The sequence below is a fragment of the Triticum dicoccoides genome, chromosome 6B (assembly GCF_002162155.2).
Source record: "Triticum dicoccoides isolate Atlit2015 ecotype Zavitan chromosome 6B, WEW_v2.0, whole genome shotgun sequence".
Lineage (NCBI taxonomy): Eukaryota > Viridiplantae > Streptophyta > Magnoliopsida > Poales > Poaceae > Triticum > Triticum dicoccoides.
In genome coordinates, this window is record NC_041391.1 from 30,814,399 (window position 1) to 30,886,487 (window position 72,089).

The 72,089-nt window shown below is 49.4% G+C and overlaps 2 protein-coding genes across 2 annotated transcripts; both read left to right on the forward strand.

Moving 5' to 3' along the window:
* Positions 1-43,734: 43,734 nt before the first annotated feature.
* Positions 43,735-45,038, forward strand: LOC119321866 (2-hydroxyisoflavanone dehydratase-like). The gene has a single exon (XM_037595380.1). The coding sequence runs from the start codon at positions 43,737-43,739 to the stop codon at positions 44,895-44,897; it is 1,161 nt and encodes a 386-aa protein (XP_037451277.1). The 5' UTR covers positions 43,735-43,736; the 3' UTR covers positions 44,898-45,038.
* Positions 45,039-54,057: 9,019 nt separating this feature from the next.
* On the forward strand, positions 54,058-59,943 carry LOC119325615 (2'-deoxymugineic-acid 2'-dioxygenase-like). Its single transcript, XM_037599344.1, has 2 exons — positions 54,058-54,240; positions 58,879-59,943. Exons 1-2 carry the CDS (start codon positions 54,058-54,060, stop codon positions 59,695-59,697), a joined length of 1,002 nt encoding a protein of 333 aa, XP_037455241.1. The 3' UTR covers positions 59,698-59,943.
* The last annotated feature ends 12,146 nt before the right edge of the window (positions 59,944-72,089 follow it).

The window sequence follows — 72,089 nt, forward strand, 5'->3', positions numbered from 1 at the left end:
TTGGTTGTTTCTTAGGTTATTGATTTGTTTTGTACTCCTGGATTTAGCTAGGGATACTAACAATAGAAAAAATAATGTTGATGTCTACATGAAATATTTCTTCGCTGTTGTTGTGTATTCATATCTCCAAGCCATGGTTAATTGGTCAAATTGAAAGCCTAATATCAACTTGCAGATCAATTTGGAAAACTTCCCAAGGCCATTCTTTGCATTGTATACCCATTTTCGTTTAACCCATGATATATGCTAAAATGTTTTTTTAATTAATGATACATGCTAAACTGTTATTTTAACGCATGATATAAGCTAAAATGTTGCCCCATCACTGAATGCGAAAGGGAAAAATATGAAACACACGAAACATTATTTTCTGGCTTTCCGGCAATTAGGGTGAAGGGTGGCTTTCCGGCAATTAGGGTGAAGGGTTCCGCTCCTTTTTAGGGGGAATGTATCTGGTGCACCGGTGCTTGTGGTGCTACCGGTGCACTGCAAAATGTTTCAAAAGAAAAAACTGAAAAAGTCACATTGACACAAACACTAATGTAAGTTGTCACAAAATTTCATATCAACATTTGAAACATTGCAAGAGATAAAAAATGAAAATTCTGACATCAATGTGATATTGGGTCAAATCTAAAGCCCAACTTATTTTATGTACTGTTCAATGTCGAATTTGCTATTTTTGTACCTCGAGCAATGTTTTGGATTTTGATTTGAAATTTTGCGACAACATACAGCGATGTCGTCTGAATGCACTATTTTTTCAAAAAAAATTGAACATTTTAAAATGCGCAACGGGCATTCAGTAGCACCATAAGCACTTGTGCACTAGATACACCAGCTTTTAGGTGTTTTTCTTCAATCTTGTTTAGCGTTTATGTTTTGCTTAGAAGGATGAGCCCGCGCCGGCGCCCTGAAGATGGAATAAGATTCTTCCCCACTTGGGGCTAGCGTCTCCGTAGGGCATGTGGAGGTATGACTCTGGCGGATCTCGTGGGATACGGTCGGTGTTTCTTTTCGGTGGATCTGTTCTAATCCAGTCTTTGTTCGTCTGCATTCTCGTGTCTATAGGTTGGACCCTTTTGATTTACACTTTTCTTTCATCCGCGACGGGTGTTATTCTGATGCGCTGGCTCCTTAGGGCCTTAGCACGACGGCTTTTTGACTATTTAGTACAACAAGGTTTACTCCGCTCCAATGAGGGAGGGCGATGACAACAGCGTGCCTTCACTCGCTCCAGTGCTCGTAATTGTCATTAGGTGGTCTACCGATATGGGTGATTTTTTTTTACTTTTGGTGTTCTTTTGTATTGCCATGATGTAAAGAAAACCCGATGACCCCGCCAAAAAAAACTCGACGAGGGAAAAAAGACCAATAGCCTGTTAGGCTGACCTGTGGGCCATAGAACTGATTCTTTCTCACCTGCAAAAAAGTATAATAATAATAATTCTTTCTAATCACCGTCTCCTCCCGCTCAAGCGCCAATCCCCCACCAAAAACTTCCTTCCCCTCCCACCTCACCTCGGCTTCACCTCTCCCATCCCCACCGCCACCGCGCGCGCGATCTCTCCCTCCGGCGAGGGCTCCGGCACCGGCGATCCGCTCCGTCAGCCTCTCCTCCCATCGCCATCGCGCCCCCTGAGGTAAGGCTCGCTCGCCCGCGCGCTCCGATTCCTCCGCCCCCCCGCGCGCGCACGCAAGAACCCTCGCCGCCGCGGAGCCTAACCCTAGCTCGTCCCTCCTCCTCCGCCAGCTCCAGGTTCCCGCGAAGGAGCCCCCGACATCAAGCCGCAGCGCCGCCACCGCCGGGTCGCCCGCCGGCCTCGTCTCGCTCGTCGTCCCCTCCACCACCGATGCATCAGGAGGCACCTCTTACATGCCTTCCCCTCCCCTTGAGGCTTAATTTGGATTTGCCACCTGATTCATTGGGTAGGATTCGCCGATCCGATTCACCTTACACTTGGGGAGAAAGGCTTAGGGCATCTCCAGCCGCGCCCCCAACAGGCCCTCCCCAGGCGATTTTGCCGCGCCGGCGCCAAAAAAAGGCCCCAGTCGCGCCCCCAGAAGCCCGTTTTTCGCCGGCTCGGGCCAAAACTGGTGCCGGCGGACCAAGGCCGAGCCCGGCGCCCTGGGGGGCGCCTGGGGAGCCAGCACAAGCGAAAAAGGCGTAGGGGCCCGCCCTGGAAGCGACCCGAGGGCCTTTTCCCGCCGTTTCTTGACGCTTTTCCCTCGCATCTCTCCCGCTCGCTCGCCTCCCTCCCGCCATTCTCTCCCTTTCTCCCGCCAAACCCCCTCCCGCTCGCCGCGAAGAAGCACGCCATGCCGCCGAGGAAGTATGCCATGCCGCGCGCGGCGGCAACCGCGACTGGCGCCGTGGCCCAGCCGAAGCAGAGGAAGTCGAGGGCACCACCATCGAAGCCACCGGGCCTGTCGAACGCCGAGTGGAGGGTGGAAGTTCAGCGGCGCGAAGCAGTCACCGCCGACAGGCGGAACAGGGCCATAGCCAAGAAGGCCCGCGACAACGCGGCGCGTGCGGCGGCGTCTTGCTCATCGGTCGACCAGGCGGGGATGAATCCACCCGTCGTCAACCACGCCCAGTACGTGCCCTGGGGACAGCAAGGCGCCGGATCTCCATGGGGTTCATCGTCGCCCGGCTACGCCGACGGCGACGCGCACGGTGGGTTCAACCCAAACGTGACCTTCCCTCATGGTCACCCCGCTACGCGCATGCCCTCGCCCGCCTTCGTCGGCGTGCAGTACCCTCCATACAACTACTCGCCGCCCGCCTCCTACGCGTCCACACCGACGCCCCATCTCTACCGCGGACTGCTGCCCTTCTCGCACCTCGGCGATGCCGATGACACGGGAGCCGAGATGGACGACATCATCGCGACAGGATCGACCGCGGCCGCCGAGTCTCCCGGGTTCTCCACCCAGGACGAGGTAGTGGACCTCAACGGCGACATGGAGGCCGAGCTCGGCTACGTCTACGGCGACGACGCGCAGGAACCCGAGGAGGAGGAGGAGGAGGAGGAGGAGGAGCCGGCTCCTGTTTCGACGAAGGGGCGCCGGAAGAAGAAGAAGCGGGTGGCTAGGTCAGGCGAACCGCGCATCAAGTGGATGTCCAAGGAGGAGGAATGCCTTGCCGAAGCATGGAAAGTCGTCTGCCTCGACCCGACCACCGGCGCGAACCAGAGCTTGGACACGTACTGGGACCGCATCAAGGCCGAGTTCGACGAGCGGAAGCTCGTCGACCCCTACTTCAAAGGCGTCTACATGCAGCGCGGCTCAAAGGCGATGGCGAACCATTGGGGGCGTATCCAGTTGGCGTGCAACAAATTGCATGGAATCGTCGAGGAGGTCGCGGCTCGCCCAGAGAGCGGCGCCAGCGTTGAGGATCAGGTACGCACGCCGTTCGCCCGCATATCTTCGTCCCCTACACCTGCCGCCCGCCAACTGTTTGTCCCTCCGCGCAGCTGCTGCGTATGTTCGCCATGTATCGGGGCGACAACCAAGACGCCGACTTCAAGCACCTCCACGTCTACAAGCGCATTGACAAGTGCGAGAAGTGGGCGGAAGTCCGACGTGCCCTCGACAAGGCCAAGGAGACATACAAGCCAGACGGACGACCCCGGGCGCGTCAGAGGGACGGCCGGACGGCCACAAATTGGCAAAGAAGGGGAAAAGCGTCGACCCGGCGACCGCGCGAGTGCAGGAGTCCATCGAGCATTGCCTCGCCGACGCCCAGGCCCGGGCCGTCCTACGCGAAGAGAAGACCGAGCCGCGGTGGTCGTCGCTAATGAAGAACAACGTCATCAAGCTCGACCTGCTCCGGACGAACGTCACCGCGAAGAAGAGGAACACCGACATGGCTTTTCTGATGAGCGGGGCGGACATGCTCCAGAGCAATGACGAGAAGCTCAAGGCGTGGTACCTGGTGCAGCGCGGCCTCATCCTGAACGAGATGCCGACGGCAACGCCGACGACGCCGACGACGCCCACGACCACACGGACGCCAAGCCCGAACGACGCCTCTACATCGCCGCCCAGTAGTGCCGAAGCCGCGCCGACGCAGCCCTGCACCGAAGCAGCTCCGACAACGACGAGCCCGCGCACGCCAACTCCGCCAACGCCTGGAGCCGACCCCGCCGAGTGAATCGGTGCGCACGGCGGCGCTCTGTCTTTTGTAACGCCAGACTACGTCCGTCCGATCGGCGTCTTTTGAGAGCGGGAGCGACCAAGTTTGAATTTCCCGCATCCTGGGACCGGCGCGTGGGGGCGTGACTGGGAGCTAGGTCGCCCCCAGGGGCCGAACTAGCGCCGGCACGCCCCCAGGCCGCTCTATTTAGGCGCCCTGGGGGGCCGAACGGCTGGAGATGCCCTTACCATCAAGGTTTTGGTTACCGAATGAGGCAATTTTACCGAGGAGGACTGGTAAATGTGGTTACCACGGTTATCAATAAATACCGAGAATATTTCGAATGGATTTTATAGTTGAATTTTGAATTCAAATAAATGAATGAACGAACATTCGAACCATAGACCTCCCAAAACAGGAACTGGGTTGCTACCAACATGTCAGAACCAACTCTCATGGCATTAATTAGATCCTACGTACTTTACTATAAATCGAGTGTTTAAATTTAAAAAATTGGTATTTTTTGCTCGGCATGGGGATTTACCGAGGGGCACGGAAATACGCGGTAACCATGGGAAATCTTGATATTTCGACTGGTAACCAAAACCTTGCTTACCACCCAATTCACTGAATTCATTTCTTCACGGTTCGTATTTCCACATTTTGCTTGCATATGAACTGCATAAGCGTGTCAAGCTATCTTACAACAGGAACATTCAGCACTTGTTATTCACTATATGCATGCATGTGCAATGAACCGTACCTTGTGCAGAAGCATACTGCTATTTGTCACACCAGCAACTTCACTTTCAGTATCTGTAGAATCAGATATATAGAGGCCCCAATTTTCCTACACGTCTGAGAACTTGGTTCTTCTAAGTTTTAACGGCCTCTGGCTGCAGAGTTAACAATTAGAGCAATGTCAGTACAGAAGTAAGACATCTCTAGAAGTAGATACGAGGTAGCCAACTTCCTAAAAGTTCATAATATTACATTGTCCCGGATCAACTGCTTACAGTCAACTGAAGGAATAATCACGGAAACACACATTTGCCAAAAATATTTATCTTTGCCTCCCTATCCAACTTTCCATCAGCTATATGATATCTTAATACAAATGATGTTGCACCATAACACAGAACAATTGTAAAAGGGGGAGGGAAACTTTACCAGGTTTCTGCTTTTCAGATGAAGAAGTAATTAGATCATTGACTTTCTTTTCAGCAGCTATAGTCTCAGTTGATTTTGCAAAGTTGTCTACTAGTTTCCTTGTTAACATGCTCATCCTTTTGTCATCAATTTGTTCGGTTGACCTAGTAGAGGAATCTGATTTCTGTTATTGCGTTTCTCCAGATATGCTTCCAGGACCGCAACCACCTCTTCTTATGGGATATCCCGCTGTGCCGAGCGCGTCACCCTCAGCTGCACCCTCATCATCCGTAGGTGCCAGCATCGCCATTATCGCTATCGTCATCATCGCTTCGACCATGCTGATCTGTTGCATTAAGGTCCTTTGCCATCTGCGCCCTCTCTACCAGAGGTGGAGCTGGTGATCTTGGGGTTGCTCGCTCAGCCCCCCGTGCTGTTGCAGCAGGGGATGTTCTGCTGCGTCTGCGCCCATGACTTTGCGCCTACCGATACGATCGTGACCCTTCCAGCGTGCTTGCATAAATTTCACGAGCTGTGCATTGTCACATGGATTCGTCGCCATGCACCTTACTGTTGTCCCTTCTGCGAGACCTCCATCACCATCCCCTGCCCTGACCCTGACAAAACCTACAGCTCAGATCACTATGACCTCGAGGCACAGACAATGGTTACACTCTGGAGCACCTGGAGTGGACGCTCCGAGAGCCATTCCACTACAATGGTGTCATCGGTGTCCTCAGGGTGCGCAACTAGAAGCCTGAGCCTGGTACCGAGCGGCTGCGGCAGTACTGATTTGTGTTCCAGGAGCTGGGATCATGAGGCAGCCGTGCAGAAGACCTAGTTCTTCGAAATTGATCATGTCAGAAACCAGGCAAGTTTGTTCCGAAAACTCTTAGCTGCACACCACCAAATGCTTGTTTTGAAACCTGCTACACAATTGCCCCTTGTGCCAATGCAGTTATGTAAGAAGTGTTTCCAGTTTGATATCTGGTCTCTTCTCATTTCAAGTTCTGATCCAAGTTCTACTTCCGTCTTTGCAGGCTGAAATGCTGTCATACCCCCTACCAACAAGTAGAAAAGATGAAAAAAGATAGAGAAAAGTCTGTGTAGGACACACGAAATATATCACGAAAAAGAGCATCATATCTCCGCATCAGAAAACAGAGATATCTGACAAAAGGGTTCTGTCAACTGTATGCCGTCCACGAAAAATCAAAGGTATATATAGGTGTGATTGTACCTGTTTTCCTCTTCATTAACTTGGACTCGGCCGTTGTTTGTACCCACTCCACGATGATTTTCTGTCGTTGCGATGTTGCTATTAGAATAGAACACATTAAAATGTCTTTTGTAAATGCCGCTTCAGTGAGTGTAACCAAGTACTTATATCTCATCCATCCTGTTGATAGCCATTACTTTCCTGCTTGACGCTACGGCTTTGATATGGTAACTTGCGCTCTTTGTAATGCTGATTTGAACCCCCACATGCGGTCGCCTGTCGCTATGGTGTATTTACTGTAAGTTCATGATGGATGATATTTTGGTGTGTTTACTGAAGGGTGAAGGCTTGGTCACACTTGCTCTTTGGATCTTGCCTATGTTCCGTCTGTTGAGAATTATTGGCCCGGAGCCCAATCGTGTTGCTGGCTTCTGTTCTCTGTTGACCAACTGCTCTAGGGTTGGTTGCTTCTTGTGCTGAGAACATCACAGCTCACTGATGGACCCCTCTATGGAGTACTGAGAACTGATAAGTAGAGCTAGTCTGCAATTTCTCTATTCTTATAAAAGCTGAGTTGGTGATGATGGTGTGCCTGCCATCTTGCAATATATACCGTTCCATCTATATCTGACGGATAGAAAGTAAACTGTGACAATTTTACAAAAAGATACCCACACCTCTCTCCACATTTGCAGATAAGGCGTTTCCTCATTCATCCTTATCTCCCACAACCTCATTGTTGAGCAATTAAAAAAGGAAGTGTTTGGAACAATCTAGCATGGTGGCCACGGTCGGCTCGTCCATCCCCATGCCTCCGCTCAGTCCGACCATCAATCACCACCACGCCTCACTCCTCCTCGCCTTATCTCTCCTCTTTCTTGAGATATCATTAGTTTTTACACATGTTTATTCTCGCATGGTTTAATCACAACAGGTGTTTTGTAAAAAAAAATGCATCTTGATGTTCCGTGCAATGCACGGGCATCTTGCTAGTATAGTTTATATATCAACCTGCGTCTTCACTTGTACTGTTGTACATAAGGATGGGTTAATTCTAATCTGGTGTTGTTCATCTTGATCCTTCTCCGTAACCCGACGGACCATTCCAGACGGAAATGCATGTAGATACTATTACATGTATTGCTCTACAATCACAGTATTGTAGACCGAAAGGCATGTAGAAACTGGTAAATTCGGTTTATAATCTGTCATGAACATGTGTTGCTCCGCTTTTTATCGGAAATGTTAACGCCCACACGTGTGGGCATTAGCCAACTCACCCACACGTCTTCATCATCGTCCAGTAACTTCTGCACGAATCTTAGCACAAATTAGCTGATTTTATATGCCACATAAGACAACTCGCGTGTGTGGTGTGTGAGAGAGGTCGCCCACACATTTGTTTTACCACACGGAGGGGCCGGTGTGTGGGCGTTCAGCAGTTCACGCCACATGTCACTTTGCACGCACACACAAGGGCTAGTGTGTGGGCATTTGCCATCTCGCCCACACGCCCGTCTCCTCTCCCACACCCAAGCTGCTAGTTGCCATGTGTTTTCGCAGCGCACATGGCAACTGCCCCTAGTGTGCTTTATAAGCAGGTGGCAACTTTCTTTTTTACCCGAGTTGCCATGTGTTTTTGCAGGGTACACGACAACTGCCTAGTGTGCACTTAAGCAGATGGCAACTCTCTTTTACCGAGTTACCATGTGTTTTTGCATGGTACATGGCAACTGCCCCAACGTGCACGTACATGGCAACTGTCCTAACGTGCACGTAAGCAGATGGCAACTCTTCCTTTTTACATGGCAACTGTCCTAGCATGCTTGTGAGCACACGGCAACTCTCTCAACTGCCTAGTGTTAGTATGTGGCAACTCCTAAGTTATCGGGACCCTTTTTATCTATTGGCGTCGAATTCGGTTTATACAAGCAGAAGTGCATGAACGGACACCAATAGATGCAGGTGTCTCGAAGAAGATAATCATAAATAAATTTTACAATCCGTCATGCAAGATGTGTCCTTCTGCTTCGTGTAAACCGAATCAGCGCCCGACGCAACGCCATCCTGAGGGGGGCCATGGTCAAGGAGGTTATGGTTCTGTATTAGCCTCCTTGGATTCTTGGTATATGTACAGGTGACTTGTTCAAGCATAGATATTAATTCGATGCTGCCGTCCAACATACTACATACAATATATACATATGCGTAGCAGGCTGTCCAGATCTAAGCACACGCTCCGTGCTCGCAAAAAATTAAAAGCACACGCTCTGCAGGCTGCCCACATCACAAGACTTGTTCCTACCCAACCATGTTTGCATATACATGACACTATGTCAGGATCTCCCTATAAATACCAGCCTCCATTGTTGTTTAGACATCGCACGGTTCAAGCAGCACAGCAACCAATTCAAAAGCTCGACAGCGAGCACGTTCCTACCAGTGCCATCACGGCTTGGTATCTTGTTTTAGTGAGGTGAAAACAGAGACATGGTGGCCATTCGTGTGCTGCTCCTTGCAGGAGCTCTCTTGGCCTTTGCGTGCTCACAGCATGGCGTCGCCGCCTCCGACCCCAGCCTTCTCCAGGACTTCTGCGTCGCTGACAAGACGTCCCAAGGTACATGCATACTGGATTACTGATTCATATACTCCATAGAATTGTAGTCGAGCAATCACTCGTCTTGGCTATCTCACATGGATGCATCCAATCACCGCAGTGCGTGTCAACGGGCTGCCTTGCAAAGATGCGACGGAAGTCGTCGCCGAGGACTTCTTCTTCTCCGGCCTTCATGTGGCCGGCAACACGGCCAACAAGCAGGGCTCCGCAGTGACTGCCGTCAACGTCGCGCAGATTGGTGGTCTCAACACCATGGGCATCTCCCTCGTCCGCATCGACTATGCACCGAACGGCCTCAACCCTCTCCACACCCACCCGCGCTCCACCGAGATCTTGACCGTGCTAGAGGGTTGTCTCCATGTGGGCTTCGTCACCTCGAACCCTGAGAACAGACACTTCACCAAGGTTCTCACCAAGGGAGACGTGTTTGTATTCCCCAAGGGCCTCGTCCATTACCAGTTCAATAATGGGAATACTCATGCTGTGGCCATCGCGGCACTGAGCAGCCAGAACCCCGGAGTGATCACGGTAGCCAACGCGGTGTTTGGATCGGAGCCTGCCATCTCAGATGATGTTATTACCAAGGCATTTCAGGTGGAGAAGAACACCGTCGATTGGATCCAAGCACAATTCTAAGTCTGTGTCCCCGATTGTGTTTGTTTGTTTAATTGTTTGTTGAAGTACTATTTGATCTTTAGCTTCATTTGGATTGCATTGCATGTTCTCCATAGTATTGTAAGTTGAGGATTTTTAATTCTCATGTGTATGTTTTTTCACCTGTATAACATTGATGTGTTGTGGTACACACCCCTATTTGTTTATTGCAAAGGTAAATTATTTGTTAAATTTGTCATTATTTTCCTTTGCTTTGGTTTGGTACTCCCTATGTGAACAAATATAAGACCGTTAGTGAATAACTACTTCCGGCGATTCACGTAACTTTACACTGCCCACATGTACTTGTGGGACACAAATCCAATGTTAGAGCTTCTTGTTAGAGCTAACCTTGCTGTGTATGCTGTTCATCATCTTTGGTTTTCCTTGCTTTGAGTTTGGGTCATGTTACCGTGTGCATGCATAGCAAAGTGATTATGTGTGTTCAAAAAAACAAGCATCACCGCCCATCCACCTTTGACCTAGGCAGCCACCACCTCCAAAACCTAAGGTTTTCTGCCTCCCGCCGGCGCCGGCGCCGGTCCGTCCCGTCTCCTGTGGCCTTAGGGCCATGGAGACGGAGTGGATCTCAGCCCTTGCCGGTGGGATGACTCCATTTTTAGATCTTTTTTCAAGCTTTGTTAGGGTTTGTATCCTACTCAGGAAGGCGAGACGACGGTGGCTCCCTGAAGATGAAATAAATGTCTCCCCGCCTAGCCCCTATTCCAATGATGCGTTTAGCATCATCGGTGGGCATGTGTAGGTGTGTCTCCGGCGGATCTGTCTTTGGTGGATTTGCTCGGATCTGTTCGTCGTTCGTGTTCGTTTGTGTGTCCTCAGGTTGGATCCTTTTGATCTACACTCTTCATCTACGGCGGCTGCTGTTCTGGTGCGTTGGTTCTATGGAGCCTTAGCACGACGACTTCCCGACTGTCTACTACAACAAGGTTTGCCCGGCTCCGGCGAGGGAGGGGCGATGACAGCGGCGCGCCTTCGGCTCGCTTCAGTGCTTGTAGTCGTCGCTAGGTGGCCTACGGATCTGGATGTAATTTTTTATTATTTTCAGTGTTCGTTGTACTACCATGATTGAAGATGAATAGATTGGGAGTTTTTTCCGCAAAAAAAGAAGAAGTGATTATGTGCGTACATGCAGGCTGAAAGTGAGTCTCGTTGGCAATAAGTGCGTGCAGATTAGGGAAGCTGTGAACACGGCAAGTTTGGTCAGGGGGCTGTTTTTTTTTTCTTTTGAGAAAATTTTGAGGGGAGTCAGGGCGCTGATGTGTCTCACCTGCAGCAAGATACAAGCCCGTCCAGCGTCAAGGACAACTTAAACAGGTTGGCCCATAATCACGCATTTCAATAAAATGTTTGTGACATTTAAAAATATATTTATACAATGTAAAAAATGTTCATTTTTTTAACATGCATTTGATTTTTTAACACGTATTCAAAAAAATGTTCAAAAACATGTATTTAAGAAAATTTTAATAGTATATTTTAAAAAGTTAAGCATGCATAATATTTTATATGTATACCAAAAATGTAGAATGTGTATGAAAAAAAAGATATGAAAACATATATTTAAAAAATGTTAATTGTGTATTTGAAATATGTAAACATGCAAAAGAATGTTCCTGATGTAAGAATGATGTACAATGTGTGCGAAAAATGTAGACCTGTGTTGAATAAAACGGGAAAGTAAAAGAGAAAAAGAATTTTCTTTGAAGAAACCCAGTGGGAACCATGAAAACAAAATCAAGATAGCGAGGCCTAAACCACCATTACAGCCCCCCCTCCCGAAACCCTTCCCTCCCCGCGTCGTCACCCGTGAGGCGGCCGGCGAGGGCCCCCAGATCTGCTCGCCGCGAGCCTCCCCTCCTCCTCCCTCCTCCCTCGCCGCCGCCAGGGGGCGCGGCCGGGCGAAGCCCGACCGTCGCCGGCGGCGGCGGGGCCTGTCCTTCCCCCGGCGCGGTGGGGCGACGCGGGCTGCTTCTTCGGGTGCGGACGCGGGGCACTGCGGCGTGGCGGCGCGCGGCCTCCAGGCGGGCGTGGCGCGGCGTGGCCGGCTGCGCGGTGGTGCGTGCCTCGACGTGGCGGCCGGATCCGTCCGGCAGGTGGCGCGGGCTGCGGGCGGCGTGGGCGGTGGCTGGGGTCCGGCTTCGGGCCCCCGGCGGCTGCGTTGGTTCCTCTTCGTCGCGGGCGTGTGGTGGTGGTGCGGCTCGGCCGATGGCGGTCTGGCGACCTGGTGGTGGTGGCCGGCGGTGCGCGTGGTGGTGGTGCTTCCACTTGGCGGCTTTCTGTGCAGGGAGGCAGGGGAGCGGCTTGGTCAGGGGCGGCGGCGTCGACGGCGTGCCGGCTGTAGCGCGAAGGCGGGAACTTTACGAGCCTCGGAGATCCCGGCCGGGCCTGTGCGGCCACGGCCTGGTATGTTCCTGCTATTACGTCCGGTCAGCTACCGTCTTCGACGGTGGAGGTGGGGCCCTCCCGCGTGCCGACGGTGCTGCTGCCCTAGTCCCGGCTCCTCTCCCTCTTTGTGCGGACCATGCTTCACGGTGCCGTGGTGAGACGGCGTGGGAAGCTTCGTGACCGGGTTGGCGCTGGGTGAGGGTCTGTTTGGTGGCGAGCTCTGAAGTGCCTGAGGTGGAGGTTGGGATCGAGAGAAATCCCTGTTGGCTTGGCCGACACTGACGCGGTGGCGCTTGTGGGTACCGCCTGACCTTCCTGAAGGGCGTCGGGGCTACCCTTCCTCTCTCCTCACAGCGTACCGGGGGAAACCCTTGGCAGCAACATCGTCATCGTCGCGTCCCTTCTTGGAGGTGCTGATTGGTACCGGTGCTTCGGAGGCTCGGCGCTTGGTGGGCGATCTCCGGTGGGTGCAGCGGCCACGAGGCTTCTTCGTTTTTTTGTCGATCCGCCGTTGTTGGCATTAGTTTCTCTTGTATTTTCTCTTTCTTTTCTTTTGGGCGTGACTGTGCTGCTTCCGCCCCAGCACCTACCGTTGAATGTTCGGTTGGTTGCTTTGTATACAAAGCGGGGAAAACCCTTTTTCGGCAAAACAAAATCAAAATCAAAGACAAATAAAATAAAGAAACCCAGAGAAAGACAAAGAAAACCGCTGCAAATAGTAAAAAAAATAAAATAAAATACTACACAGAAGAACTCATGACACTGCTACAGTAATGGGCCGGAGCCGAGACTGTGCTCTTTGTCGCAGCGGGCAGGAAATAGCCCCAGCGGTTTGGTCATGCGTGAGTGTCACATAACAGGCCCTAGGCTAGGTCGGGAGGGGTGGGTGACAGCATGCAAGCCGCCGCTTGGTCGATTCGTGCAGTTTTATGTCGCTGCTGCTGAAATAGGCAAGCAAATGATGCAAGGTGGAGTTGCTGCCTCCCAGAGTGCTACATCTTGAAGGTAAACGCCATCTTCATTGTGACAAGAACCACAACCAATGGGACGGTTGGGGTAGGGGCACAATGTGCGTCGGAGGGGGCCGATAGGAGTGGTAGTAGGGGCACTGGAGGGCGGCAGGGGAATCGGAGTCGGGGAAAGTTGTGGCGGAGCAGCAAGATGGAGGACGTGCAAGCAGAACCTCTATTTCAACCTATTCCATCTAGCTGCCGTGTGCACATTGTTGATATGATTAGCACATGAACATAAAGGAAAGACGGGGGAGGATCGAGGCAGGCGGTTGGCATTAATGCCTGTGGAGTGTCGAGGCAGGCAGTTGGCATTAATGCCTGTGGAGTGTCGAGACATTAATGATCCCACACGAGGCAGGCGATTGGCATTTATGGTGCCTACTCTTTAGAGGGGAAACCTACTCTTAAGCGCGTCGTGTGGAGTATCGAGGCATTAATGGTCCCACAAGTTTTATGCAATCTACAGATGGAGAGGAAACCTACTCTTTGGTTTCTCCTGGTGCTTTTGCTACTTGTTAACGACACTCACGTTGGTACTGCTCACTGGCCTTCTCCTCTCTCTTGTCTCTCTTTGCGTGTTCTGTATTTTATTGAAAAAGGCTATTTGCCCCGTTTGTTAGATAACGGTAAAGCTAAATCACAGTCGACTGTATTTTAGCAATAGGCGCGTACGATCTCAGAGCAGTCAGATATCGATCGCACGTCCCGAGTGGATTCCAGGACCAAACACATCTCCTCGTCTGCAAAAATAAGTGCCCCCCATAGGGTTCGGACCGTGGCCGCTTCGCTCGAACACAAGGTCAATAACCACCCAGCCAACTATTTGTTTGTGTCTTATTTAATCCAAATACATTATTTGACCTTGTATCAAAACTAAATGCGAGTGAAAAAGAAAAGGAAAAAAACAGCTAGTGGGATTTGAGCCTACTAGATGACGTTCCAGGACCGCGATCAGCTTGACTAATTCTCTCTTATGACTAGGTATAGGTACTTTTTGTACATCATTTCAAATATGAACTTGAAAAAAAGAACTCATCAACCTATGTTTTCATTGACCCTTCTGGCTATAAAATAGGTACACATAAACGACAAACTCATATGTACATGATTTTTCACGTGTGATTTTTTGCCCCCTCGGTAATTTGTGTGTAAATAGCACGACATTTATGCAACTCATGCCTGTTAATTGACTTACAGACGTCGTGGTATCTTTGATCGGAGGAATTTATGTGTAAATAACATGCTAACTTACACATCGCAGACCCGAAAACACACCTTCCAGTAACTTTTGTGCATATAACATGCTAATTTATGCACTGTAGACCTTATAAGTTTTGTACAAACACCACGGTAAATTTGATCCAATGAAAAAATGTTGATAACATCACTCGATAATTTCTGTGTAAATAACATGGTAATATACGCATTGTTTGATTACATGTCGTTCGGATCCGTTTACTAAAAGCGGAACGATCGGAAGTTAGCAAAGCCTAATAGCACGGTAACTCACACATCGCATACCTGATAACTTATGTACCGGTCCTGGTAACTTTGGCGTCGGGAGGGGGGTGATAAAATATCCCTGTGGTAACTTTTATGTAAATAGCATGTTAAGTTGGTGACTCACACATCACAACCTAATAACTTATGTATCGTGGTCCCGGTAACTTTGGTATGGGGAGTGGGTGTTGATTAAATATCCCCCCGGTATCTTTTGTGTGAATAGCATGATAACTCACACATTGCAGACTTGATAACTTATGTGCACTCACATCTCGTAGACATGATAACTTATGACCCTAATCCATTGTAACTTTGGTGACCGGGGGTGGGGGGGTGGGGTGGGTGGATGAAATATACCCCCGGTAACTTTTGTGTGAATAGCATGATAGCTCACACGTTGCAGACCTGATAACTTATGTGCCTCGGTCCTAGTAGCTTTGGGGGGCGGGGAGGAAGAAGGGGGTGATGAAATATACCCATGGTAACACACGCTGCAGACATGATAACTTATGTATCGCAGTCCTGGTAACTTTGGCGACAGGAGGAGGGGGATGGGGTTGATGCAATATACCCCACGGTAACTCACACACCACAAACCTGAGAACTTTTGTACCCTAGCCTTAGTAACTTTGGCAATGGGTGTGGGATGTGGGAAGGTGTTTAAAAATACCCCCGGGAACTTTCGTGTAAATAGCTTGGTACTGTACGCACCTTATACGTGATAACTTATGCATAAATACCACGACAACTTTGATCCGGGGTGGTGGGAGGGAAGAAAGTAGTTTGAAAACATACACCTCCCGATAACTTCCGTACAAATGTCACGATAATATACGTATCATAGACTTGATAACTCATGTACAAACACTGTGATAACTTTAACCTTGGGGGAGGAAGTTGTTTGAAAACATAACTTTGATAACTTATGCATAAATAGCATGGTAATATATGAACTATAGACATGGTAACTCGCACGCAAACACCGCGGTAAATTTGTCCCGGAAAAAATAGTTGTTGAAAATGTACCACGGTAACTCATGTGTAAATAACATGATAATAGACACACATCCGAGCTGATAACTTACTTAGCCCATGCCTGGTAACTATTTGCACGAAAAAAAAGATGTCAGAACATATCAACATGTGATCTAGTTTCGTAAGTCTCGCTGATTTTTTATCTGAAAACGATTTTTTGATCAGATCGACACTTTGACCTATAACACATTTTAAAGTTTTGAAATATGTAAAATCAAGGATGCATCCATTTTTTCCTTCTAATGCATGCATCCATGTGCATGTGAAGAGAAAATTACAAGAACTATCTTTTATGTCCCATTAATTTCTGTATAAATAACATGATAACTTATATACAACCACATGATAACTCGGGTAGCACACGCTTGATAACTTTTGACCCGAAAAAAATATCGTTGAAACATACCAACATGGGATCTAGTTTTGAAGGTCTCGTCGTGACGAATCTTTTATGTGAAAACAGTTTTTCAATCGGACCAACGGTTTGAGCTACAAAATATTTTAAATTTTCATATTGGGAAGAATCTTTGATGACACTATCAATTTCATTTTTTCTACGTGTATAAGATTAGTAGCTGCTAATTAACTGCTAATGGATAGTGGACACGCACAGCAAAAAGAAAGAAAATAAGATGAAGCTAATGCATGCATGCAAAAGCTAGGGAGGAATCGTGTGGATCTACTGCTTAACTTCAGTACGTGTGAAAGTTAGCACAGCCTATAGATAAAACAACGACCGCAAACATACAAACATGCAAAGAAATGAAACGGAGGTCCACAAACACCGCACACAATAAAAAAAACAAAAGTAGTTCAATACATGTTGGGGGCTACATCACAACACACCCGCAAATATAGTGAATGGTTGTGTTCTCTTGTCTCTCTTTGTGTATTCTCTATTTTCACTGAGCTAAGTAGTGAATGGTTGTGTGCATCACTTGATGAGGCCAGGGTAATCTTTCTTTTCGATAAGAAAACCCAAGCAAAATAGTGTACGGTTTTACACCTAAAAATAGCGCAAGACATTAGCGGTGTTAACGCTAGAGCTCTGTCTCATGAGAAGTTCTTTGAAATATTAGCGTATTTCTTCTTGGATTAGTTTTCTTTCCAAAAACAACACAATATATTTTTGCCTGTTTGTTTGAGCTTCAGAAATCACATTCAACTTGCCAGTGAAGCTAAATCTGAAATCTAAAACAAATAGTTATTTAGAATCAGATTTACCAGTGAAACCAGCTTTGCGAGTAAAATGGAATCTGGAATCTGAAACATACAGTTATTTCAAATCAGGTTTGCCAATGAAGCTGAATTTGGATTTGGGTCATTTTTAGTGCAATTTGTTGAAGCACCTCAAAGTGTACTACGAATCAGCTTTACCACTAAAGCGAATCTACAAGTGATTTGAATCCAGTCAAAGCTGAAACAAATATGATCTTATATAACTATGGATCAGCTTTGCCACTAAAATGAATCCCTCGGTGATTCGAGTCGGATCAAAGCTGACTGCAACTGCACGTATTCCCATTTATTTGAAACTGCAGTGATGTGGAAATATTTTCCAGTCGCATGTTGGGGAGCCCATTTAGTTCAATTCACGGTCATAGAATAAGCTGCCCCACCCAACAAATTTCACACTTAGGATTTAAACTATGCGAGAATTACTGCAGAAACAGAAAAACAAAATATAAATATGAAAAGATCAATATGTCATACAAATACGATGTAATTTAAAATTCACTATGCATGATTTTTATTTTGAGTTGAAATTCACTATGCCTGTTGCAAGATAGAGAGCTAGGCTCATGTTCAGATGGGAACGAATGCCAGTGGACCAAGCTAGCAAATTCAATGGCTACAACAATTTAAACATGTGAAAGCGCACACATACTACTACAAAATAATCATTGAACGACTTGTACCGGGCCCCTGTATCTTCCTTCAGACCCTTACTTTTCCGATATTGTATATATTTTCTGACTGTATTTCCTTTTCTCACAGAAAAATGCAAAACACTTCTTACTTCGAGCCCATCGTGCATGATTGAACACTGCAGACAGGATTGCACGAATGCTTACAAAGGGAAAACTGTCAAGGAGGCATATTGTACTAGTTATTCTTCCTCTCTGTTTTGTGCCTGCGTCGTTTGTGACTAGAAGTACAAGCATGTAAAGAGATGATGTAACATTGCATTTCGGAAGTCACTTATTTTTTTCTGAACAATGCAGGAGATAATGAAGTAATAAAGTTTAACCATAAGTGTAATGTCTTTTTTTTACATACTTACCATCATGTTTAATTCACACATCCGGCCGGTGTGCCTTCAAAGGCTAGAAACCTACAAGGAGCCATGATCAACCAGGACGGAGTTAGTATCATAGATCATCATATTTATTGTCATACATGACACAAAGTAGCATATCGTTTGATATGATACTGTATCTACCTATGTTACTCCAACCCTCTCTCTTTTTTAATTCTCTGCCATATCAGCATGTTTTCTATTCCCGAGTGCATGATACCGGCTAAGAGCATGGTTAATAATATAGCCGACCAGGGACGCGTATTTTTGGGACATGGTGCCACGCGAGGATGAAATCTCGGCAGTCCATGCATGCTGTGAGATTAGCACTTAATATAGTGATTAAATGAATACATGAACGCCACAGTAGGTTAATTCGGCAAATACGTGTATATTAGTTGGTGGCTAGGCATCTTAAATGAATTGGATAGTATGACCAAACCTTTATTCATTAACTTCTCTATGTTGCTGGGCTGGGGAGAGGCATTATCTTGATGAGACCATTTAAGATGGCTGGTGTGAAATGTCGGTGAGGTGGAGTTTAATTCACCAACAACATGCATCTGCATCATTTAATCGGTGGAGTTTCGCCAGATAATGTTCTGTTCTCTATTATCCCAACCAGGGCAGGCTAGTAAAGTAGTAAATAACAATAGTTTAAGTGCAAGTGTGCTGTCTGAGCTGCTTAGATCACTAAAGTGAATACTAACGAGACACTATGTGTGTTGTATCAGAAGTAACCTTGTGTGAGATATCGCAAAGTCATGTCTTGGAAACATCCCCTTGCGTCCCTCTCCATGAGGTGGCGACTCGGAAAACCTAGTGTGCCACCGGTCCCCTCGCCAGGAAGTTTTATCTTTTCATAATTACTAAAAAAATCCGATGAAAATTTCTTCAGGAAGCTTTTTATATGAGTAAAACATGGCATTGGAAAATGTTTAATTAATTTATTAGTGCTGAAATTAATTAATATATTACCTAATGCGAAACTGAGCAGACAGCATTATAATAAACATATTGTGAGTAACAGTAATCTGAATAGTACTGAACTATTTTTAGTAACTTTAAGATGATAATTTCAGTTGGGAAATAACTGATTTTTTGTTCGGTAATCTTCATAGTACAAATACCAAAACATTTATTATAATAAACAAATTATACCGCATAGTACATGGACAAACCATTCCGCACAACAGTACAATTTCAGGTTTAGTAATCTTCATAAACAAGTAAAGTGACAAAGTGGTAATGTGAAATTTTTGCTGGCCATTGAGTACAAATTCTGGAGCTACAACGACTAGATGCCAAAAGTCAAGGATGTGTGAGGGTTGGCAGCTCGCTGGTTTAATGCGTGAGAGCCCATGCCTCGGTTCAATTCCCTCCCTGCCTTGCATGCCATTTACTGCGCTTGTCAGGTGCAGAAGACATGGCAACACCGAATGCTTATACGACTGATTAAAATCCTTATACGGCTCACGCGTATTCAAACTGCACGAATCATGGGAGAACATGCGGTGTGGATACCAGCCGCGCGTGGCCGCATGTCCACTCGCGATTATTCGAGCCGACCAGTGGCTATAACATGTTGCCATGTTATCTATAGCCAATGTAATAACCAACATGTATAGTAGTGAGCTACAAAAAAGTACTACTTTTCTACCACATGGCCCACCATACACTCTCACATAGCTTCTTGGAGCCCGTACTACGGCCGAATGTAAATCTACATCCCGTTATCTTCTCACTCCTCTTCTCTCTCATCCAACTCAGCAAAAATATAGTATTTTAAGTCTTACAGCCCGTCTACGTCACATTATTATACTTGCTCTAAGATACGAATGTGGCTATGCCTAACCGATTGCGCGCACAATTCCAATCTGCTCCACACATCACCATGCACATCACATCATGCAGTACACATGTGTTGGAAATATGCCCTAGAGGCAATAATAAATAAGTTATTATTATATTTCTTTGTTCATGATAATAGTCTTTTATTCATGCTATAACTGTATTATCCGGAAATCGTAATACACGTGTGAATACATAGATCACAATATGTCCCTAGTGATCCTCTAGTTGACTAGCTCGTTGTGATCAACAGATAGTCATGGTTTCCTGGCTATGGACATTGAATGTCGTTGATAACGGGATCACATCATTAGAAGAATGATGTGATGGACAAGACCCAATTCTAAGCATAGCACAAAGATCGTGTAGTTCGTTTGCTAGAGCTTTGCCAATGTCAAGTATCTCTTCCTTTGACCATGAGAGCGTGTAACTCCTGGATACCGTAGGAGTGTTTTGGGTGTATCAAACGTCACAACGTAACTGGGTGACTATAAAGGTGCACTACAGGTATCTCCGAAAGTATCTATTGTTTTATGCGGATCGAGACTGGGATTTGTCACTCCGTGTAAACGGAGAGGTATCTCTGGGCCCACTCGGTAGGACATCATCATATGCGCAATGTGACCAAGGAGTTGATCACGGGATGATGTGTTACGGAACGAGTAAAGTGACTTGCCGGTAACGAGATTGAACAAGGTATTGGATACCGACGATCGAATCTCGGGCAAGTAACATACCGCTAGACAAAGGGAATTGAATACGGGATTGATTAAGTCCTTGACATCGTGGTTCATCCAATGAGATCATCGTGGAACATGTGGGATCCATCATGGGTATCCAGATCCCGCTGTTGGTTATTGACCAGAGAACGTCTCGGTCATGTCTACATGTCTCCCGAACCCGTAGGGTCTACACACTTAAGGTTCGATGACGCTAGGGTTATAAAGGAAGTTTGTATGTGGTTACCGAATGTTGTTTGGAGTCCCGGATGAGATCCCGGACGTCACGAGGAGTTTCGGAATGGTCCGGAGGTAAAGATTTATATATGGGAAGTCCTATTTTGGCCACCGGAAAATGTTCGGGATTTTTTGGTATTGTACCGGGAAGGTTCTAGAAGGTTCCGGAGTGGGGCCCACCTGCATGGGGGGACCCACATGGACGTGGGTAGTGGGGGCAAGGCCCCACACCCCTGGTCAAGGCGCACCAAGATCCCCCCTTAGAAGGAATAAGATCATATCCCGAAGGGATAAGATCAAGATCCCTAAAAAGGGGGGATAACAATCGGTGGGGAAGGAAATAATGAGATTTCTTTCCTCCCACCTTGGCCAACGCCCCAATGGACTTGGAGGGCAAGAAACCAGCCCCTCCACCCCTATATATAATGGGGAGGCGCATGGGAGCTATAGACGAAGTTCTGGTGCAGCCCTCCCCCTCTCACAAGTACTCCTCCTCTCCCGCGGTGCTTGGCGAAGCCCTGCAGGATTGCCACGCTCCTCCACCACCACCACGCCGTTGTGCTGCTGCTGGATGGAGTCTTCCTCAACCTCTCCCTCTCTCCTTGCTGGATCAAGGCTTGGGAGACGTCACCGGGCTGTATGTGTGTTGAACGCGGAGGTGTCGTGCGTTCGGCACTTGATCATCGGTGATTTGAATCACGACGAGTACGACTCCATCAACCCCGTTCACTTGAACGCTTCCGCTTAGCGATCTACAAGGGTATGTAGATGCACTCTCCTTCCCCTCGTTGCTAGTCTATCCATAGATAGATCTTGGTGACACGTAGGAAAATTTTGAATTTCTGCTACGTTCCCCAACAGTGGTATCAGAGCCAGGTTTATTGCGTAGATTCTTTGCGCGAGTAGAACACAAAATAGTTGTGGGCGTTGATTTTGTTCAATATGCTTACCGTTACTAGTCCAATCTTGTTTCGACGGTATTGTGGGATGAAGCGGCCCGGACCGACCTTACACGTACTCTTACGTGAGACAGGTTTCACCGATTGACATGCACTTGGTGCATAAGGTGGCTAGCGGGTGCCAGTCTCTCCCACTTTAGTCGGAATGGATTCGGTGAAAAGGGTCCTTATGAAGGGTAAATAGCAATTGGCATATCACATTGTGGTTTTGCGTAGGTAAGAAACGTTCTTGCTAGAAACCCATAGCAGCCACGTAAAACATGCAAACAACAATTAGAGGACGTCTAACTTGTTTTTGAAGGGTATGCTTTGTGATGTGATATGGCCAACAAGAATGTGGTGAATAATATGTGATGTATGAGATTGATCATGTTCTTGTAATAGGATTCACGACTTGCATGTCGATGAGTATGACAACCGGCAGGAGCCATAGGAGTTGTCTTTATTTATTGTATGACCTGCGTGTCATTGAACAACGCCATGTAATTACTTTACTTTATTGCTAACCGGTAGCCATAGTAGTAGAAGTAATAAGTTGGCGAGACGACTTCATGGAGACACGATGATGGAGATCATGATGATGGAGATCATGGTGTCATGCCGGTGACGATGATGATCATGGAGCCCCGAAGATGGAGATCAATGGAGCTATATGATATTGGCCATATCATGTCACTACTATATAATTGCATGTGATGTTTATTATGTTTATGCATCTTGTTTACTTAGGACGACGGTAGTAAATAAGATGATCCCTTACAACAATTTCAAGAAGTGTTCTCCCCTAACTGTGCACCGTTGCTACAGTTCGTCGCTTCTAAGCACCACGTGATGATCAGGTGTGATGGATTCTTACGTTCACATACAACGGGTGTAAGACAGATTTACACAGCAATACACTTAGGGTTAACTTGACGAGCCTAGCATGTACAGACATGGCCTCGAAACACGGAGACCGAAAGGTCGAGCATGAGTCGTATAGTAGATACGATCAACATGAAGATGTTCACCGATGTTGGCTAGTCCGTCTCACGTGATGATCGGACACGGCCTAGTTGACTCGGATCATGTGATCACTTAGATGACCAGAGGGATGTCAATCTGAGTGGGAGTTCATAAGATGAACTTAATTATCTTGAACATAGTCAAAAGACCTTTTGCAAATTATGTTGTAGCTCGCGCTTTAGTTCTACTGTTTAGTTATGTTCCTAGAGAAAATATAGTTGAAAGTTGACAGTAGCGATTATGAGGACAGTAGAAAGCTTATGTCCTTAATGCACTGCTCAGTGTGCTGAACCCCAAACCTCGTCTGTGGATGTTGTGAACATCGGACATACACGTTTTGATAACTACGTGATAGTTCAGTTAAACGGTTTAGAGTTGAGGCACCAAAGACGTTTTCGAAATGTCGCGGAACATCTGAGATGTTTCGAGGGCTGAAATTGGGATTTCAGGCTCGTGCCCACGTCAAGAGGTATAAGACCTCCGACGATTTTCTTAGCCTGCAAACTAACGGAGAAAAGCTCAATCGTTGAGCTTGTGCTCAGATTGTCTGAGTGCAACAATCACTTGAATCGAGTGGGAGTTGATCTTCCATATGAGATAGTGATGTTTCTCCAAAGTCATTGCCACCAAGCTGCTAGAGCTTCGTGATGAACTATAACATATCAGGGATAGATATGATGATCCTTTGAGGTAGTCACGATGTTTGACACCGCGAAAGTAGAAATCAAGAAGGAGCATCAATTGTTGATGGTTGGTGAAACCACTAGTTTCAAGAAGGGCAAGGGCAAGAAGGGATACTTCATGAAACGGCAAATCAGCTGCTGCACCAGTGAAGAAACCCGAGGTTGAACCCAAACCCGAGACTAAGTGCTTCTGTGATAAGGGGAATAGCCGCTGGAGCAGAATTACCCTAGATACTTGGTAGATAAGAAGGCTGGCAAGGTCGATAAAAGTATATTGGATATACATTGTGTTGATGTGTACTTTACTAGTACTCCTAGTAGCACCAGGGTATTAGATACCGGTTCGGTTGCTAAGTGTTAGTAACTCGAAATAAAAGCTACGGAATAAACGGAGACTAGCTAAACGTGAGATGTCGATATGTGTTGGAAGTGTTTCCAACGTTGATATGATCAAGCATCACACGCTCCCTCTACCATCGAGATTGGTGTTTGCGTTGAGCATAGACATGATTGGATTATGTCTATCGCAATATGGTTATTCATTTAAGGAGAATAATGGTTACTCTGTTTATTTGAATAATACCTTCAATGGTCTTACACCTAAAATGAATGGTTTATTGAATCTCGATCTAGTGATACACATGTTCATGCCAAAAGATATAAGATAGTAATGATAGTACCACTTACTTGTGGCACTGCCATGTAAGTCATAATGGTATAAAACGCATGAAGAAGCTCCATGTTGATGGATCTTTGGACTCACTCGTTTTTGAAAAGTTTGAGACATGCGAACCATGTCTATTGGTATATATGCATGAAGAAACTCCATGCAAATGGACCGTTTGAACTCACTTGATTTTGAATCACTTGAGATATGCAAATCATACCACATAGGCAAGATGACTGAAAAGCCTCGGTTTCAGTAAAATGGAACAAGATAGAAACTTGTTGGAAGTAACACATTTTGATGTGTGCAATCCAATAAGTGCTGAGGCATGTAGTGGATATCGTTATGTTCTTACTTCACAGATGATTCGAGTAGTTGTTGAGAATATTTACTTGATGAAACACAAGTCTGAATTATTGAATGGTTCAAGTAATTTCAGAGTGAAGTAGAAGATCATTGTGACAGGAGGATAAAATGTCTATGATATGATCATAGAGATGAATATCTGAGTTACAAGTTTTGACACACAATTAAGACATTGTGGAAATTGTTTTGCAATTAATACCGCCTGGAACACCATAGTGTGATGGTGTGTCCGTGTTGGGGAACGTAGCAGAAATTCAAAATTTTCCTACGTGTCACCAAGATCTATCTATGGAGAGACCAGCAACGAGTAGAAAGAGAGTGCATCTACATACCCTTGTAGATCGCTAAGCGGAAGCGTTCAAGTGAACGGGGTTGATGGAGTCGTACTCGTCGTGATTCAAATCACCGATGATCCTAGTGCCGAACGGACGGCACCTTCACGTTCAACACACGTACAGCCCGGTGACGTCTCCCACGCCTTGATCCAGCAAGGAGAGAGGGAGAGGTTGAGGAAGAGTCCATCCAACAGCAGCACAACGGCGTGGTGGTGGTGGAGGAGCGTGGCAATCCAGCAGGGCTTCGCCAAGCACCATGGGAGAGGAGGAGTAGGAAGAGAGGTAGGGCTGTGCCAGAACTTCGTGTATAGCTCCCATGCGCCTCCCCACTATATATAGGGGTGGAGGGGCTGGTTTCTTGCCCTCCAAGTCCATTGGGGCGTTGGCCAAGGTGGGAGGAAATAAATCTCATTATTTCCTTCCCCACCGATTGTTATCCCCCCTTTTTAGGGATCTTGATCTTATCCCTTCGGGATATGATCTTATTCCTTCTAAGGGGGGATCTTGGTGCGCCTTGACCAGGGGTGTGGGGCCTTGCCCCCACTACCCACGTCCATGTGGGTCCCCCCATGCAGGTGGGCCCCACTCCGGAACCTTCTAGAACTTTCCCGGTACAATACCGAAAAATCCCAAACATTTTCCGGTGGCCAAAATAGGACTTCCCATATATAAATCTTTACCTCTGGACCATTCCGGAACTCCTCGTGACGTCCGGGATCTCATCCGGGACTCCAAACAACATTCGGTAACCACATACAAACTTCCTTTATAACCCTAGCGTCATCGAACTGTTGGAAATATGCCCTAGAGGCAATAATAAAAGTATTATTATATTTCATTGTTCATGATAATTGTCTTTTATTCATGCTATAACTGTATTATCCGGAAATCATAATACACGTGTGAATACTTAGACCACACTATGTCCTTGGTAAGCCTCTAGTTGACCAGCTCGTTGTGATCAACAGATAGTCATGGTTTCCTGACTATGGACATTGGATGTCGTTGATAACGGGATCACATCATTAGGAGAATGATGTGATGGACAAGACCCAATCCTAAGCATAGCATAAAAGATCGTGTAGTTCGTTTTGCTAGAGCTTTGCAAGTGTCAAGTATCTCTTCCTTCAACCATGAGATCGTGTAACTCCCGGATACCGTAAGAGTGCCTTGGGTGCATCAAACGTCACAACGTAACTGGGTGACTATAAAGGTGCATTACAGGTATCTCCGAAAGTAGCTGTTGGGTTGACACGGATCGAGACTGGGATTTGTCACTCCGTATGACGGAGAGGTATCTCTGGGCCCACTCGGTAATGCATCATCATATTGAGCTCAATGTGACCAAGGTGTTGGACACAGGATCATGCATTACGGTACGAGTAAAGTGACTTGCCGGTAACGAGACTGAACAAGGTATTGGGATACCGACGATCGAGTCTCGGGCAAGTAACGTACCGATTGACAAAGGGAATTGCATACAGGGTTTGATCGAATCCTCGACATAGTGGTTCATCCGATGACAACATCGAGGAGCATGTGGGAGCCATCATGGGTATCCAGATCCCGCTGATGGTTATTGACTGAGAGCGTCTCGGTCATGTCTGCATGTCTCCCGAGCCCGTAGGGTCTACACACTTAAGGTTCGGTGACGCTAGGGTTATGAAGATATGTATATGCAGAAACCCGAATGTTGTTCGGAGTCCCGGATGAGATCCCGGACATCACGAGGAGTTCCGGAATGGTCCGGAGGTAAAGAATTATATATAGGAAGTGCTACTTCGGGCATCGGGACAAGTTTCGGGGTTATCGGTATTGTACCGGGACCACTGGAAGGGTCCCGGGGGTCCACCGGGTGGGGCCACCTGTCCCCGGGGGCCACATGGGCTGTAGGGGGTGCGCCTTGGCCATCATGGGCCAAGGGCACCAGCCCCTATAGGCCCATGCGCCTAGGGTTTCCCCCTAGGAGGAGTCCTAGTGGTGGAAGGCACCCCTAGGTGCCTTGGGGGGGAGGGAAACCTCCCCTAGGCCGCCGCCCCCCCTAGTAGATCTCATCTACTAGGGCCGGCGCCCCCTCTTGGCACCCCTATATATAGTGGGGGGGGGAGAGGAGGAGAACACACCAGCCCCTGGCGCCTCCACCTCCCCCCGTTACGTCTCTCCCTCGTAGTCTCGGCGAAGCCCTGCTGCTGTGACGCCCTGCATCCACCACCACGCCGTCGTGCTGCTGGATCTTCATCAACCTCTCCTTCCCCCTTGCTGGATCAAGAAGGAGGAGATGTCTCCCGTCCCGTACGTGTGTTGAACGCGGAGGTGCCGTCCGTTCGGCGCTGGTCATCGGTGATTTGGATCACGTCGAGTACGACTACATCATCACCTTGCAAGCTTCCGCACGCGATCTACAAGTGGTATGTAGATGCAAACTCTCTCCCTAGACTCGTTGCTTAGATGAACTCATAGATGGATCTTGGTGAAACCGTAGGAAAAATTTTAATTTTCTGCAACGTTCCCCAACACGAACCTTAAGTGTGTAGACCCTACGGGTTCGGGAGACATGTAGACATGACCGAGACGTTCCCCGGTCAATAACCAATAGCGGGATCTGGATACCCATGATGGCTCCCACATGTTCCACGATGATCTCATCGGATGAACCATGATGTCAAGGACTTAATCAATCCCGTATTCAATTCCCTTTGTCTATCGGTATGTTACTTGCCCGAGATTCGATCGTCGGTATCCAATACCTTGTTCAATCTCGTTATCGGCAAGTCACTTTACTCGTTCCGTAACACATCATCCCGTGATCAACTCCTTGGTCACATTGCGCATATGATGATGTCCTACCGAGTGGGCCTAGAGATACCTCTCCGTTTACACGGAGTGACAAATCCCAGTCTCGATCCGCATAAAACAGTAGATACTTTCGGAGATACCTGTAGTGCACCTTTATAGTCACCCAGTTACGTTGTGACGTTTGATACACCCAAAGCACTCCTACGGTATCCAGGAGTTACACGCTCTCATGGTCGAAGGAAGAGATACTTGACATTGGCAAAGCTCTAGCAAATAAACTACACGATCTTTTGTGCTAGTCTTAGGATTGGGTCTTGTCCATCACATCATTCTCCTAATGATGTGATCCCGTTATCAACGACATCCAATGTCCATAGCCGGGAAACCATGACTATCTGTTGATCACAACGAGCTAGTCAACTAGAGGCTCACTAGGGACATATTGTGGTCTATGTATTCACACGTGTATTACGATTTCCGGATAATACAGTTATAGCATGAATAAAAGACAATTATCATGAACAAGGAAATATAATAATAATACTTTTATTATTGCCTCTAGGGCATATTTCCAACAGTCTCCCACTTGCACTAGAGTCAATAATATAGTTCACATCGCCATGTGATTAACACTCACAGGTCACATCGCCATGTGACTAATACCCAAGAGTTTACTAGAGTCAGTAGTCTAGTTCACATCACTATGTGATTAACACTTAATGAGTTTTATGTTTGATCATGTTGCTTGTGAGAGAGGTTTTAGTCAACGGGTCTGAACCTTTCAGATCCGTGTGTGCTTTACAAATCTCTATGTCATCTCCTAGATGCAGCTACCACGCTCTATTTGGAGCTATTCCAAACAACTGTTCTACTTGGAGCTATTCTAAATTATTGCTCCATTATATGTATCCGGTCTCTCTACTCAGAGCTATCCGGATAGGTGTCAAGCTTGCATCGTCGTAACCTTTATGACGAACTCTTTTACCACCTCCATAATCGAGAAAATTCCTTAGTCCACTAGTTACTAAGGATAACTTTGACCGCTGTCCTGTGAGCCATTCTTGGATCACTCTTGTACCCCTTGACTGACTCATGGCAAGGCACACTTCAGGTGCGGTACACAGCATAGCATACTGAAGAGCCTACGTCTTAAGCATAGGGGACGACCTTCGTCCTTTCTCTCTATTCTGCCGTGGTCGAGCTTTAAGTCTTAACTTCGTACCTTACAACTCAGGCAAGAACTCCTTCTTTGACTGGTCCATCTTGAACACCTTCAAGATCATGTCAAGGTATGTGCTCATTTGAAAGTATTATGAAGCATTTTGATCTATCCTTATAGATCTTGATGCTCAATGTTCAAGTAGCTTAATCCAGGCTTTCCATTGAAAAACACTTTCAAAATAACCCTATATGCTTTCCAGAAATTCTACGTCATTTCTGATCAACAATATGTCAACAACATATACTCATCAGAAATTCTATAGTGCTCCCACTCACTTCTTTGGAAATACAAGTTTCTCATAAACTTTGTACAAACCCAAAATTTTTGATCATCATCAAAGCATACATTCCAACTCCGAGATGCTCACTCCAGTCCTTAGAAGGATTGCTGGAGCTTTGCATACTTATTAGCATCTTTCGGGATTGACAAAACCTTCCGGTTGTATCACATACAACCTTTCCTCATGAAAATCGTCGAGGAAACAATGTTTTGACATCCTATCTGCAAGATTTCATAAATAATGCAGTAATCGCTAATATAATTCCAACAGACTCTTAGCATCGCTACGAGTGAGAAAATCTCATCGTAGTCAACTCCTTGAACTTGTCGGAAAACATCTTAACGACAAGTCGAGCTTTCTTATTGGTGACATTTACCATCATTGTCCGTCTTCCTTTTGAAATCCATCTGTACTCATTAGCCTTACGACCATCGAGCCGTTCTGCCAAAGTCTACACTTTGTTTTCATACATGGATCCTCTCTCGGATTTTATGGCCTCAAGCCATTTATCGGAATCCGGGCCCACCATCGCTTCTCCATAGCTCGTAGGTTCATTATTGTCTAGCAACATGACCTTCAAGACAGGATTACGTACCACTCTGAATTAGTACGCATCCTTGTCATCCTACGAGGGTTGGGAGTGACTTGATCCGAAGTTTCATGATCAATATCATAAGCTTCCATTTCAATTGGTGTAGGTGCCACAGGAACAACTCCCTGTGCCCTGTCACACACTAGTTGAAGAGACGGTTCAATAACCTCATCAAGTCTCCACCATCCTCCCACTCAATTCTTTCGAGAGAAACTTTTCCTCGAGAAAGGACCCGATTCTAGAAACAATCCATATTGCTTTCGGATCTGAATTAGGAGGTATACCCAACTGTTTTGGGTTTCCTATGAAGATGCATTTTATCCGCTTTGGGTTCGAGCTTATCAACCTGAAACTTTTTCATATAAGCGTCGCAGCCCCAAACTTTTAAGAAACGACAACTTAGGTTTCTCTAAACCATAATTCATACGGTGTCATCTCATCGGAATTACGTGGTGCCCTATTTAAAGTGAATGTGGCTGTCTCTAATGCCTAACCCATGAACGATAGTGGTAATTCGATAAGAGACATCATGGTACGCACCATATCCAATAGGGTGCAACTATGATGTTCGGACACACCATCACATTATGGTGTTCCAGGCGGTATTAATTGCGAAACAATTTCCACAATGTCTTAATTGTGTGCCAAAACTCGTAACTCAGATATTCATCTCTATGATCATATCATAGACATTTTATCCTCTTGTCACAATGATCTGCTACTTCACTCTGAAATTACTTGAACCATTCAATAATTCAGACTTGTGTTTCATGAAGTAAATATACTCAACATTTACTCGAATCATCTGTGAAGTAAGAACATAATGATATTCACTGCATGCCTCAGCACTCATTCGACTGCACACATCAAAATGTGTTACTTCCAACAAGTTGCTATCTTGTTCCATCTTACTGAAAATGAGGCTTTTCAGTCATCTTGCCCATGTGGTATGATTTGCATATCTCAAGTGATTCAAAATCAAGTGAGTCCGAACGATCCATTTGCATGGAGTTTCTTCATGCATATACACCAATAGACATGGTTCGCATATCTCAAACTTTTCAAAAATGAGTGAGTCCAAAGATCCATCAACATGGAGCTTCTTCATGCGTTTTATACCATTATGACTTACATGGCAGTGCCACAAGTAAGTGGTACTATCACTACTATCTTATATCTTTTGGCATGAAAATGTGTATCACTACGACCGAGATTCAATAAACCATTCCTTTAGGTGCAAGACCATTGAAGGTATTGTTCAAAAATAGAGTAACCATTATTCTCCTTAAATGAATAACCGTATTGCGATAGACATAATCCAATCATGTCTATGCTCAACGCAAACACCAATCTCGGTGGTAGAGGGAGCGTGCGATGCTCGATCATATCAACCTTGGAAACACTTCCAACATATATCGTCAGCTCACCTTTAGCTAGTCTCCGTTTATTCCGTAGCTTTTATTTCGAGTTACTAACACTTAGCAACCGAACCGGTATCCAATACCCTGGTGCTACTAGGAGTACTAGTAAAGTACACATTAACATAATGTATATCCAATATACTTCTATCGACCTTGCCAGCCTTCTCATCTACCAAGTATCTAGGGTAATGCTGCTCCAGTGGTTGTTCCCCTTATTACAGAAGCACTTAGTCTCGGGTTTGGGTTCAACCTTGGGTTTCTTCACTAGAGCAGCAGCTGAATTGCCGTTTCATGAAGTATCCCTTTGTTCCCTTGCCCTTCTTGAAACTAGTGGTTTCACCAACCATCAGCAATTGATGCTCCTTCTTGATTTCTACTTTCGCGGTGTCAAACATCATGAATATTTCAAGGATCATCATATCTATCCCTGATATGTTATAGTTAATCACGAAGCTCTAGCAGCTTGGTGGCAATGACTTTGGGGAAACATCACTATCTCATCTGGAGGATCAACTCCCACTCGATTCAAGTGATTGTTGTGCTCAGACAATCTGAGCACAAGCTCAATGATTGAGCTTTTCTCCCTTAGTTTGCAGGCTAAGAAAATCGTCGGAGGTCTTATACCTCTTGACGTGGGCACGAGCCTGAAATCCCAATTTCAGCCCTCGAAACATCTCATATGTTCCGCGACGTTTCGAAAACGTCTTTGGTGCCTCTACTTAAACCATTTAATTGAACTATCACGTAGTTATCAAAACGTGTATGTCCGATGTTCGCAACATCGACAAACGACGTTGGGGTTCAGCACACTGAGCGGTGCATTAAGGACATAAGCTTTCTACTGATCGCATAGTCGCTACTATCAACTTTCAACTATATTTTCTCTAGGAACATATCTAAAACAGTAGAACTAAAGCGCGAGCTACGACATAATTTGCAAAAGGTCTTTTGACTATGTTCAGGATAATTAAGTTCATCTTATGAACTCCCACTTAGATAGACATCCCTCTGGTCATCTAAGTGATCACATGATCCGAGTCAACTAGGCCGTGTCCGATCATCACGTGAGACGGACTAGTCATCATCGGTGAACATCTTCATGTTGATCGTATCCACCATACGACTCATGCTCGACCTTTCGGTCTCCGTGTTCCGAGGCCATGTCTGCACATGCTAGGCTCGTCAAGTTAACCCTAAGTGTTTTCGCTGTGTAAACTGTCTTACACCCGTTGTATGTGAACGTAAGAATCCATCACACCCGATCATCACGTGGTGCTTAGAAGCGACGAACTGTAGCAACGGTGCACAGTTAGGGGAGAACACTTCTTGAAATTGTTGTAAGGGATCATCTTATTTACTACCGTCGTCCTAAGAAAACAAGATGCATAAACATGATAAACATCACATGCAATCAAATAGTGACATGATATGGCCAATATCATTTTGCTCCTTTTGATCTTCATCTTCGGGGCTCCATGATCATCATCGTCACCGGCACGACACCATGATCTCCATCATCATGATCTCCATCATCATGATCTCCATCATCGTGTCTTCATGAAGTTGTCACGCCAACGACTACTTCTACTTCTATGACTAACGCGTTTAGCAATAAAGTAAAGTAGTTTACATGGCGTTCTTCAATGACACGCAGGTCATATAATAAATAAAGACAACTCCTATGGCTCCTGCCGGTTGTCATACTCATCGACATGCAAGTCGTGAATCCTATTACAAGAACATGATCAATCTCATACATCACATATCATTCATCACATTATTCTTGGCCATATCACATCACATAGCATACCCTGCAAAAACAAGTTAGACGTCCTCTAATTGTTGTTGCATGTTTTACGTGGCTGCTATGGGTTTCTAGCAAGAACGTTTCTTACCTACCCAAGACCACAACGTGATATGCCAATTGCTATTTACCCTTCATAAGGACCCTTTTCATCGAATCCGTTCCGACTAAAGTGGGAGAGACTGGCACCCGCTAGCCACCTTATGCACCAAGTGCATGTCAATCGGTGGAACCTGTCTCACGTAAGAGTACGTGTAAGGTCGGTCCGGGCCGCTTCATCCCACAATACCGTCGAAACAAGATTGGACTAGTAACGGTAAGCATATTGAACAACATCAACGCCCACAACTACTTTGTGTTCTACTCGTGCAAAGAATCTACGCAATAGACCTAGCTCATGATGCCACTGTTGGGGAACGTAGCAGAAATTCAAAATTTTCCTACGTGTCACCAAGATCTATCTATGGAGATACCAGCAACGAGTAGAAAGAGAGTGCATCTACATACCCTTGTAGATCGCTAAGCGGAAGCGTTCAAGTGAACGGGGTTGATGGAGTCGTACTCGTCGTGATTCAAATCGCCGATGATCCTAGTGCCGAACGGACGGCACCTCCGCGTTCAACACACGTACAGCCCGGTGACGTCTCCCACGCCTTGATCCAGCAAGGAGAGAGGGAGAGGTTGAGGAAGACTCCATCCAACAGCAGCACAACGGCGTGGTGGTGGTGGAGGAGCGTGGCAATCCAGCAGGGCTTCGCCAAGCACCATGGGAGAGGAGGAGTAGGAAGAGAGGTAGGGCTGTGCCAGAACTTCGTGTATAGCTCCCATGCGCCTCCCCACTATATATAGGGGTGGAGGGGCTGGTTTCTTGCCCTCCAAGTCCATTGGGGCGTTGGCCAAGGTGGGAGGAAAGAAATCTCATTATTTCCTTCCCCACCGATTGTTATCCCCCCTTTTTAGGGATCTTGATCTTATCCCTTCGGGATATGATCTTATTCCTTCTAAGGGGGGACCTTGGTGCGCCTTGACCAGGGGTGTGGGGCCTTGCCCCCACTACCCACGTCCATGTGGGTCCCCCCATGCAGGTGGGCCCCACTCCGGAACCTTCTAGAACCTTCCCGGTACAATACCGAAAAATCCCGAACATTTTCCGGTGGCCAAAATAGGACTTCCCATATATAAATCTTTACCTCCGGACCATTCCGGAACTCCTCGTGACGTCCGGGATCTCATCCGGGACTCCGAACAACATTCGGTAACCACATACAAACTTCCTTTATAACCCTAGCGTCATCGAACCTTAAGTGTGTAGACCCTACGGGTTCGAGAGACATGTAGACATGACCGAGACGTTCTCCGGTCAATAACCAACAGCGGGATCTGGATACCCATGATGGCTCCCACATGTTCCACGATGATCTCATCGGATGAACCATGATGTCAAGGACTTAATCAATCCCGTATTCAATTCCCTTTGTCTATCGGTATGTTACTTGCCCGAGATTCGATCGTCGGTATCCAATACCTTGTTCAATCTCGTTATCGGCAAGTCACTTTACTCGTTCCGTACCACATCATCCCGTGATCAACTCCTTGGTCACATTGCGCATATGATGATGTCCTACCGAGTGGGCCCAGAGATACCTCTCCGTTTACACGGAGTGACAAATCCCAGTCTCGATCCGCATAAAACAATAGATACTTTCGGAGATACCTGTAGTGCACCTTTATAGTCACCCAGTTACGTTGTGACGTTTGATACACCCAAAGCACTCCTACGGTATCCAGGAGTTACACGCTCTCATGGTCGAAGGAAGAGATACTTGACATTGGCAAAGCTCTAGCAAATGAACTACACGATCTTTTATGCTAGTCTTAGGATTGGGTCTTGTCCATCACATCATTCTCCTAATGATGTGATCCCGTTATCAACGACATCCAATGTCCATAGCCGGGAAACCATGACTATCTGTTGATCACAACGAGCTAGTCAACTAGAGGCTCACTAGGGACATATTGTGGTCTATGTATTCACACGTGTATTACGATTTCCGGATAATACAGTTATAGCATGAATAAAAGACAATTATCATGAACAAGGAAATATAATAATAATACTTTTATTATTGCCTCTAGGGCATATTTCCAACAGTCCAAACATCATAACTGCACCCTATTGGATATGATGCATACCATGATGTCTCTTATCGAGTTACCACTATCGTTCATGGGTTAGGCATTAGAGACAACCACATTCACTTTAAATAGGGCACCACATAATTCCGATGAGATGACACCGTATGAATTATGGTTTAGAGAAACCTAAGTTGTCGTTTCTTAAAAGTTTGGGGCTGCGACGCTTATATGAAAAAGTTTCAGGTTGATAAGCTCGAACCCAAAGCGGATAAAATGCATCTTCATAGGAAACCCAAAACAGTTGGGTATACCTCCTAATTCAGATCCGAAAGCAATATGGATTGTTTCTAGAATCGGGTCCTTTCTCGAGGAAAAGTTTCTCTCGAAAGAATTGAGTGGGAGGATGGTGGAGACTTGATGAGGTTATTGAACCGTCTCTTCAACTAGTGTGTGACAGGGCACAGGGAGTTGTTCCTGTGGCACCTACACCAATTGAAGTGGAAGCTTATGATATTGATCATGAAACTTCGGATCAAGTCACTCCCAAACCTCGTAGGATGACAAGGATGCGTACTACTTCAGAGTGGTACGTAATCCTGTCTTGAAGGTCATGTTGCTAGACAACAATGAACCTACGAGCTATGGAGAAGCGATGGTGGGCCCGGATTCCGATAAATGGCTTGAGGCCATAAAATCCGAGAGAGGATCCATGTATGAAAACAAAGTGTAGACTTTGGCAGAATGGCTCGATGGTCGTAAGGCTAATGAGTACAGATGGATTTCAAAAGGAAGACGGACAATGATGGTAAATGTCACCAATAAGAAAGCTCGACTTGTCGTTAAGATGTTTTCCGACAAGTTCAAGGAGTTGACTACGATGAGATTTTCTCACTCGTAGCGATGCTAAGAGTCTGTTGGAATTATATTAGCGATTACTGCATTATTTATGAAATCTTGCAGATAGGATGTCAAAACATTGTTTCCTCGACGATTTTCATGAGGAAAGGTTGTATGTGATACAACCGGAAGGTTTTGTCAATCCCGAAAGATGCTAATAAGTATGCAAAGCTCCAGCAATCCTTCTAAGGACTGGAGTGAGCATCTCGGAGTTGGAATGTATGCTTTGATGATGATCAAAAAATTTGGGTTTGTACAAAGTTTATGAGAAACTTGTATTTCCAAAGAAGTGAGTGGGAGCACTATAGAATTTCTGATGAGTATATGTTGTTGACATATTGTTGATCAGAAATGACGTAGAATTTCTGGAAAGCATATAGGGTTATTTTGAAAGTGTTTTTCAATGGAAAGCCTGGATTAAGCTACTTGAACATTGAGCATCAAGATCTATAAGGATAGATCAAAATGCTTAATAATACTTTCAAATGAGCACATACCTTGACATGATCTTGAAGGTGTTCAAGATGGACCAGTCAAAGAAGGAGTTCTTGCCTGAGTTGTAAGGTACGAAGTTAAGACTTAAAGCTCGACCACGGCGGAATAGAGAGAAAGGATGAAGGTCGTCCCCTATGCTTAAGACGTAGGCTCTTCAGTATGCTATGCTGTGTACCGCACCTGAAGTGTGCCTTGCCATGAGTCAGTCAAGGGGTACAAGAGTGATCCAAGAATGGCTCACAGGACAGCGGTCAAAGTTATCCTTAGTAACTAGTGGACTAAGGAATTTTCTCGATTATGGAGGTGGTAAAAGAGTTCGTCGTAAAGGTTACGACGATGCAAGCTTGACACCTATCCGGATAGCTCTGAGTAGAGAGACCGGATACATATAATGGAGCAATAATTTAGAATAGCTCCAAGTAGAACAGTTGTTTGGAATAGCTCCAAATAGAGCATGGTAGCTGCATCTAGGAGATGGCATAGAGATTTGTAAAGCACACACGGATCTGAAAGGTTCAGACCCGTTGACTAAAACCTCTCTCACAAGCAACATGATCAAACCCAAAACTCTTTGGATGTTGGTCACATGGTGATGTGACCTGTCAGTGTTAATCACATGGTGATGTGAACTAGATTATTGACTCTAGTGCAAGTGGGAGACTGTTGGAAATATGCCCTAGAGGCAATAATAAATAAGTTATTATTATATTTCTTTGTTCATGATAATAGTCTTTTATTCATGCTATAACTGTATTATCCGGAAATCGTAATACACGTGTGAATACATAGATCACAATATGTCCCTAGTGAGCCTCTAGTTGACTAGCTCGTTGTGATCAACAGATAGTCATGGTTTCCTGGCTATGGACATTGGATGTCGTTGATAACGGGATCACATCATTAGGAGAATGATGTGATGGACAAGACCCAATCCTAAGCATAGCACAAAGATCGTGTAGTTCGTTTGCTAGAGCTTTGCCAATGTCAAGTATCTCTTCCTTTGACCATGAGAGCGTGTAACTCCTGGATACCGTAGGAGTGCTTTGGGTGTATCAAACGTCACAACGTAACTGGGTGACTATAAAGGTGCACTATAGGTATCTCCGAAAGTATCTATTGTTTTATGCGGATCGAGACTGGGATTTGTCACTCCGTGTAAACGGAGAGGTATCTCTGGGCCCATTCGGTAGGACATCATCATATGCGAATGTGACCAAGGAGTTGATCACGGGATGATGTGTTACGGAACGAGTAAAGTGACTTGCCGGTAACGAGATTGAACAAGGTATTGGATACCGACGATCGAATCTCGGGCAAGTAACATACCGCTAGACAAAGGGAATTGAATACGGGATTGATTAAGTCCTTGACATCGTGGTTCATCCGATGAGATCATCGTGGAACATGTGGGAGCCATCATGGGTATCCAGATCCCGCTGTTGGTTATTGACCAGAGAACGTCTCGGTCATGTCTACATGTCTCCCGAACCCGTAGGGTCTACACACTTAAGGTTCGATGACGCTAGGGTTATAAAAGAAGTTTGTATGTGGTTACCGAATGTTGTTCGGAGTCCCGGATGAGATCCCGGATGTCACGAGGAGTTCCAGAATGGTCCGGAGGTAAAGATTTATATATGGGAAGTCCTATTTTGGCCACCGGAAAATGTTCGAGATTTTTCGGTATTGTACCGGGAAGGTTCTAGAAGGTTCCGGAGTGGGGCCCACCTGCATGGGGGGACCCACATGGACGTGGGTAGTGGGGGTAAGGCCCCACACCCCTGGTCAAGGCGCACCAAGATCCCCCCTTAGAAGGAATAAGATCATATCCCGAAGGGATAAGATCAAGATCCCTAAAAAGGGGGGATAACAATCGGTGGGGAAGGAAATAATGAGATTTCTTTCCTCCCACCTTGGCCAACGCCCCAATGGACTTGGAGGGCAAGAAACCAGCCCCTCCACCCCTATATATAGTGGGGAGGCACATGGGAGCTATAGACGAAGTTCTGGTGCAGCCCTCCCCCTCTCACAAGTACTCCTCTCCCGCGGTGCTTGGCGAAGCCCTGCAGGATTGCCACGCTCCTCCACCACCACCACGCCGTTGTGCTGCTGCTGGATGGAGTCTTCCTCAACCTCTCCCTCTCTCCTTGCTGGATCAAGGCTTGGGAGACGTCACCGGGCTGTATGTGTGTTGAACGCGGAGGTGCCGTGCGTTCGGCACTTGATCATCGGTGATTTGAATCACGACGAGTACGACTCCATCAACCCCGTTCACTTGAACGCTTCCGCTTAGCGATCTACAAGGGTATGTAGATGCACTCTCCTTCCCCTTGTTGCTAGTCTATCCATAGATAGATCTTGGTGACACGTAGGAAAATTTTGAATTTGTGCTACGTTCCCCAACAACATGCTGTCACATATGCATGTCCACTCTCTCTCTTCTCTATTCTCTCTCCCAAACAAATCCATCCCTTCTATTTCACCTTTATAACTTAAATCATTTATATCTTTTAAACCAATGATTTCAAAACAAATCATTTATGTATAATCATGACACAAAGACCTTTAGAATAAGACTAATATTGAACATATTTCAACTACTTTGATTTTTTAAATGTGTGAAATCTGTTATTGAAACAAGTAAAATGAATGAAATTTGTTACTGAAACGAGTGAAATCAGTTATTGAAATTAGTGAATTAGTGAATCAGTTTTTAAAATGAGTGAAATCTCTTATCGAAAACAACTGAAATGAGTAAAATGAGATGAAACAAAAATTTGAAATGATTGAAATATATTATTGAAACGAGTGAAATGTGTTAAATATGCTATTGAAACAAGTGAAACGAGTGAATAATGTTATCAAACAAGCGAAATGAGTGAAATCCGTTTAAAAGAGTGAAATATGTTATTGAAACGAGTGAAATATGTTATTAAAAAGTTTAAACTAGTCAAACTATATCCAAAAATGATCTTGTTCTAAAGGTCCTTTTGTCAGGAGTTCAAATATATAAATAGTTCTGAAATCAAAATATTAGTTTAAAAGATGTAAATGATTTAAGTTAGGAAAGATGAAATAAAAGGGATGAATTTGTTTTGGAGAGAGAAGAGAGAGAAAAGTGTGCACATGCCGATGTGACACCATGTGTACCAGCTGATGTGATGTGCATGGCAATGTGTGGTGGAGATTTGGGTTGTGCGTGCAATGTGTTAGATAAAATCTAGGTCCTCCACTACCACTATGGCCCGCCTAAGTTTTGGTACGAGTATACAAATAAAAACGGAACGACTAACGCCTACACGTGTGGGCGTCTGGCAACTCGCCCACACGCATGGATCCTCGTCCAACCAATTCTGAATGAATCTTGGCGCATTCTAGCAGTTTTTGTGTGCCATGTAGGACTGAGCTGGTGTGTGGGCATTTCATCCGATCGCCCACACGTCCTTTTTCACCACACCGGGGTGGGTGTGTGGGCGTTTAGCAATTCGCCCACACACCAGTTTTCACGCACGCAAAGGGGCTGGTGTGTGGGCGTTTATCACTTCACCAGACGCCCGTCTCCTTGCCCACACCCAAAGCTGTCAGTTGCCATGTGTTTCTGTAGGGTACATGGCAACTGCCCTAGCTTTGCTTGTAAGCAGATGGCAACTCTCTTTTACCTGAGTTGCCATGTGTTTTTGAATGGTACATGGCAACTGCCCTAGCGTGCACGTAAGAAGATGGTAACTCTTTCTTTTACATGGCAACTGCCCTAGCATGCTTGTGATCACATGGTAACTCTCTTTTACCCGAACATGTTTTTTGCCATGCCTTTTTTATAGTGCTACATGGCAACTGCCTAGTGTTAGAGCATCTCCAACAGGCACGCTAAACACGCGCCGCGCCGCAAATTTACCCATTTTAGCATGCGCGCTATCGCTAATTTGTCTCCAGCGGGCGCGCAATAACCGCGTGCGCGGTATATAGAGTTGGGCGCACGGTCCGAATCGCTATCGTGCGCTGCGTATTTGAGGCGCCCGCTTCCGCGCATGGCACACACGAGCGCTCGCCCCGCACGCGTCGGCGCTGGCGCCAGTTAGCTGACCTGATGGACCCACGCACGCGCCGGCGCCGGCGAGCTGACCCGATGGACCCACGTGCCGGCACTCCCCTCACCCCATCCTACAGCCGCGAAAGCTCCAGCGCCGCCGTCGCCGCCACCGTCGCCGCCGCAAACCCTAGCGCTGGGAGTGGTGGCCACGCCTCTGCCGGAGCTCCTTCGAGCATCGGCCTCGCGCGCACCCTCTTCATGCCGCCGCACATGACCTCGGCGGCTCGTGGTGTCGCGCCGGCGCCCGCCGGCGCCTAACTCGACGGCTCCGGCACCTCGAAGCTCCCAAATGCGCCGCGGCCGAAGAAGGGCAAGACATCCGCGAAGAAGAAGAAGGCGGCGGACGGCTCCGGCACCTCGAAGGCGCCGAGGAAGAAGCTTGCAGGGTGTGTGACGAGCGCGGCGGCTACCGAAGCGCCGACGAGCTCACTTGTTGAGCCGGCGGCCGGCGCGCACCATGTTTTCGATGATATGCCCCAAAGGTGAAAAATTTTCCGAACTTTTTTTTCTTCTTTATTTTTTGAATGCATACATATAGATAGCTTATTGCATTGTTCTATATACTTTGTAGTGTGAACAATGATGCATACATGTCAACTATGGGTGTTGGCTCGAACAATTCGCATTGGTCTCAAACCAATGACATGCACTTTGAAGACCATGAGTTTGAGGTGGACGAGGATGGTGAGGGCATTGTCGACGCACCGAAAGGAAGAGCGGGCAATTACACCAACGCCGAAGACATCTTACTATGCAATACTTGGTTGCAAGTGTCAAGGGATCCATCCGTTGGAGGTGATCAAAGTAGAGACGCTTATTGGCTCCGGATGAAAGAACACTTTGATCTTCACAACATGAGTGGTTACCGCTCCGCACGATCACTTCGCTCCCGGTGGTCGACCATCAATAGGGATTGTCAACAATGGTCGGCCGCACAAAAAGCGGTTGACAAGTTGAACCCAAGTGGCACCAATGATGATGATAGGGTAAGTTTGGTTTCATCATTCCTCTTGTTCACATCTCATGCTTGTTTTTGGTGTTACTTGTGCTAACTTGTTTTGTTTTCATGTAGTTGAACATTGCCCAAAACTTGTTCAAAGGAGAGGAGAAGAGGACCAAGAAGGGGAAGATCAAGAAAGGAAGGCCATTTTCCTTGCCTCATTGCTATGAAGTATTGAAGGATGATGAGAAATGGAAGAAGCATGAGGATATTGATGATTTGGATTTGAGCAAAAAATGCAAGCGAACAATTGAGTTGGATGATGATGATGAGGATGATGCGTCAAGTGAAGATGGCAAGAGAAGCCCCATCCCAAACTCGGTTTCATACTCAAAGCCAAAATGACCGGATGGCACGAAGAAAGACAAAGAAAAGAAGGAGAGGAAAGGAGATGATGAGATCAAAAATGCTATGAAAGCAATTGTCAACGCAAGAAGAGAAGCCAACAAGGTGAGGAAAATGGCAAGGAACCAAGATGCCGTAGCCGAGGAGAGGAGGTTGGCGGCCGAGGAGAGGAGGGTGGCCGCCGAGGAGAGGAAAGTGGCATTGGATGATAGGAAGTTGGCCATGGAGGAGCGAGCCAAGTTGTTGGAATGGGAGAAGTACTTGTTCTTCTTGGACACATCTTTGTTGAATGATGCGCAAACTGAGTATGTCAACCTTGCTCGTGAAGAAGTCTTGATCCAAAAAAGAGCCATGATTGCCGGCATGGGTGGCGGTGGCGCCATGGGTGGTGGCGGCCTTGGCGGCATGGGTGGCGGTGGCGGCATGGTTGGTGGTGGCCTTGGCGGCAATGGGTGGCGGTGGCGGCATGGGTGCCGGTGGCCTTGGCGGCATGGGTTCCATGAGTGGCTTTGGAGCTACCGTGGGCGGTATGGGTTCCATGAGTGGCTTTGGAGCTACCGTGGGCGGCATGGGTTCCATGGGTGGCTTTGGGGCTACCATGGAGACGATGAGAGGCATGGGTGGCTTTGGAGCACCTTCGGGCAGCTTGGACGGCATGGCTGGCATGAGTTTTACGTCTCTCATTGGAGGCATGGGTGCACCTCCGGGCGCCGGTGTGCCACCTTCGCATGAAGATGCCGTTCAAGATATTGGCAACACCATCCGAGCTCCACGCGATGATGATACGGCGCGCAACAATGAAGAGGAGGAGAAAGAATCGTCTTCGGAGGATGAAGAATCATCTTCGGAGGATGAAGATGAAGACGAAGACGAGGACAAGGCTTAATTCTTGTGTCTTTCGTTTGTGTCATATAAAACTTGGTTTGCATGTTGAACTTGGTTTAACTATGTTGTGGGCATGAATTTGAACATGTGGGCACGAACTTGGTTGGAATGATGTTTGATTTAAATATATGCCATGTGTTTTGTGTGAACTGTGAAATTTGTGCCTAAAATGTGTGTGCCGGCTGCTCGCGCGCGCTGCATTTTAGCGCGCAGCTGGAGCAGCGTGCGCGCGCTGCATTTTTGCGCTCCTGCTGGAGCAAGCGTTGCGCGGCGCGCCAGATATGGCGTTGCGCGCGCCGAAACCAGATTTTAGCGCGCCGCGTGTTGGGCGCCTGTTGGAGATGCTCTTAGTAGGTAGCAACCTCTAAAGTTTTGAAATCATGGCAACTGCAGTAGACCAGATCATACATGGCAACTGCAGTTGAGCAACAATGGCAACTGTAGTTGTCCGACATGACAACTGTAGTTCAGCGACATGGCAACTGCAGTTAAATGAACATGGAAGAGGGTCCAGACCATGGCAACTACGGGGACACGTGATGACTGTCACGCGGAACGTGCGGGGCCATAAGGTAGGAGGCCTGACGTAAGGGCGTGTGGGCGTTATTTATTTTGCCCACACGTAGGCATGTAAGAGGGACCATGAAAAAAAAAGCGTGTGAGCATTACTTATTTTGCACACACGTAGGCGTGTGGACTGATCCTCTTAAACACTACACAAACTGTGTGTGCAGACCCCTTAACGCCCACACGCGTCTAATAAAAACCCACTAAGACAAAGCAACAATAAAAAGTCAGACGGAAATCCAAAAAGCTAGTGGAATACGCGTGCAATAATCGTCGGTCCCTTTTACTCTTGTCGATCGATCATTCGGGCAGAGACAACAACGGCGTGTACTTTGAGTTGGCTGGTCAACGATGATGGCGTGTCAGCAGCTGAACCGAAGCTTCGGTCGGCAGCGGCGATCACGAGGAAGATGGCGTGCGTGCGAAGACCATCTACTCCAAGTTTTTTTGCTAATCAATGGCGGAGCAGTATTAATTAGGGCCCGTGTCTCATCTCTTGCCCACGGCCGGCCTGACGACCCACCTTGCGCGCGAGCGATGGATCCAGCTCCAGCACCAGCAGCCAGCAAGATGCGGTTCGACTCGCCGGCCTTCCGCGTCCACGAGGACGGCCGCGTGGAGCGCTTCTTCGGCACGGACACCACCCACCCGGGCTTCGACGCCGCCACCGGCGTCACCTCCAAGGACGTCGTGCTCGACGGCGCCACCGGCGTCTTCGCCCGCGTCTACCTACCCGCGCTCCCCGACGGCCCCGGCCGCGGGACGAGGCTGCCCATCCTTGTCTACTTCCACGGAGGCGGCCTGGTCCTCGGCTCGGCCGCGTCCCAGATGTACCACGGCTACCTCAACGCCGTCGCCTCCCGGGCCGGCGTCCTGGCCGTGTCCGTCGACTACCGCCTCGCGCCGGAGCACCCCATCCCGGCGGCCTACGAGGACTCCTGGACGGCGCTCCGCTGGGCCGCGTCGAGGGCCGACCCGTGGCTCTCGGCGCACGGTGACGCCGGCCGCATCTTCCTGGCCGGCGACAGCGGGGGCGCCAACATCGTCCACAACATGGCGATCATGGCCGGCACTCGAAGCACTGATCAGGACGGTTTGCCCGCGGGGGCGCTGGTGGAGGGGGCGATCCTTCTCCACCCCATGTTTGGCGGGAAGGAGCCGGTGGACGGCGAGGCGGCGGACACGAGATATCACATGGAGAAGCTCTGGGCGCTGATATGCCCGGACGGCGAGGGTCTAGGGGTGGACGACCCGAGGCTGAACCCGATGGCTCCTGGGGCGCCGAGCTTGCGCGCGCTGGCTGGCCGGAGGCTGCTCGTGTGCTCCGCCGAGAGGGACTTCGCGCGGGCGAGGGCCGCCGCGTACTATCAGGCCGTCAAGGGGAGCGCGTGGCCTGGCATGGCGGAGTGGGTGGAGTCCCCCGGGGAGGAGCATGGCTTCTTCCTCCTCCAGCCGGAGCGCGACGAGTCGTCGGCCCTCTTGGATCGTGTGGTCGCCTTCCTCTCCGGCGAATGATCTGCAGGAGATCGACTTTTGCGCGGCTAGACTTTCTAATGTTTATATATATACTCCATCATAATGTGAATCATTAAAGGGTTGCGCGCGCTGGCTCACTCGTTCACAAGCTCGGCGCCCCAGGAGCTTGCGCGCGCTGGCTGTAGATTGTGTCAACATATACTCCATCATAATGTGAATCATAATGTCATCATTTAATTTTTTGTGTCCATCATAATGTGTTGCTTCAACCCTTTAGACTTAACATAGTTTTATTTCATTTCACGTACTCACTCGTTCACAGAACAAATTCTTCTTACTCGAGTCATGCATGATTTATTTGTGGATCTCAACAACATTAACTTTTTACCTGTGGATCTCAGCCATTGATATGCCCTTCTTTGAATATTCAACGACCTACATCTTGTTTCGTTGTTCAAAGCATCATACTTTTCTGCAGCGGTGCAAAGCCAGGCAACCCAACACAAAACCCGCTCTGTTTGTGTCGAGCGATCGTGTAAGAGCATCTACAACCGGGCACCCTAAACCCACCTATAAGCGAAACAAATATGGTTGCATAGAGATGCCGGAGACGGATGCCGGATGCGCAACAGAGGCCAGGTCGAGGCGGATGCCGGAGACGGAGCAGTATTGCGCAAGCGCGCCTTTGGCGAAGTTGGTGCTGTTGTCCGTGATGATGTTGTTCGGCAATGCCATAGCGTACCGCGATGTCTTTGATGAACCGGACAGCTGTTGGCCCATCCAGCTTTTTGATTGGTCGTGCTTCAATCCACTTGGTCAATTTGTCCACTGCCACGAGCAAATGTGTCATGCCGCCTCGGGCAGTTTTGAAGGGTCCCACCATGTCGAGTCCCCAGACAGCAAAGGGCCAGGCGATCGGGATGGTGCGGAGTGCTGACGCCGGCTGGTGGCTGCGCTTGCTGAAGCACTGGCATCCCTCACACTTGAGAACGAGTGACTCGGTGTCTTGAAGGGCTATAGGCCAGTAGAAACCATGGCGGAAAGCCTTGGCCACCAGGGACCGCGACGCAGCGTGGTGCCCGCATTCGCCCTGGTGTATGTCGAGGAGGATGTCGATGCCTTGGTCCTGCTCGACGCAGCACTGGAACATGCCGGTGGGGCTGTGTTTGACGAGCTCGTTGTTGATGATGTTGTAGACGGTCGCAGGTGTTGCACCTGCCGGGCCTCGGTCTTGTCCATGGGGAGGACGCCGTTTTCCAGGAACTCTGAGATGGGCAGGGCCCACGATGGGGCCGCCACTACGGCAAAGACGGCCACCAGGGTGGGTTCCGGGTCGGCAGCCCCCGAGCCAGGCTGAGTAGCCCCGGGGTCGGGGATGGCGATGGCCAGGTCGAGGGCGTTGGTGGCCGGGTTGGCGGCTTCAGTCTCTGGGCCGAGTTCGGCAGCCCCCGGGACGGGTTGCAGCGCGGCCGGGTTGTCCGGGACGTGGATGGACTCAGAGTCCGGAGGCGGCTTGATGGACGGCTTGCGCAGGTGCTCGAGGGAGATGCCGGATGGGATGGACTGCCGGGACGAGGCGATCTTGGCGAGCGTGTCGGCTGCCTCGTTCTCCACGGGCAGGACGTGGAGAAACTCGCAGCCCTCGAAGGATCTGGACGAGAAAGCGATAGCTTGCCTTGTTGGAGTCGCGGGCGTCCCACTCGCGGGAGCACTGTTGAACCACCAGGGCCGAGTCGTCGTAGCACAGGATGCGCCAGATGCCGAGTTCCTTGGCAAGCCGGAGGCCGTGCACAAGGGCTTCATAATCGGCGACGTTGTTGGAGGCGGCGAAGTGGATCTGGCGTGCGTAGCAAGGTCGGTCGCCCTTCGGTGACGACAGCATGATGCCGGCCCCTAGGCCAAGTCGCATCTTGGAGCCGTCAAAGTGCATGCGCCAGTGCGTCGAGTCCGGAGGCGGCGGCAGGTACTGAGTCTCGGTCCAGTCGACGAGGAAGTCGGCCAAGGCCTAAGACTTGATCATGGCACGGGGCTTGTAGAGGATGGTGTGGCCGGATAGCTCGAGCGCCCACTTGGCGACCCAGCCAGAGGCGTCCCAGCACCCGATGATCTCGTCGAGGGGGGTCGTGCTGACCACGGTGATGACATGCTATTGGAAGTATTGTTTCAGCTTCTTGGCGGGTGAAGTACACGCCGTAACACATCTTCTGGTAGTGCGGGTAGTTCTGCTTGGAGGCGGAGAGCACCTCGCTCAGGTAGAAGACTGGGCGCTGGACGGCTTGGACCTTACCCTTCTCTGGTCGCTCGACCACCAGCACCGTGTTGACCGACCGTGAGGTCGCGGCAATATAGAGCAATAGCGGCTCCTTCTCGGCTGGTGCAGCCAGGACTGGTGTGGTGGAGAGCATGCGCTTGAGGTCTTGGAAGGCCTCGTTCGCCTGGTCGTTCCATTCGAACGGCGTCATCTTCTTCATCAGTTGGTACAGGGGCAGGGCCCTCTCGTCCAGTCGGCTGAGAAACCGGTTGACCGAGGCCAAGTAGCCGGTGAATTTCTGGACATCGCATAGCCGAGCCGGCTTGCACATGCGATCGATGGCCTTGATCTTCTCCAGGTTCGCCTCAATGCCGCGCTTCGAGACAAGGAAATCGGGTAGCTTTCTGGCCGGGACACCGAAAACGCATTTCTCCGGGTTGACCTTGACCTTGTACTCGCGCAAGTTGGCGAATGTTTCCTTGAAATCGTCGAGGAGCGTGAGGTGCTGCTTGGTCTTCACCACGATGTCGTCCACGTAGATGTGGATGTTGCGGCCGAGTTGCGGCAGCAAGCATTTCTGCATGCAGCGCTGGAAGGTGGCCCCGGCGTTCTTTAAGTCGAACAACATGGTGATGTAGCAATACGCCCCAAAGGGCGTGATGAAGGACATCTTCAGGGCATCGGCCGGGTTCAGCTTGATTTGGTGGTAGCCGGAGTAAGCGTCCGGGAAGGACAGGAGCTCGCACCCGGCGGTCGAGTCAATGACTTGGTCGATCCGCGGGAGGGCGAACAAATCCTTGGGACAGGCCTTGTTCAGGCTAGTGTAGTCGATACACATGCGCCAGGTCTTATTTTTATTTAAGGCGAGGACTGGGTTGGCCAGCCACTCGGGATGGAACACTTCCATGATGCTTCTGGCGGCCACTTCACCGATTGTTCTTCTCTTCTCTTCATAGAAACGTCGCAGGGGTTGACGAACAGGCTTGGCATCCTTGCGGACGTGGAGTTTGTGCTCGGCGTACTTCCTCGGGATACCTGGCATGTCCTTGGGGGTCCATGCAAAAATATCCCGATTCTCACGGAGGAAGTCAACGAGCTCGCTTTCCTATTTGATGTCTAGGCGGGCGCCTACGACAACGTACTTGCTGCAGCTGGGGTCTTCCGGGTTCAGCTTCACTTTCTTGGTCTCCCTGGAGGGCTTGAAGGCGCCCTCATCAGCCGGCTCCTCGATGGGGATCGGCGTGGCTGACGCCTCACCGGCCAGGGCGATGATCCGGTCGAGCTAGCGCCGCTCCTCGGCTATGACCAGCGACTCGGCCAGCTTGGCGCCGTCTCGGGCGCACTCCAGGGACTTGCGGTAGTCGCCGGTGACGGTGATGAGGCCCTTCGGACCGGCATCTTCATCTTCAGGTACGCGTAGTGGGGGACCACCATGAATTTGGCGAGCGCGGGTCGGCCTAGCAACATGTGGTACGCGCTGGACAAGTCTACGACCTCGAACCAGATTGGTTCGCGCTGGAAATGGATGTTGTCGCCGAACAGGACGTCGAGCCGGACCCGGCCAATGGGAGAGCAGGAGAGGCCGGGAACGATGCTGTGGAAGATCGTTCGGGTCGACTCCAGGTCCTTAGCCGCGAGGCCGAGCTTGGTCATGGTGTTACGGTAGAGAATGTTGATGTTGTTGCCGCCATCGATGAGGACTTGGGAGAACTTGCACGTGCGCCGCGCGACAATGGTGGGGTTGAGGACAAGGGTGAGCCGCCCGGATTTGGCATGACAGTTGGGTGGTCCTCCTGGGACCAGGTGATCGGGCGGTCCGACCAATGCATGTATTCCTGCTTGGCCGGGACGACAGTGTTCACCTCCTGGCGGTGGAGACGTTCGCTGCGCTTGTCATCGCCGAGGCTGGTGAAGACGATGTAGGATGCGTTCTAGTCCGGGTAGGCATCGTCGCGCATCGCGCCGCCGGCTGGAGGCGGAGGCGGCTGACCCGCGCCTGGAGACGGAGCCAGAGGGGGCGGGACGTCCTCTCGCATGATCCGCTTGGTGATGCCGCATTGTCGAAGCGTGTGTGTGGACGGTCTTGCACCGCTGTGGTGCTTGCAGGGAGCATCGAGCATCTCTTCGAAGCTCATGGCGGGCTGCCACGCCGTCTTGCCGGTCTGCCGGCGTTTAGCTATCGGGTCCGCCGCAGGCTTGACGGCCGCGACGAGCCGGTTGCCGTAGAACTGGGCCGGTTGGTTGGCCTTGCGCTTGTGATTCTGCTGGTGTTGCTGCCAGCTGCTTTCGCCGGCCGGCTTCGGAAGGGGAACCGGCTTTGCTTTACCGGCTTCATCCAGCGCTACCTGGATCTTCATGGCGGAGTCGGCGTTGGCATACTTATCCACCGTCACCATGAGCGCGGCCATGGTGGCCGGCTTGGAGCGCAAGATCTTGTGCTTGAGGAGGGTGTCGTCTCGGCACCCGTTGATGAAGTACTGGATAGCTTGAACCTCGTGGACGCCCTCGCAGCTGTTCCAGAGCTCGGTCCAGCGTGCGAGGTATTCGCGGCCGGTTTCCATCGGCCCCTTCAAGCACATGGCGAGCTGGCTGGGGCGACCAGGTCACTTGTAGGTTCCCATGAAGTTGCGGACGAAGGCCTGCTCGAAGTCGACCCACGTGTTGACGTTGCCCACCGGTAGGTTGTTCAACTAGGTGCGGGTCGACCCTTGGAGCATGAGTGGTGCGTAGCACACGGCGAGTTGGTGGTTGCCGCCGGTGATGCCGATGGTGGTGGTGTAGTCGGTGAGCCAGTCCTCTGGCTTCACGGTTCCGTTGTACTTGGGGGTGTCGCGGGGAAGCATGAACCCTTTCGGAAAGGGCTACTCCCGGATGCGTGGGCCGAAGCATGCCGGCCCTACAGCGTCGCTCTCCTTCACCTCCAGGGAGAAGGCGAGCCGGTCGAGGCGGTGGCGAGCGTCGGTGTCGTCGATGGCGTGTGCGCCGAGTCCGCTAGCGATCGGGCCACGAGGGGCCGAGTTGACTGGGGCCGGACACCGGCCAGGCTGGCCGGGTCTAGGTTGACCTTCCAGGGCCGGCTCGGCGCCTAAACCGCCAGCAGCTGTCGGGGCCGGATCGCACCGAGTCCGGGTTAGGCCGGAGTGCGCCTCGCCGGGTGGCGAGGACGCCGTGTGCTGATGATCACCGGGTCCAGCAACGCGAGCAGAGCCGGAGCCGGCCGGCTGGGCAAGCTGGTTGAGGCAGTCTTGCTGCGCGTTGGCTGCGTCGAGGAGATCGTGCATCCGCTTGATGCGCTCCTTCAGTTCCTCGCCCGTGATCTGATCTAGGCCGACTGCGGCCGCCTGGGCAGCACGCATGTTCTTCATCGGGGTCTCATAGACAGTCGGGATGGCGCCGAGGGCGCGGCCGATCGCTCCGCACCGGGCTCGCACGTTGGTGACCCGGCTCGGCTTGGCCGCGGCAGGCGTGAAGCCGTAGGCGGCGTTGCGCTCCAGCTGAGCGGAATTCAGACGACGCTTCATGGCGGTGAGCGTCTCGATCTAGTCCAGCATCTGCTCGCGCCTTTCCTTGAGCTGGGCTCGGGCCACAGCGATGTTGGATGCATCGATGTTGGTGCCGATGGGGACGCGGAGGCTCTGGATCGCGGCGCGCAACGGGTTGGACGAGGCCGCCCGCTCCGCTGCGGCCTTGGCTTCGGCAGCCTTCCTCGTCGCACTCGACGTGGAGGAGGCATCAGTGCCGGTGACGAAAACCTCCATGTGTACATCCATTGCCCCGGCGAGAATGTTGCCGTCGAGGGAGAGGGGGAGTCGGAGTAGCTAAGCACCTCGCTGGGGTACTCATCGGTCACGGGTGCATCGGAGACGCGTAGTGCGGCGAAGGAGGCGGCGAGTGCATCGACGATGTCGTCCGCCAGCATGACGGGCTCGTCGGAGTCGGAAGGAGCCCCGTCTGAAGCGTGCTCCCGGCCAGCTCCTGGAGCTGCCCCACGGTGGGCGCACGGCAGATGCCATGGGATGGCTAAAGAGAGGAGGAGGCTCGAGGGCGCTGGTGGGCTCCAGAGGCGAGGTTGGCATGAGCGAGCGCGGGATGCAAGACATACCCAGGTTCGGGGCTCTCCGGAGAGATAATACCCCTAGTCCTGCCGAGTGTGGTTGATATGTGACAATACAAGGTTGCTCCTGGAGCTATATGGAGGAAGAAGGAAGACTGGCCAAGGCTTAGGCTGCTCCTTCTTCCAGGGTGAGTTCTACTATTTGGTGGCTAGTTCATGTGTGCTTACTGCCTCTCTCTGCTTGCCCGTATGCATGAGGGCTCCTGGTGGGTTTTATAGGTCAACACCCTAGGGATACAATGGTAGTGCTACATGACTGTAGGGCCGGGTAGTCAGCGCCTGGGTACCCAGGGCTGGGTCCCGCCGGGGGCTTGTGGTTTGTCGGGTTCCTCTAGGTGCGGGCCCCGCATGCCTAGGGGTACTGTGCGCTGTCTTGTCGATCGTCAAGGAGTGGCCGAGTCGAGTCGGGTACATTGCGCTCTGTCAGGTCGCCGCTTGTTGGTGTTAGTGGTGACGGAGGGAGCAATGTTGCCACGCCGGCCCTGGTCGGCGGGTAGGTGAGGGGCATTGTTGCCACGCTCCGGCTGACCAGAGGCATGGGCAGGGCACTATTGCCTCGGTCATTTGGTAGATGAAGACTCGTCCCATCGTACGGCTTGGATGGGACGGGAGCTGACCCATGGCTGGATTGAGGGACACGCCAAGGGCTGAGCTTGCTTGTCGGGGAAGTCTTGGTGTACCGGGTTCGGCCGTCTTGTGCTGGTTATTGAGGCCGAGTCGAGGGGCTTGGCCGGGTTGAGGGGCCTGGCCGGATCGAGCGACCTGGCCAAGCGCAGGCCGGCTTGAGGGGCGATGCTGGCCCCGTTGTTTTTGAAAAGGATCCGGGTTCCATTGCCTGCCCGGGGTTCATCCCCCCGACAAGTTCAGTTAATGGCATCTTTGAGCCAGACTCTCTGTACCATGGTGTCCGGACCACTTTTTTCATCCAACGGGGACCCCTAAACGAAATGTCTGAGGACCAATCCGCATGTCTATTCTCTCAAATCGGAAGCCCCCTGGGGGTGGGGGCAGCATGCAGTGGTCTTCTTGGCCCACCGTCAGTTAGACCACATGTCCTCACGGCCCATGTAGGGCAGCATGCAGTGGTCTGCTTTTTTTGAAATAAAACGAAACTTTATTCATTAGAAATAACCAATACATCGTTTGTGAGGATGAGTACAATTTCATTGATAGGCTCCTCGAACCAATCTGAAGTTGAAGAAAATCTAGCTAATCTAGCAAGTTTATGTGCTACTCTATTTGCCTCTCTATTACAATGTTCGAATCTAGTCATGATAAAATCACATGCGTAGTGGAAGCAGTCATCGAAAATTGCCGTTGCCGCACCCGTTGACTGTCCTCCATCCTGCATGGTCTCAATCACCTCTATATTATCTGAGTTGATGATTAAGTGATTGCACCCTGTCCTTTGCGCTAGTGTTAGTCCAAATTTGAGGGCTAAAGCTTCTGCCATCAGAACATCCGCGCAATGGTCAATCTTTCCATTTCCTCCTGCAATAAACCTATCTTTGTCGTCTCGCAAAACTGCCCCCATCGTACCCTTCAGCATGTCATGGTCAAAAGAGGCGTCAACATTGAGTTTCACTAAACCCCTAGGGGGACAATGCCAACCCCCCTTTTTCATGGACGCCTTTGAAGATGATGCATTTACAAAATTGTATGTAAGGGCTAGGATCCCCATTGATATCTGAGTTTTATTCTGAGTTGTTTCCTTGTGCACTAATTTCCTTCTCTCCCACCATAGATATCAAACTGAAATAGCTATCATTTCTTGTACATTTTGGTACCCCATAATACGCAAATCTTAATCTGGAAGAACTAAAAGGTATTCCAGTATCGCCTCTCTAGCACGATCAACCTCACAAGCTCTATTAATAATCTCATCTATTTCTAGCCTCTTTCAAACCTCCTTTTCTTTAGTACATAGGAAAAGCATCGATATGCTTTGTGTCTTCTACACCCTGAGAGCAAGTAGGACAAAGAGGCGAGACCTTCATGTGTCTATTAGCAAGAGTTGCCCCGCATGGGAGAGTGTCATGTAACGTACGCCATATAAAAAAATTTACTTTTGCCGGACAGGATAAAATTTTGAATTTGACTTTTGCATGCAGTGGTCTGCTTTGCCCACTTTCAGTTGGACCATATGTCTTCTCAACCCATGTGCTTTGTCATCTACGCCCGCCTGGCCCACCTCTAACGTCCAGATTTGATGCCTATTTAAGGGCATGGTTGGATGACCGACTCTCATATACTGTCAGCGGACGCGTCCGGACGCAGTACATGGACGGATAGTGTGTCTGTTTTAAAGGGTAACGTTGGAGATGACCTAAATATGCCTTTACCTCTACTTTTTCATACCAATTCTTCTAGTTGACTATCTCTAGCGATGTTTTTTTAATGGAGGCAAAAACTTTGCCTCGTCTCATTAATAAAGAAGGGGAAAATTTTCCTCCAGTTGACTATTTCTAGCAATGTAATTTGTACCTTCGGTTGACACGCACGACCGATCTACGGAGAGGGTTGTGGATGCGGCCATCTGCATCTCCTCTAGGTGTGTGTTGTGTACACGTCCATAATATCCATCCATGCCGTTAGGTTACCAGACATGGCACAATTGCCAATTCTCAGAGAGGCGGAAGGAGCCCGCGTCTCCGATGCAACCCGGCAATGCCGGAAACGGCTGCCAACACGCGTGCGACATGCGCAGCGCCGAGGTCAGCGGAGGGGAGCGATACGTTGCGTCCCGCCATGGGAAACCCAGCTCGATCAGAAGCTTATATATGGCGGCCTCCATGCAGTGGAACTCCTCGGAGCTAGCTCGTGGGCCGGCAACAATGAAGAAGCTGCGGTCCTCCGCGGCGTCGTCGTCGCAGGGCGCGCTCCCTGAGCGGTTCCTCATGCGGCTGGCGGCGGCGTCCCCGACGCTGGTGTCGCTGCCCGTCATCGACCTCTCCCGCGGCCGCGACGAGGTCCGCCGGGCCGTGCTCCACGCCGGCAAGGAGCTCGGCTTCTTCCAGGTACGTAGTACGTACGTGCATTTATCCGGCGAGAAGCTGCTGCCCCTTTCTATCTTGGTTCAAAAGGCTGATGATACTATTAGTGCCCTTTTGCAGGTAGTTCATGCACGGTTGACAACACGTACACAAGGCTAATGTAGACTTTTGCACTCCCTGCAATTAACGAAGCTAATGGTTTTATTAAAGGAAAATCATGCACAAATAGCAATACGACTTTATGAGAGTTGACATGATAATCATAGGCAGTTAATCGGTGGTCACCCGCAAAAAATGAATGTCAGACATCGGTGAATGTCAGATTTTAGACGTGGCAAATCAAACGTCTCTCATGGCAAATGGTATTTGTCAGGATGGCAAGTTTAGTTCACGAGCATGGCAAATCCACCTCCGTTCATACTTTTGTCTGAAAGTTGCCGTGCTTGCAAACTAAATATGTTATCCTCGTGTCAACATAAATTGCCATGAAAAACATATAATTTGTCATGCTAAAAAATCTGACGGCAGACTTTAGCATTTCTGAAAAAAATTAATTAGTGGCCTTTTTAACTTAGGTTTTCTTCCATTTATTTTTCTCGCGAATACGCTAGAGAGCGTATCATTTCATTGATAGGAAGAAGGGGAAGGTACCGCCGGGGGGGGGGGCTAGGTGTCCAGCACGCAGGCAAGACAGGGAGCGAGGAGCAGTGGTGATGGGCTGCTCAGCCCGGTTACAAGTTTAGGGACCTACGCCAGCAGCATGTTTAAGCCGTGAGCGCCAGCCCTAGCCCAAGACCGTGCCTCGTTCTGGATAAGCTCAAGAAGCCGGGAGGTGGAGGGGGACTCGCCGTCGAAGACACAGCGGTTGCGCTGCTTCCAGATAGACCAGGCCATCAGGGTTGCAAGGGTGGCAAGTCCCTTACGGTGTCCAGTGGGGGAGCTCATGATCATGGAAGAGCACCAGGGGAGGAACTCCTCGGGACCGGATGGAGGGGGGACGGTGGCGCGTACCCAAGACAGGACATCATGCCAAACCTGCCTGGAGAAAGGGCAGGCAATGATGATATGTTGCATGGTCTCGACGTGCTGGTCGCAGAGAGCACATCTGTCGTTGTGGGGGAGACCGTGGCGCGCCAGTCTATCGGCAGTCCAACAGCGGTCAAGGTCGGCCAACCAGGTGAACATCTTGACGCGCAGTGGGGCCCAACATTTCCAGGTGAGGCGCCAGAATGAGGCGGATATGGAGCCGGCAAAGAGGGCTCGATAGCAGGATTTGGCAGAGTAGTTCCCATCCGCCGTCCAGCGCCAGACAAGGCGGTCAGGGGAGGTAGACAGGTGAAGGTGACGGAGCCTAGTCCAGAGCTGGACGTACTCCACCATGGCAGTGGGCGTTAGCGCGCCACGCAAGTCTGCAATCCAGCAGCGGTCCTGGAGCCCCTCTGCCACGGTGTGTTTGCGACGCCGTCGGGGGACAAGGGGGAGGAGGTTAGGGGCGATGTCCGCGATGGCCATGCCGTCGATCCAAGCATCAGTCCAGAATCGGCAAGACCTGTTGTCACCGATAATCCAGGACGTGGACGCGCGGAAGATGGCGGAGGAGTCAGTATCGTAGGGCAGGTGCAGGTGTGCCCACGGCCTGGCCGGGTCGGTGCGCTGCAGCCACATCCAGCGCACACGGAGAGAGATCCCTTGCCGATGGAGGTCCGGGATGCCGAGCCCGCCGAGATGGAGGGGCCGGCAGACGCGCTGCCAGTTGACTGGCCCGTGGCCAGCGCGGGTCTCCTTATTACCATGCCAGAGGAATTCGCGGATCGTGCGGTTCACTTGTTGAGGATCGTCGGACAAAGAGCGATGACGACCATGATGTGGGAGGGGATCGCGCATAGCACGTGGCGGACGAGGGCGAGACGCTCACCGCGGGACAGGAGCATCGCCCGCCAGGAGGAAAGCTTCTTGGCCAGCTTCTCTACGATCGGCCGGAGCGACGACGTGGACGGCTTCCGGAGCGAGAGAGGAATGCCCAAGTAGGTGATAGGGAAGTCCATGACCGTGCAGGCCAGCTCACACGCAATGGAAGCACGCGTGGGGTCGTCGCAGCGGATCGGGGTTGCCGAACACTTGGCAAAGTTCGTGCAGAGCCCGAAAGCCTCGCCAAAGACACGAAGCAGCTCCCGAATGACCCGGAGATCGTGGGTTGACGGGTGGCAGAAGATGATCACATCGTCGGCATAGAGAGAAATGCTCGAAGAGGCGTGCCGAGTGGTGAGCCGCTGAAGAAGGCCGCTGCGATGGGCATGGAGGATGAGGGAGTTGAGAGCATCAATGGCAATCGTAAACAGCATTGGGGACACAGGATCGCCTTGTCGCAGTCCGCAAGCGTGGTCGATGGGGGGGCGGGGGATCCATTGATGAGGACGCGCGTGCTGGACGTGGAGAGTAAGATGGCAATCCACTCGATCCACCGACGACCGAAGCCCAGGTGGCGTAGCACGTCTAGGAGGAAAGCCCAAGAGACCGTATCAAACGCGCGTCCAATGTCGAGCTTGAGGAGGACGCGAGGCACGCGGAGGTTGTGGAGCTGGCGGGCAGTCTGCTGGACCAGCATAAAATTGTCGTGCACACACCGCCCGGTGATGAATGCACTTTGGTTGGTGGAGACGAGCTGGCCCAGGCGAGCAGCGAGGCGTAGGGAGAGGACTTTTGCGATGAGCTTCGCGATCAGATGGATTAGGCTGATGGGGCGGTAGTCCGAGAGAGAGGAGGCGTCCGGCTTCTTTGGGATCAGTGTGATTAGGGCTTCGTTGAGGCGCTGGAGGCTGCGCCCGTTCATGGAGTAGAACTTGTCGAACACCTCGCAAATATCGGCTTTGATCGTATCCCAGCACGCCACAAGGAACTCGGTCGTGAATCCATCGGGGCCCGGGGCTTTTCCACGGGGGAGCGCCTTGACCGCGGTCCAGATTTCCTCCTCGGAAAAAGGAAGCTCGAGCTCCTCCAGGTCAAAGGAGCAGTCGTCAATTTGTTGCAGGTCGAGGGAGAAATCACGGGGTCTTGGAGAGCCGAGGAGCGAGGAGAAGTGGTGGTAGGCCGCCTTGGCCATGTCCTGCTCATCGGTGATCATAGAGCCCTCGTGCCGAAGGGAGAGGATGCGGTTCTTCTCGAGCCTGTGGGCCGCGTGAATTTTGAAGAAGGCGGTGTTAGTCTCGCCCTCCTTCAGCCATCCAAACTGCGCCCGCTCGCGGGTGATGGATCTCTCGAGCGAGGCTAAACCAAGGTAGGCGCGCTTCAGATTGCGCCGAAGCCAGATCTCAGAGGGGGAGAGAGCCCGAACGTCCTGGGCCGCATCGACCAACTCTGGAGGCGGCGAGCCGTGATCTTGAGGCAGAGGTAGACGCGCCGGAAGGGGTCCGGGTCGTGGACAGAGCCCCAAGCAGCCGCCACCGTTTCCTGAAAGCCTTCAAGCTTGATCCAAAACCGCTCGAAGTGGAAACGTCTCGGGCCAGCCGAGCGCGGAGTGCAGTCGAGAAATAGCGGGCAGTGGTCAGACACTGTCGAGGCAAGGCAGCGGAGGATGGCATGCGGCTGTGCGAGATCCCACTCAGAGGTGCAAAGAAAGCGGTCGTTACGCACAAGCGTGGGCGAGTCTCGCTCGTTGGACCAGGTGTAGCGGCGGCCATGCATGTAGACATCGCGCAACTCCATATCGGCAATGAAGCGACGGAATCTGTTGGAGGTGCGTCTGTTAATCCGGCCGTTGCTTTTGTCGCTAGAGGAGGAAACGAGGTTGAAGTCACCGCCGAGGAGCCAGGGGCCAGCGCAAGAGTCGCGGGTATCTTGCAAGTCTTCGAGGAACAAGATCTTTTCATCGTCGTCCTGCGGGCCATAGACCCCGGTGATCCACCAAGGATGCGCGCCCGAAGTGGTAGAGACGAGGGCCGTGATCTTTTCTTCCATTTATTATCTCTCCTAAGATCGCATAATACTAGGGTAGAATATTTTGGCATTGTACCAGTATCTCCTTTCTTTCTTTGTTTCTTTATTTGGCAAAGAGACATGGGACCATATCAAGTACGAACATACATATATATAATTTTTATTCCTAAAAAGATCAAGTTCTTATTTGTTGCTGAAGTTAAGTTCTTATATGTTCCTCTAGCATGTGAACTTCCCGTAAATTATACAGACATCCTGTAAAACGACTTTTACGGAACGTTTTTTAGGGGAGCTCTTGGAGTTGCTCTTAGAGCTTACCGACACTAATATGATCAAGAAGCATAGTATCATAATGTTTGTTATATGTAGCATGAAGTAAAATTGTGTTCTAGCAATCAATGATTGAACCAGAAAGATCATGCAACCTCTCGTTTATAACAAGCAACCAAAACTTGTCATAGTTAAAATTCTTATGGTCATTTTTTTCGAGTTCTTATGGACAAATTTGCCCTCATGAATGGACGATGGCTTGGATCAAATACTACTCATACTCCGTAAGAGGAAAGCGAGAGCGAATTAAATGCAAGGATCAAATTATCTTCTTTTTTTTACTATAAACAGTAGGGTAAAAACAGGATCAGATTATCTTGAACAACTTCAACAATATTATGACACGAAACTTTGAATCTATTTGAGTTTAGTAAGCGAATGAATATGCTGAATGTGCAGGTGATCAACCATGGCATGCCAGAGCGAACAATGAGGGAGATGGAGATGGCGTGCAGCGACTTCTTCCGCCTCCCAACAACGGACAAGGCAACATTGTACTCAGAGGACAGCGAGCAGACCAACCGGCTCTTATCGAGCACCATGTACAGGTCCGCCGCTAGTGAGAGCTACGCGTGCCATTGCCTCCATCTCGCATGCCACCCCGTCGAGCGCACCAAGCCCTCCTGGCCCGAAAAGCCTGTCAGACTCCGCCCGGCCCTTGAGGACTTCATTATCCCTGCTCGCAGCATTGCGATGGAACTCCTCCGTCTCCTCTGTGAGGGCATCGGGCTCCAGCCGGACTACTTCGAGGGCGGCCTCACCGGCGGTGATGTGATCATCAACGCGAACCGCTACCCGCCATGCGCGGACCCGAACCTTACCCTCGGTCTGCCGCCACACTGTGACTGGAACCTCATCACCGTGCTACTCCAACCCGGGTACGTGTGTGGTTTGCAGGTGTTGTACAATGGTGACTGGATCGACGTCGATCCCATACCGGGAGCGCTGGTCATCAACTTCGGCCACCAATTGGAGATCGCCACCAACGGGGTGCTCCGGAGCATCGAGCATCGGACCGTGCCCAACATCGTCGTGGGGAGGACGACGGTGGCTGCTTTAATCATGCCGACCATGGACTGTGTGGTGGGGCCTGCCAAGGAGCTCGTCGTCGAGGGCAGGTCGGCGAGGTACCGGAGGGTCGCGTTCCGCGACTTCATGCACATCTACAATACGGTCGGCGCATGCAAAGAGAGTGTGGAGGAGGCCTTAAAGATCTGACCATATCAACCATCATCATGGTTCATGGGTATGGATACTACTAATACAAGAAGAAGAGGACATCAACCAAAAGCAACGTCATTGTGGTGATACGATAATGTACTTACTATGCGTGTGTACCATGACATGAAGTCATGAAATGTGTGTACTCTATGTTTCTGTTTGAATCCAAACTGGTAAGAAACAATTCAGGTGGGATATACATACATATGTACATACTAGTAAAAGGCACGTGCCATACACGTACATAATTGAAGAAATGTGAATTCACACCGTGATTTTTTTGTACTTACTCGCTTACTCCCTTTTCCTGGAGAAATGGAACTTTGGTGTTCTTGTTAAGGAAGGAGCCCGCCTGTTTTGACAGGTTTATAAACTGGCGACACATCATGATTCTAAATCATAAAATAACTATGACTACTTTCCCATATCAAGAAAACTTATATTTCAAGCTAGTAAATAGGGCTAGCCATGTTATGGTTCAAAGAAAATGTTAATTTCTGCTTAAGACCTTGGTAGAGCTTATATGCACACCTTGTTTCATATTTGTGGAAAGAACTAGATTTTGCCATCTGATACCTCTGACTACAAGTATTGTTACAAGTCCAGCTAGCCATGTGCACAATTATTCCAGGAGTTGTTATAATTAGAAAAAAGTCCATTTTACTCCCCTGAACAAAGTGGATGGTTCACTTTACCCCCTGAACTATATTTTGGCTCCTTCTACACCCCAAACAAAACCAAACCGGACAAAAAAAAACCAGGCTGGTTTGTCTCCATGCGATGCTGATGTGGCACAGTCAAAGGGCGGTTTTGACCGTGGTGGGCCCTACTTGTCAGGTAGGACTGTAATAGAGCCACTGTTCCCCGTTGCGATCTGGATCATAAATCCCCCACTTCCCAGTCTAAATCTCTAACCCTATTCCCCATGGGTGGCGGCGGCGTGAGCTCCAGCACCGTGTCGCCGGACGCCGTGAGCACCGCCGGCGGTGGAGGCGCGGCCCCAGTCGTCGCAGCAGCCCAGGCGAGCCGTAGCTTGCTGGCACGGCAGTTCCCGCAGGAGGTGTGGCGGCGGGGAGAGCCGGAGCTCCATCGAGAGGCGAGCCATGTCCTGATCTCCCGCACTCCGGCCATGGATGCGCTGGAGCTGCGCTTCGGGCGGTACGTGCTTCTAGCAACTGCGGTCGGAGATGGCGAGCAGACAGTGACGCCGGCCGCCATGCTGGCGACCTTGCAGCAGCATTGCGGGGTGGTGCCGTCCGAGGTGGTCATCGAGGTCGCGTGCCCACCAACACGACCTGTGGCTAACGTTCTCGACGGAGGAGAAGTGCTCTGAGGTGCTCCTTTCGTCAATGAAGATCAAGTGTTGCCGGCGTTGGATTCAGTTTTCGCGTTGGTGCAGAATGGTTCGTGCTCAGCCAGGTGCTCTGAAGTACAAGAGCAAGTTCGGCTTAGAAGGCCTCCCTAACCAGGCCTGGACAACGACGTCCGTGAAAGATGTTCTCAAGCAGCTGGGTGGCGAGCTGATCGAGATTCTGCCGCCGGCAAGCCGCCGCGAGCTTGAGGTAATGGCGTGGCTCCGTGACCCTTCGTTTGTTGGCAAGGTGGTGACAGTGGAGATACTTAAGCCGAAGCTGACAAACAAGCCACCCGAGTCCATGGATGAGTATGAAGCAATGAAATTTGAATTGGGTGACTACGGACCGTCGTCGCCGAGGAAGAAGAACAGCTTACTATATCCTGTCATTTGCCACATGAAGGAGGTTGTCGATCGTGGTCCTCTGCTTGCTGAAGGACTTCCTGATGAGTGGCTGCCAGGAGAAGGCGAGGACCTGACTCGCAAGCATATCTTTAAGACCGTGCTGGGCAAGATCGATGGCGCTGACTGTGCTGAAGGAGTTTGAGTTTGTATCCTGTTATTTGGCACTTTGGCACTTGGTTTGTTGTAGTATGTGGCCAGTATGTGTTAAGAATCTGTAGTGTTGTACTGTGTGTTCAGTTCTACTTTGTGCTGGTTGTTGTGGTGAAGCAACTGTACTGCTTGGTGTGTACTGAATTTGTGCCAAAATTGTGCCAAGAAATTGTGCTAAATATTTGTGCGAAATTTCTATTTGTGAACTCTGTTAGAAATGGTTTGTGGTGAAGCAAGCTCAGCCAGGTGCTGGTACTATGCTATTTTGTGAAATGGTACAACTCTGAGCTTCTTTGTTTGTGCCAAAAGAGAACATATTAAACACAAGTTCATGAAACACAAGTTCTGCAGCTTAACAGTAACAAACACAAGTTCATCAAACACAAGTTCATGCAAGTAGCACATCACCAGCAACCTACTAACAATTTGAAGGCTCTAAACAACACAAATTGTCCTGCTTAACCTCTCAGTTCATCGAACATGCTAACCCTGGTAGATCTCCTCCTTCTCTGACTAGAACTAGCACCAGGTGTTGTGTTTTCTTGCTTTGGAGGCCTTCCCCTTCTAGGTTGTGATGTCCCTCCTGCAGCTTGCTGTGAAGACTGGCCTCTCCCTCCTGTAGCTTGCTGTGAAGACTGGGCCAACCCTCCTGCAGCTTGCTGTGATGTTTGAGCTGCCTGCTGTGAAGACTGGGCTGTAGCAGTTTCATTTGCTACTCTTTGAGATGTCCTTGGAGGATTTTCCTATAAAACACATAGAAAGTAACAGTTGTTAGGTGTTTCACACTACTGCAATTTCACAAGTACAAAACATATAGAAATGAATAGAAATCAAACACATGTAAAAATCATTACACACTTTTGTTTCTTTTTTCCTCTTCCTATTCTTGTACTTTCCCTTGTTGGGGTTAGTATTGCATTTCCTCATGTTGTGCCCAGGATTTCCACATAAACTACACTTTGATCTTAGTTCCAATCTTTGAGAGTTTGTGTGCATGCTTAGGAGGCTCATCTCCACCTCTTATTCTCTCTGTCCTGGGCCTCCCAGGCATTTGCACATAGCTTGGAACTAATGGTCTAGGCCTGTCAGATATTGGTCAGCTAGGCATGCCCTCCATTGGCATCATGACATGTTCATATGTCCTGTTGTAAGCTTCAATTCTGTAGCAAGGTGCAATAAGTGAATCAATGTCATCAGGGCCACACTGTGAAGCTGCTAGAGCATGAACACATGGAATTCCTGATAATTGCCAGTATCTACAAGAACATGTTCCTTCTTGCAAGTCTACTTTGAATCCATGTTGTCCTAAGTTCACCTCATATCCATCTTTTCCATTCCATATTGTCTCACACTTCTCAGTAAGTTGTATCAACTTGTTCACCTTTTTGAGGATTTTGGGACAAATTGTTCCATTCCAATTGGCAGGCATAGCTCTATTAACTTGAATCCTTACAGTCACCTTTGCTCTGATTGCTTCAAACATACTGATGATAGGAAGACCTCTATATTCCACTATCCAATTGTTAAAACTTTCACACATATTGTTGTCGACTGAATCACAGAATGATCCTTCTTTGAACCATGCTCTACACCAATGTTCAGGCCCAAACTGCATCATGTCTTTTGCTCCTTCTGGTGTGAGTTGTGCAAGCTTTGCCCTGTTTAAATTGAACTGAACTCTGTTAGAAGACTTTGCACAAGCCCAAAATCTCTTCTGGTATTTCTGGTCCCTATGTTTTTTCTTCCAGTTAGCATAAATGTGCCTAGCACAATTTCTGTGTTCAGCTCTTGGTACAACCTTTGAAATTGCATTGATTAGACCTTTCTGCTGATCTGATATAAACACTCAGCCTTCACCTTGGTTTGAAATCTCCAAGTCTTTATTTAACAATGCCATAAACTAGAACCAGAAGTTCTTATTTTCCACCTCAACTGTTGCCCAAGCAATGGGATACATTTGCCCATTTGCATCTCTTCCAAGAGCACATAGTAGCTCTCCACTTTGAGCCCCCTTGAGGGAGTCCTGGATTAGGGGGTGTCCGGATAGCCGGACTACCATCATCAGCCGAACTATCATCGGTCGGACTATCATCATCGACCGGACTCCAAGACTATGAAGATACAAGATTGAAGACTTCATCCCGTGTCCGGATGGGACTTTCCTTGGCGTGGAAGGCAAGATTGGCGATACGGATACGTAGATCTCCTACCATTGTAACCGACTCTATGTAACCCTAGCCCTCTCCGGTGTCTATATAAACCGGATGGCTCTAGTCCGTAGGACACAACAACAACAACAACAACAACAACAACAACAACCATTACAATCATACCATAGGCTAGCTTCTAGGGTTTAGCCTCCTTGATCTCGTGGTAGATCCACTCTTGTAAACATCCACAATATCAATATCAATCAAGCAGGACGTAGGGTTTTACCTCCATCAAGAGGGCCCGAACCTGGGTAAAACATCGTGTCCCTTGTCTCCTATTACCATCCGCCTAGACGCACAGTTCGGGACCCCCTACCCGAGATCCACCGGTTTTGACACCGACATTGGTGCTTTCATTGAGAGTTCCTCTGTGTCGTCACCGATAGGCTTGATGGCCTCTTCAATCGACAACGATGCAGTCCTGGGTGAGACTTTTCTCCCCGAACAGATCTTCGTATTCGGCGGCTTCACACTGCGGGCCAACCCACTTGGCCATCTGGAGCAGATCGAAAGCTACGCCCCTGGCTGTCAGGTTAGGTTTGGAAGCCTAAACTTCACGGCCGATATCCGCGGGGACTTGATCTTTGATGGATCTGAGCCACAGCCGAGCGTGCCGCGCTGTCACGATGGGCACGACCTAACTCTGCCGCCGGACAGCACCTTGGAGGCCGCACATGAATCCGCTCCGACCCATAGTCCGGAGCCGATCGCTCAGATTGAGGACGGATGGCTGGACACCGCCTCGGGAGCTGCAACTTCTATGATGATGGAGCCGAATACTTACCTTGTCCCGCATAAAGCTCATGACTCCAAGGTGCCAGACTCTCTACCGGACTCCGAACCTCCTGCGCCCCTGCCAGTCGAATCCGACTGGGCGCCGATCATGGAATTCACCGCTGCGGACATCTTTCAGCACTCACCCTTTGGCGATATCTTAAATTCGCTGAAACATCTCTCGCTATCCGGAGAGCCCTGGCCGAACTACGGCCAGGATGGTTGGGACGCGGACGACAAAGAAATTCAGAGCCCACCCACCACCCACTTCGTAGCCACCGTCGACGATCTAACCGACGTACTCGACTATGACTCCGAAGACATCGACAGTATGGACGACGATGCCGGAGACTATCAAGAACCAGTGCCTACAGGACACTGGAAGACCACCTCGTCATACAACATATATATGGTGGACACCCCAAGAGATGGGGACGGCGAAGAAGCAACGAAGGCCGATTCCTTAAAGAAACAGCCCAAGCGCCGACATCAGCGGCGCCGCTCTAAATCCCGCCACAGCAAGAATAGAGATTCCAGCACAGGAGATAATAACACCCCAGAAAGTGCCGAAGATAACCCCCTCCAGCACGATCCAGCGCAGGAGGAGGCAGACGCAAGCCCTCACGAGAGGGCGGCAGACGAAGAGGATGATAATTACTTACCTCCCTCCGGAGACGAGGCAAGCCTCGATGACGACGAATTCGTCGTGCCAGAGGATCCCGTCGAACAAGAGCGTTTCAGACGCAGGCTAATGGCCACGGCAAACAGCCTAAAGAAAAAGCAGCAACAGCTTCAAGCTGATCAAGACCTACTGGCTGACAGATGGACCGAGGTCCTCACGGCCGAAGAGTATGAACTCGAACGCCCCTCCAAAAGTTACCCAAAACGCAAGTTGCTCCCCCGACTAGAGGAGGAAGCGTACAAACCTGCATCACCAGCGCACAATACGGCAGACCGACCACCTTGTGGCCGCGACAGAGAGGCGTGCAAGCCCTCCACCAAAACCGTACCCCGGCATCGCTCAAAAAGCATGAAGCCACGGGGGAACGCGCCGGACTTGCGGGATATATTGGAGGACAAGGCAAGACAATCCGGATCTATCTATGGATCATGTGGGCGCCTCAAGACCCACGATGAATACCGTCGCGCCGGATACAACTACACCGGCCGGGCCGAACACAGCAGACAACGCTCTCTCGAGCTACGTCGCGATATTGCTCAATAGAGAGGCGCCGCACACCCACTATGCTTCACTGACGAAGTAATGGATCATCAAATCCCTGAAGGGTTTAAACCCGTTAATATCGAATCCTACGATGGCACAACAGACCCCGCGGTTTGGATTGAGGATTATCTCCTCCATATACATATGGCCCGCGGCGATGATCTTCACGCCATCAAATATCTCCCTCTCAAGCTTAAAGGACCAGCTCGGCATTGGCTTAACAGCCTGCCCGCAGAGTCAATTGGATGCTGGGAAGACCTGGAAGCCGCATTCCTCGACAACTTCCAGGGCAGGTATGTGCGACCACCGGACGCAGATGACCTAAGCCACATAATCCAGCAGCCAGACGAATCGGCCAGGCAATTCTGGACACGGTTCTTAACAAAGAAAAATCAAATCGTCGACTGTCCAGATGCAGAGGCCCTCGCTGCCTTCAAACATAACATCCGCGACGAGTGGCTGGCCCGGCACCTAGGACAGGAAAAGCCGAAATCCATGGCAGCCCTCACATCACTCATGACCCGCTTCTGTGCGGGAGAGGATAGCTGGCTAGCTCGCAGCAACAACCTCAGCAAAAACGCTGGCAGTCCGGATACCAAGGGCCATAATGGCAGGTCGCGTCAAAACAAAAACAAACGCCGCATTAACGGCGACAGCAATGAGGATACGGCAGTCAACACCGGATTCCGAGGCTCCAAGCCTGGTCAACGGAAGAAGCCATTCAAAAGAACCACTCCGGGCCCATCCCACTTGGACCGAATACTCGACCGCTCCTGTCAAATACATGGAACCCCCGAAAAGCCAGCTAACCACACCAATAGAGATTGTTGGGTATTCAAGCAGGCAGGCAAATTAATCGCCGAAAACAATGACAAGGGGCTACATAGCGATGACGAGGAAGAGACCCGGCCGCCGAACAACAGAGGACAAAAGGGATTCCCCCCTCAAGTTCGCACGGTAAACATGATATACGCAACGCATATCCCCAAGAGGGAGCGGAAGCGTGCACTAAGGGACGTATACGTGATGGAGCCAGTCGCCCCAAAATTCAACCCATGGTCCTCTTGCCCGATCACTTTCGATCGAAGAGACCATCCGACCAGTATCCGCCATGGCAGATTCGCCGCATTGGTTTTAGACCCAATCGTCGATGGATTTCACCTCACGAGAGTCCTGATGGACGGCGGCAGTAGCCTGAACCTGCTTTATCAGGATACAGTGCGAAAGATGGGCATAGACCCTTCAAGGATTAAACCTACAAAGACAACCTTCAAAGGCGTCATACCAGGTGTCGAGGCCAGTTATACAGGCTCAGTCACACTGGAAGTGGTCTTCGGATCCCCGGATAATTTCCGAAGCGAGGAGTTAATCTTCGACATAGTCCCGTTCCGCAGTGGCTATCACGCTCTGCTCGGACGAACCGCGTTCGCAAAATTCAACGTGGCGCCACATTATGCATACCTTAAGCTCAAGATGCCAGGCCCTCGTGGAGTCATCACGGTCAATGGAAACACGGAACGCTTCCTCCGAACGGAGGAACATACAGCGGCTCTCGCGGCAAAAGTACAGAGCAGCCTTTTAAGGCAATTTTCGAGTCCGGCCGTTAAACGACCGGACACGGCCAAACGCGCCCGGAGCAACATCAACCAAGACCACTTGGCACGTTCCGAGCACGCGTAGCAATGCGGCCTCAACCCCAGCCCTCGCACAATTGTAAGACAAACTCTCTGCGTACATAAATACGTCCTGGAGATACCATGGGCATAGGGGGAGAGGCACAACCACAACAGACCCAGAGTGCGGTTCGACCACACCAGGGGCTCCCAAGTGTGTCGCTCTTTTTATCTTTTATTTCTCTCTTTTTTATACAGAACTCTGTCCGGCGGCGAACCTGCGAACTCATGATGCAACAGCCAGGGAGGGACAAAGGCCGCGACGAACACTCAGGTGGTCTCCATTACGAGCATTAAATTTGTTAAATACACCATTCCGCGGCCTACCCCTGGAGGGAGACGCCTTTAATTCGTCCAATCCCTTGCTTTCCGCACTATTTGTATCATTCCGCACTCATAGTAGCTCTTCTCGAATAAAATGCAGCACTTTTTGCCCATAATTGCATTACCTTATATATATATATATATATGTTCATTTACGACATGTTGCATCCGTACATTTTGGTACGGCCAAATACACCAGGGGCTTATGTTCCCCGCATTATGGTGTGATAAAGTCCGAACACTTTCACAAGTGCGGCACCCCGAACTTATAGCATTATATGAATCGGCTCCGAATCATGTCTTGGGTCAATAGTTGGGTTTGCCCGGCTCCCATGTTTGGCACCTTACGTTCCGTTCTATCGGCTAAGGTAGCACTGGGAGAACCACTGCGATTGCGCCCCGGTTGAGCCGGGTTAACGCTTCAGTGGAGAAAGCTAAAACTGACTGTCATGATAAGGCGAGAGACTGGTCGCTGTTTGAGAGGTCCTTTCGGGTCCTTAAAGACCTACGCCGCTTCGAGCGAAGTTCCGGATAATGTCCGACGAAGGCGTGGATAGCGCCCCGAATTCGGTCTTCCGAATACTAGGGGCTTCGCCGAAATTTAAAATTATAGAATTCTATGGCTAAGTGAGAGTGTTCAAGCACTATAAGTCCGGTTGCCTTGTTCGTTGTGTTGAGCGCCTCCCTAGATGGACCTTTGCGCGGGCAAGGGCCCGACGAGCACCTTCAATACAGGCAGAGCGCTTGATAACCTCCACCCAGGGGCACGCATCCACCAACCGTCGCACAAGGCCGAAGTAGCTCCCAGGCATGGCCTCTCCAGGCCACAGCCGGACTATGAGGCCCTTCATGGCCTGCTCGGCCACCTTGTGGAGCTCGACCAGCTGCTTCAGCTGGTCGCTAGGGGGCACCGGATGGCCGGCCTCAGCATACTGAGACCAGAAGACCTTCTCCGTTGAGCTCCCCTCCTCGGCTCGGTAGAATGCGGTGGCATCAGACACGCTGCGAGGCAGATCTGCAAACGCCCCTGGAGATCTCCGAATTCGGGTAATTAACACGTAATTTACATTCACATGCTTGCTTTGCATGAAAAATGCCTTGCCTGCCGCTATCTTCCTCACCAACTCAATCTCCTGAAGGGACTTCTGGGCATCGGCCTTGGCAGTCTTGGCACTTTCGAGAGCCGAGGCAAGCTCGGACTCTCGAGCCTTTGAGTCACGCTCCAAACTCTCATGCTTTTCCATGAGAGCCTGGAGCTCTTGCTGAACCACCGCCACCCGCGCCTCCTGCTTTTCTTGCTCTGCCCGTTCCGCGGCCGCATTGCGTTCGGCCGCACACACGGCCTCCTTCAGGGTCGCCACCTCGTTCGTGGCCCCTGCAGTACCCATGTTATCCTTGTTATTTTTTGTTGCAACCTAAATCCTTTTCTGTAAGGTACAAGTTCAAAGTGGTGTTACTCACCTTCTTTGTCCTGGAGCTGCTTCTTGGCGCGGCCGAGCTCTTGCTCGGACCGCTCGAGCTCCTGCTTCAAAGCACCGACCTCCGCAGTCAGTGCGGCAGAGGTCAGCAGCGCAGCCTGCAACCCATATTGACATAATTTTTTAGCAACCCTGCGTATATCTTCTTCTTTTTTCAGATCCTCAGTCTGGCTTTTCTTTCCGAACACCGAACCGAGCATCAGGGGCTACTGTCTATGCAGTATTACATTGCATATTTTTAACTTCTTACCTCAAAGCCTGATAGAAGGCTATTGCAGGCTTCGGTCAGACCGCTCTTGGCAAGCTGTACCTTCTGAATCACCGCACTCATAATAGTGCGGTGTTCTTCCTTGATGGAAGCGCTCTGCAGCGCCTCCAACAAATTGCCCGGTGCCTTCGGTCACTACAAGAAATATGTCAACTTATGACCACCACTATTGATCACTGAAAGGTCACAAATTTCCATTTATGACCTTTTTGTGACCAAAAACAGAAGGTCAAAAGCTGGCCTCGTAAACTGACTATAGCGACCTTTCTTCTGGAATGGTCAAAGACGTTTACGACCAAAATATTCCTACTGTGGCGTTTTGGTCACTAGCAACCTCCCCCAGGCCACGTAGGCATCCAGCGTGGCAAGCTGATGTGGCACAAGATTCAGCCCGGTCCAATTCGGTTTTCTACATGGGCCTAGCCCAACAATTCGGCCCATTTGTTGTTTTTTCCTGTGCTTTTATTAGCTACATGGGTTTGACCCAGTAATTCGGCCCATGTATTTTTTTTAGGCAAGCCCTTTTAATATATGTATTTTATGCTGATTTTGGTTAGCTACATGGGCCTAGCTTACAATTTGGCCTTTTTATTTTCTAGCGCACAACATTTTGCGGTCAATTTATTCTTTATTTCCAGCTTTTTTTTTCCAGCTCCAGTTTACAGATGGGTCCCAAATGTCAGATTTTTCACAGCTTATTAATAAGCAATATATATGTATATATCAAACAGACAGAAGAGAGAAAGCATATGAAAATCTTCAAATAATAGCTAAAATAAGTTTATTACAATATGCTAAACTCATTCACATTACACAACCAGTTTCCATACACTCATTCACATCACATCAACCAATTTAACCATCGAATCTTGTATACCCAGCCACTTCCGCTTATGTGTAGACCTACAGGAAGGGCATCTCTCCAGCATCATCTCTCTTCAGCATTCACTACTTCGCACTTGGCTTCACGGCTTCACACTCAGAAAAATTAGGACTGGAGCTCCTGTAAAAGAGCGAACATAAAGGAAAAAAATTAGGCTTGGAGCTCCTGAAAAAGAGTGAACGCATAAAGGAAAACAAGTAAGAAAACTATACAGGAAAACAAGTAGAGTGTATTGAGCATATATATGTTGTCCCTGGAAGGCGATGAAACCAGATTATCATAAGTCACTCTTTAAACATCAAACCAGATTTACAAGTGAGCATGGCTAGAGTTCATAGAAACGATTCAAATCCAAAACTTACGGGTGGCTGGGAGAACAGAGAGGGGACGCATCGCTCTAGCAGAGGGCGGCACCGAGGACTGAGTCACCGTCAATGCTTCTGGTGCGCTCCAGTCGCCTACATGCTAGGAGTTTTGTGACTCGTGAAGATACATCTATGCACCAAAGCAGCAGTTCATTTACCAAAAGAAAATAACAGTTCAAGCATCATGGTACCAACACCAATTTATCGACAGCTCAACACCAAAAAAGTAAGTTAAATTGAAAATGCCATACTCAGACCATTTCATCCTCAGTACACGTAATGTGTTGTGCACTCTACACATAACAAGCAGGCTACTAGAAATTACTACAAGGAGAACACACCTCATATACAGAATTCACACTTGACAATTACAATAGGCACTGCACATATATGGAGAGGTGTTTAAAAATAAAACTCGGGATTTAGGCATGCACTGGGCATGTATGGATACTAATTGCTCAACTACACGAGGGTAGCCAGTTCGCTGTCACATACAGAAAGCATGATTCAGATCAACACCATAACAGAGATTGCTAAACCTCAACAGAAAGCCCCCCACTGACTTTAAATTAGCAAGATTGTAGAGTGAAAGCTGAATAAGTTAAGTGGCTCGAATGGTCGGCATCTCTCGGATCTCATAGCTACTGGACATCACGGATGAACTACAACAAACTAGTTATAGCCACAGGCCACATGCACAAAGAATATACTAAAATGGCTTGAAGCTAAAACTAATCGACCATTCATCTTCGGTACAATTTTTTATTATGCAGTACAAAGATTATTATGCAGCATCTAAAATTAGCCAACTCTACAAAACAGTTGAGGAAGCATAGGTCTGAACCCAAACAAATTTACATCAACTAATACACTATATTCCTCCCATAAAGAAAACAATAATATTCTAGTAGAGAGTTAAATCAGCGCCCGCGGGTTCTTCACCGTCTTCAAGATCCCCAGCACCACCTTCTCCCTGCCAATCAGCACCCGCGGACGGACGAACGATTCTCGGGTCAGATCCCCAACGGAATTCGCCAAAACAGAAGCCAAGAGCAGAAACGACAAAGGGGATCGAAGAACTTACAGGATGGGGACGAGGAGGGCAGGGTGGTGGATGGCGAGGCGGCGCGTGTCGTTGAGGGCCTCGCAGACCAGTCCCTGGAGTCGAGCCCGTGGACAACGCGCGGGGCAACCGTGGCGGATCTGGTCGCACCATGGCGGCCGCCTGATCCGCCTAACCCTCTTCTCTTCCTCTTCTGATGAGGGCAGGGGAGGGGAGG

Excerpts from the sequence above, each read along its gene's own strand:
- LOC119321866 (XM_037595380.1), top strand. The coding sequence starts at position 43,737 with ATGGCGTGTCAGCAGCTGAACCGAAGCTTCGGTCGGCAGCGGCGATCA.
- LOC119325615 (XM_037599344.1), top strand. The coding sequence starts at position 54,058 with ATGAAGAAGCTGCGGTCCTCCGCGGCGTCGTCGTCGCAGGGCGCGCTC. Across the intron at positions 54,241-58,878 it reads AGGAGCTCGGCTTCTTCCAG|GTGATCAACCATGGCATGCC; the intron begins GTACGTAGTACG and ends CTGAATGTGCAG.